Genomic DNA, 71,630 nt, shown 5'->3' with positions numbered 1-71,630 from the left:
TTCTGCGTTGATTATCGGCGCCTGAACAAAATCACGAAGAAGGACGTGTACCCCCTCCCACGGATAGACGACACCCTGGATCGACTTCACAACGCGACGTACTTTTCATCGATGGACGTCAAGACCGGCTATTGGCAGATCGAAGTAGACGAGAGAGACCGAGAAAAGACGGCTTTTATAACACCCGACGGCCTCTTTGAGTTCAAGGTCATGCCTTTCGGTCTTTGCTCGGCACCTGCGACGTTCCAGCGCATCATGGACACTGTACTGGCCGGATTGAAGTGGCAGACGTGCCTTGTGTATTTGGACGACGTCGTCGTGTTTTCCTCGACCTTCGACGAGCATCTCCGGCGGCTCGAGGCAGTACTTCAAGCAATAAAGGCCTCTGGACTGACTCTGAAGCCAGAAAAGTGCCGATTCGCGTACAACGAGCTCTTGTTTCTGGGCCATGTGATCAGCAAGTCTGGAGTGCGACCAGACCCGCGGAAAACAGCGGCCATCGCCGACTTCGCGCCTCCCACCGACAAGAAGGCCGTGCGCCGATTTCTCGGCTTATGCGCCTATTACAGACGCTTCGTCAAAAACTTTTCACGCATCGCCGAACCACTGACGCTTCTCACGAAGACTAACGTGGAATTCAGGTGGGAAACGGAGCAAGTGCAAGCATTTGAGGAACTTAAACGACGCCTGCAGACGCCACCCATACTTGCGCATTTCGACGATTGCGCCGACACTGAAATACACACCGACGCTAGCAGCGTAGGACTCGGTGCCGTCCTTGTGCAAAATACTGACGGGCTTGAAAGGGTTATCAGTTATGCTAGCCGGTCACTATCCAAGGCAGAAGCCAACTATTCCACAACAGAAAGGGAATGCCTTGCCATCATCTGGGCTACGTCAAAGTTTCGCCCCTACCTCTATGGCAGGCCCTTCAAAGTTGTCAGTGACCATCACGCCTTATGCTGGCTAGCTAACTTGAAGGACCCTTCAGGTCGTCTCGCACGATGGAGTTTGAGGCTTCAAGAATTCGACATTACCGTCGTGTACAAGTCCGGACGAAAACACTCTGACGCCGACTGCCTCTCTCGTGCCCCCGTCGACGCGCCGCCGCAAGACGACGACGATGACTGCTTCCTCGGAACTATAAGTGCCGACGACTTCGCCGAAAGGCAACGAGCCGACGCGGAACTGGGGGGCCTTATGGAGTACCTCGAGTGCAAGACCGCCGTTGTTCCGAAGGTATTCAAGCGAGGACTGTCGTCGTTTTTCTTACGGAACGGCGTTCTCCTGAAAAAGAACTTCTCGCCACATCGAACGGACTACCTTCTTGTCGTGCCCTCATCATTGCGACCAGAAGTCCTCCAGGCCCTACACGACGACCCGACGGCTGGACACCTCGGTGTTTCCCGCACCCTCGCCAGAATACAGGAAAAGTACTACTGGCCACGCCTTGCTGCCGACGTCGCCCACTACGTCAAGACTTGCCGAGATTGCCAGCGACGGAAGACACCACCGACTAGGCCAGCGGGACTTATGCAGCCAATCGAACCACCTCACCGGCCGTTCCAGCAAATCGGGATGGACCTACTGGGGCCGTTCCCGACGTCGACTTCCGGCAACAAGTGGATCGTCGTAGCGACTGACTACCTCACCCGCTACGCGGAGACGAAGGCCTTGCCCAAAGGCAGTGCCGCCGAGGTAGCAAAGTTCTTCGTTGAGAACATCCTCCTGCGTCATGGCGCCCCAGAGGTCCTCATCACCGACAGAGGTACAGCGTTTACTGCTGACCTAACTCAGGCAATACTGAGATACAGCCAAACAAGCCACCGCCGGACCACAGCGTACCACCCACAGACCAATGGCCTCACCGAGCGGCTAAACAAGACCATCGCCGACATGCTGGCCATGTATGTCGACGTCGAACACAAGACGTGGGATACCATCCTTCCGTATGTGACCTTCGCATACAACACGGCCATGCAAGAAACGACGCAAATGACGCCGTACAAGCTGGTCTACGGAAGGAGCCCGGCAACAACGCTCGACGCAATACTACCAACCGCCACCGACGAAGACGATCTCGACGTTGCCGCCTATTTGCAACGCGCCGAAGAAGCTCGACAGCTCGCCCGCCTGCGCATCAAGAACCAGCAGAGGGTCGACAGCCGTCACTATAATCTTCGACGACGCCACATGGAGTACCAACCCGGTGACCGTGTGTGGGTCTGGACGCCGATACGCCGACGTGGGCTCAGTGAAAAACTTCTTCGGCGATACTTCGGCCCATACAAGGTGCTTCGACGTCACGGCGCTCTTGACTACGAGGTCGTCCCGGACGGCATTACGAACTCCCAGCGACGCCGCGCACGACCTGAAGTCGTCCATGTCGTGCGCCTTAAGCCGTTTTTTGCGCGTTAGCGAACCTGAGAACTCTACTTTTTCCTTTGTTATTGTAATTTATTTGTGCATGCACTTGTTTTTTCCTTTGCATGTTCTGTTGCAAGCATCGGGACGATGCTTTTTCAGAGGGGGGCAATGCCACGCCCGCTTCTTCTTTTATTTTGATGTGTTCGAGTTTGACCAGCAAGGACGGTTATCAACGCTCGACGCTGGCCGTGAAGCAGTGTTCGAGAAGCTTCACGATTTTAGTAGATCGTTTTGTTAAGATTGCGTGCCGCACGCGAATGTTCCAGCTTTGTCGAGAGATAACGCCGCCACCAGCGATATTGCTGGAAAGTTCCATAGCGCCTGTATAAAAGCCGACGCGCTTGACCGCTTGTCAGTTGATCGACGGTCGACGCTCTGTCCGCCGCTATCAGTGTGTTGCTGTAGATTGACTTACAGTTTCCCGGCCACAAGTTCGGCCAAATAAACAGTTTCATCTCGAACGTGCTGACTGCTGTCTTCGTCGTCACGACCACGTGACAATATTGTCAGAAGGTACTACTCTGGCTGTACTGATTGACGCAAACAGCAACGATTACGGGGGCCGTTATGCGCTTTTTAAAAAGTACTTGAATCGAGCTAATACTTTGAGGAATGCAACGTGCTATGAGATAATTGTATATAATGCACATCTCTATTTATTCTCATCATGATTTTTTATCACTGCGATTTTTATTTTCATTTTCCCTCGGTTGGGCTGGGGCATACAAGTTCAGGTCAACTTTTCTCATTTTTATCAATGAAAGCCACTTATGTAAACGAAGTGGTGAAAAAAAATACTGTGCGCAAGCTTATTACATAAAATCGATAGAACTGGGAATTAGAGGCAGCCACTGGTAGATGATACTTCAGCTGTAAATAGGATATTCCAGTGCGTGGGCGAATATTTCGTGCACCTTTAGGCAAAAGAAAGCACGGCCTCATAGCAGTGATCCAAAACGAGTAGACGGTATTATAGTCTAGAATAATATGGGAACTTGAGTTGAATCAGTCAGGTAATTCTTAGAACTGGGAACAGTTATTATGCGTTCTCTGGAGATAATTAAGGCACCGGTGAAAATGACGACTGATTACGGATGGCAGGAATTTAAGACGATAAGGTTGAGTAACAGTGAACAAAGGGTGCATATTTGATCAGACACTGCTCACTGGTAACTCAATAACTTCCGATGCTGCTCTTGGCCTAGGTATACTTCAATTTGTTAGTTGTGATGATTATAACAAGAAACCTTCTTAGCGAATGGCATAAGATTACGTCAAGAGATAAAACTCGAAGATTTGGAGATGTGTCAGGCGTTATTTTTGTAGGAGAGGATAAAAGCCGCCTGAGTACAGAGCAATCCTCAGTATAGGTGCATATTTTCATATTCTCGTTCACCTTGTTGTTACCCTGAAACATGTGGCACCCGTATAAAATAGAATAAATTGAGTACACGTTTGTCTACATAATGTTTTAAGCTTTTCGTAGGCATTTAAACGAAACAAATCATGAGTACTTTATGATAGCATAGTTAAGTTTGTGAAAGGGAAAGAAGATTTAATCCTCTCGTCTGCAGTATGAAGGTCCAGGAAAATCCTGGACAAGTTCAAATTTTGTTCAACTGGGAAACTGTTTATTAAACATCTGTATGGAGCTTCGGGCTGCAAACAGGGCGACGATAAGCAGTGGTTATGGTGCTCGGCTGCTTCCCCGAATGTCGCGGATTCGATCCCGGCCGCGGCGGTCGCATTTAGTTGGAGGCGAAGTTCTAGAGGACCGTGTACTGTGCGATGTCAGTGCACGTTAAAGAACCCCAGGTGGTCGAAATTTTCGGAGCCCTCCGCTACGGCGTCTCTCATAATCATGTTGTGGTTTTGGGGCGTAAAACCCCAGAGATTATTATTATTATTATTATTATTATTATTATTATTATTATTATTATTATTATTATTATTATTATTATTATTATTATTATTATTATTATTATTATCAGCATTTCATTACTGATTTGCCACATCCTTATGCTTCTTCTTCTTACTAATTCATTGTTACGATGAAAAATTCTTCAACACGGGTTGTCTCTGCAGCCGACCTTTCGACAAAAGGTCTTTGTCTTCTTCTAGACCACTTGCCGCATCGTTGGCTCCAGCGACATCACGTATTCAAGGATACTTCATCGCTTCAAGCTTCCATGTTCCACTGAACTTCTGAATAATTCATCGGTTCATGAAAGTGCCATTTGTTATAGTGAACAAATGTTGTACACTTCTCGTCCACGACTGCGTGGCGTTAGTACTGAAGAAGCGGCCACAAAAAAAATTGGCCGCGTATCTGCGTGCTTCGCTGCAAATGTCGTGTAAAGACGATACAAGAGGCGCTGTGTGAGATATGGACGCCATCTGGCAATACGTCGGGAAACATGAGTGCTGTGTTGCGTGCTGGAAGTCCCGGCGCAGCAGCAGGCGAAGACCGGCGATGACCAACGCGACCGGCGGGGACGCCAGCCAGCCCGAAAACGCGGTTTGGCGCGAAGTGCTGAAGCAGAGAAACGTCCGCACTCAACGAGTACTCTCCACACACTCTTTTATTTACACGTCGCCTGGGTAAAACAGGAACGCCAGAGCGGCGCCCACAACCGGCAGCCTGAAGGCCGCCCACAACGCTGCTTTTTCATTTTTTAAATATTTTTTTTCGCCTTCTTGGCCTTCTCAAAACTAAAGTTTTTCAACACCAACCCATGGCATTCGTACAGTGCAATACAGAACCGAAACCGAAACACAACAATGAGCTCGTGCGAAGGGCACGGAGGAAGGCAAATTTCAGCGCAGTCGCATTTTCAGCTTTGTTGAAACAGCGCTCACTAGACGACGACGAAGTAAAAGAAGGCACAGGACAGGCAGCGCCTGTCCTGTGCCTTCTTTTACTTCGTCGTCGTCTAGTGAGCGCTGTTTCAACAAAGATGAATGCATACCGACTCACTCAAGCTTCCATTCTTATGCATTTTCAGCGCAGCTTAAGAAACTAGGGTCCTTAAAATTACGTATGTATGCATTTTCTATTAAAGGAACACGCCACCTAATACTTACCTTGTGATGTTGCACCTCAGATATGCATGATATTTACTTTTTGATCGACAACGTTCACAAGTATGAACAGCCGTACCAGTTCAAGACGGCTGGCCCTTGTGCAAGTGGTTCAACTTTGGCCGAGTGGCGGAATCGAGGGACGTGCCGACAAACAGAAAGACAGACAGACAGACAGACAGACAGAAAGACAGACCAAAATTTCTGCGTTTAAGTTCCCCAAGAAAGACTATCGTCTTTAAAAAAAAAAAGCTCACAGAGTTCCTTGTGGATTCGCCTAAGGCGACTCGAAGGCGAAAGCCATCTTTTTCTTTTTCTTCTCAGTCGATGTATGGATCCTCCCTCGACCCCTTCTGAAAGCTTTCTGCACCTCGTTAATGCATTCGTTATCGCAAGCTGTCCTGCAGAGGCAGGACAGCTAGCGGCTGTCCTGTCTCTTTATATGTCGTCCTTTGTACGTGTTCGCTAGCAATGTGGAAGCATTTCTGCACCTAACGTGGTTTTTCACTGCCTCCAGTATCGAACGCTTTGCAAGGTTTCTGCCCCTCACCTGCACAGCATCCGTGATCGGCTCACCTTTCAGCATGTGACGACGTCTGCTTATACGACGTCATAGTGGCGTCATGGTGACGTCACATATTTTGGCACTTGTGTGACGTTATGATTACGTCATGTGGTGACGTCATCACGTGATGATTTTTCGCATCACTCGTGTTGGCGCCGACAGTCAATTCTCGCGTTTGATGAGGCATCTAAAGCTTTCGCCATTAAATAAAAAATGGACGAGCGTCCAAGGAATTCGCACCTTGACAGGATAGGCTGGTGTGCTCACCAGCTCGGATTCCTCAGCGTAATTTGACATCGCCATCACTCCGTAAGTGTCTCGTAGCATGTCTCTGAACAATGTATAGTTGCTCGGATGCAGTGGCTGGCAGGTCTTGAACTTTTCCTGCAGTTGCCTTGCTCCTGCTTCTGGAAAGTAACAACATACCATGATGAGCTCAAGGGCTGTAAATCGGCAGCTCAAAAAGCTTTTAGACAAAACGATACTCGATTATCCGTAAGTTTTATTTCCTAATACATTTTTATATCTTGTAAAGGCGTTTATTGAACACTGGCGTAAGAGTCGACCGGTAGCTTGTTCAACTGCTCAAATCACAGACCCCGAGAGCGAGCGGCGTCCACGAGCAATGCGCGGTAGAGACAGACCCACTAGATGTCACTGAAGAGGGTGACCCACTAAAGCGTTCGGTTCTCTTCGCTACAATCTGAACTTTTCTTTATTCTTTTTCACATATTGCACATTGCTTCAATTACCAATGTAGTAAACTAGGTTCTGTTTCTGATTACATAACGATAGTTTCTTGCTCGGATTCGACGACGAGCGACATCCTTAGTGGAGACGGATTTTCTTGGTCCCGGCTTAGCTTTTGCGGGCAATCGTCGATGATAACTGCACAATGACAATCAGGTTCATCTTTACTTGAAAATTTACACACTGGTCAAAAATTGTGTGATTAAGCAAAGTAGTCGCCGAAGTCTCTGACGTCATCGTGTTCTCTATAAGCTTTGCTGTAGGGTCCTTGTCGCAGAACTCTTGTGGCACGTCATGGTGTCAGTAAATTAACAAGCGTCGTCCATATCGAGCTCAGGCACTTTGCTGCAACCGCAGCTTTACGTCCAGTACAAGGTTCAACAGTAGGCTCAGACATTGAAGCAGTGGCTTTAACACTTTTCGCAAGATTGCTAAGGAATCTGTGAATCTACTATAATGCTGGCAAATAACCTCTCGCATTCATGTTTAAAAATTTTTGTAGCACGCACAAAAGACAGGGACTCACAGAAACAAGGTACAAACGAGCGCTTACTCACAACTGATTTATTTTTTGAAAGGGACTAACCATATAAGTACAAATAATCATCACAAAGAATTGCAGAGCATGTCATGAGGCATATGAGCAGAAAACACTTTAAACGTTAATTCATACCAACTCATCCAGCTATCAGTTTTACTGTAACCTCTCGCATCTCGTGTTATGAGCAAGTCCTCTGACCCTCCCAGCGGCCAGGCTCGTTTCTGTCGAATGTGGCAAAAGGCATGCAAGAAGGGGAACAGACAGAAAAGACGACATCGATTACAGTATATAACTGGCTACTGTGTGCATCTTAAGCTTCACTCAAGCATAGAGAAAAACATGCCTGCTAACCTCACACGCACTGAGACCATTTTTCAAAAAAACTAATCTTTGAAATAATTCTGAAGCATTTAGTCCCCATGACTCTCATTCGAAAGTTGGATAGAGAAACGCGGATCTGTTTCTTTACAACATAACTATATTACAGCACAATTTTTTTTCACTGCACTGTCACACGTTTTGAGAATAAAAAAAAATAACTCGATCTGTAAAGGAATGCATCGGTTTGAGCAAATTGGTGCGGCGTCTGCAAAGTTAAACAGCACGGAAGAAAAGGACACAAGAAAACACAAACACACAGGACCAGTGCTGAACACACAGGACTAGCGCTGGTCCTATGCGTTCGTGTTTTCTTGCGTCCTTGTCTTTCGTGCTGTTTAGCTTTGTCGATTTGTAAAGCAAGCAAAAATCGGCGGGTACTTTACTTTTTCAAAGAACGAACGAAGGACCAAGTAGGGCGGAAGAAGGTTGCAGAGCCCAATAATCATTAGAAAGTACAAATGTTGTTATGTAAGCAGTTTGGCATGCGTGCATAATACCTGTGTAAGCAAGCCTCTCCATAAGCGGCCACGAATTCCGGATAGCGGTGACGCACTGCTCAGACACGCTCCTGTAGGCATTGGTGACCGCTTCACTGTACGTTGAGCACGGAGCTAGACCTGGCGGCATGTTGAACGGACCGCCGGATGACAGCGCTCTGGAAAGAAGTAAATGAACATAATCCCTACCATAGATAGATAGATAGATAGATAGATGGATGGATGGATGGATGGATGGATGGATGGATGGATGGATGGATGGATGGATGGATGGATGGATGGATGGATGGACGGACGGACGGACGGACGGACGGACGGACGGACGGACGGACGGACGGACGGACGGATGGATGGATGGATGGATGGATGGATGGATGGATGGATGGATGGATGGATGGATGGGCGGGCAGACAGGCAGATAGATAGATAGATAGATAGATAGATAGATAGATAGATAGATAGATAGATAGATAGATAGATAGATAGATAGATAGATAGATAGATAGATAGATAGATAGATAGATAGATAGATAGATAGATAGATAGATAGATAGATAGATAGATAGATAGATAGATAGATAGATAGATAGATAGATAGATAGATAGATAGATAGATAGATAGATAGATAGATAGATAGATAGATAGATAGATAGAGTTCGGAAGCTTTGCACTTTTGTATGTATATGAACATGCATTTAAGACGCGTCATTAGATTAACGAATACGCTCACCCGTCAACAATGTGCGGGAACTTAAGCCTCATCCAGGCAGCCAGCAGACCACCGTACGATCCACCGATAGCGATCACGGCACTCTTCTCGGCTCCGGGCAGAGTGTACTTGAGGTGAAGGATGAGGTCAGCATAGTCGGCCAGGGCCTGGTCGCTCGACAGGTAGCCGAGCTTGTCAGGACTCTGCGGTTTAAAGGTCCAGAGATGTGGGCAAAAGCTGAGCGCGTTTATACTATCTATCTATCTATCTATCTATCTATCTATCTATCTATCTATCTATCTATCTATCTATCTATCTATCTATCTATCTATCTATCTATCTATCTATCTATCTATCTATCTATCTATCTATCTATCTATCTATCTATCTATCTATCGTACTGGCGAAGATAAGAGCGTTTACTATATCACGTTCCGCGCTTGATTTTTCTTACTTGTTCCGTTTGTTTTGCACGTATATATTTGAATTCTATGAATTTAAAACAAATAGTCATAGCCTTTACGTGGTTACCTTCTTTTCTTTTGTTCTCATCTGAACAAAAAAAGAAAGTAGGGAATGTAGTTTTTCGCGTTTCCTGAATCCTGTGAGTAGCAATAAAAAAGCAATATTTTAAATCGTGTAGTACACCATAGAAAAAAGCAGAGTTGTTCACTGCACTGTAGAGCACACGATCAATATTCTGCGATAGCATTTAATATAAGCGCTCAAAGCCTGGCAATCGGGCAATGATGCTTGATCAGTCCCTCCATTTTATTTGATGGGGCAATGGCAAAGCTCTACGCAGCAATAAATGGAAATGTATAACATGCGGGAAAGACAGCAACGCGCGCATCGAGGTGACTAAACTTTGCCGAACTTTAGATTGTCAAGTGAGCGACTGTTAGTTGAAGGACATAGCGAAAATGGTTCAATGTGTACTGTTTTTATTCAGCACTGTGTCTGTGTACCGAATGGTCATTCATGGCAACTCATTGGGATGGGTTCTTTGTATTTGATCGGTAATACTAATATTATTCTTGTTGGTATCTCCATTTTAAAACCCCTTATTTCTGCCCGAGATTTCGTTGTGGCAACATCAGTAAAAACGTGCCGTTTCTTCAGGGCATGTCCACACTGCTCACTCAGGATGTCGTCTTTACATCCCTAGACTTCGTACCTCACTGATCAACGTATACAGTCGCAAATGTCTAAGAAATGTCAGAAGCATATGCTTGTAGGCCCTGTGGTATACAGCTTGACAGAGAACATGCAGTCGTCCCGCTTATTTAATGTTTTCTCTGTCCATCCTGCTTCGTTTAATTAAAACGGTCACTATGCAGAGTGTTCGTAAGACAAGCGTACACTGCCCTTAAAGTTATTACACTTTCCGAGAGCTTCCTATCGTTTGAATAAATTGTTGGCTCCAGCGCTTTCTGTCGATTACAGTCGGGATATTGGCTTCGAACAATTGTATCAGGGACAAACATAGAGTTCCGGTAAGAAACAGCTTTTGAGTACACCGGTGCGCTGTGAAGATAGCCACAACAACAGGCACACAACACATCACGAGCCTCGTTACGATAATCAATTGCACCTATGCATTGAAAGGCTGGGAATATATTTAGATAAGTACAGCTGCCCTCAGATTGTCAGCAGAGCACCCCACCACCCCTTCTTCTTCCCTGAGTAGGTACACAACCACATATCTGTGGGTTGCCGTTGCTATGGCAACGGCGGATTGTTCTCATAGGATGCGCAAATGAAATCTGCAGCTGTCCTGCGTTGCTCTTTTAACCACTGCTCCATCTATGGCTGAAAATTTTGTCTGTTTTTTGTTTCTCAGACAGTGCCTGAGAGGAAGCCATGCTAAAACACACATAGAGGCTAACAAGTATTCGTACAAGTATTCGACTGTTGTACCGCATAAGAACCGGCTCCGCATACACCCCGGCTTGGTCATTCAAGACTGGGCGATACGCTTCCCCGTTTTGTGCCTTCTGCGGTGACATCGGGGACATTGAACATTTTATTTGGCTTTGCCCACAGTTTGATGTGTAAAAAGAGCAGCGATTGTCCGCACCTTGCAAAAAGGTTGGCATAGGCACCGGACATTTGAAGATGTCGTTTTTCCTGAAAGGCCAGCGGCAACGAGGAGAAGCGTGCAACGAATTTTGTTGGTCTACCTGCGAGACACTGGGCTGTTCGACACTTGGTGACAGACACTGCCAATTCAGGAGATGCTCAGGCGGAACAATTGCCGGCCATGCAGGCCAGGCTAACCCCGCCTGCTGCAACATCATCACCACCACCTATTCGTACTTCTTCACAAGTCCACAACTGTACCATATCTTAACACCATAACACCACATAACACCATAACAGAGTAGTTAGTATGCGTAGCATAAGTAAAAACTACACAGAAACCACTTACGAGCACGCAACATATATTGTTTCCAAAAGTGGGATGGTAACTTATGAAGTCGAGGGTTTGTCGAAATTTCGTCTGATCGGGATTATACATTAATGAAAACTTTGACAGACTCCGACCAAGGGGAAAATATATTTACTGACGTTTCGGCTCCTACATGGGAGCCGAAATGTCAGTAAATAAACTTTCAACTTAGTCGGCGTCTATGAAAGTTTTCACCGAAGGTAAGTTACGCTTAAACCGATACTCTGAAAGCGAAACAGAAAACTATTAAAATCAAAACCGAACAATGGCAAGAATGACATAATTGGTGTGTGCTGGTAAACTGCGACGCAAAACCACGAGAAACAGATGAAAAGGAAAATCAGGGAGGTCAGCCTGGTATTAGTACCGGTCTGCTACCCCGGCTATTGTAGTGCAACCCACACGCACGCGTTAGAAGATTTATTGCTCATTTTATTTTCCTTGCCTGCTCTCTTTCCTATCTTTCTAATACTCTTTCCCATTCCCCCAGCGCAGGGTAGTCAACAGGACATATTTTGGGTTAACCTTCCTGCCTCCTGCCTTCCTGTTTGCTTCCTTACTTCCTTGCACAGTGGTGACGAAATGTGGGTTGCGAAGAGGACACAGAGAGAGGTAAAGGATAGAAAAGCAAACAATATACATATAAGAACTATTAGGGTTCATAGTAAACAAAAAAAATGAATTAGTGATTTTTCAAACAGTCGACTGATGAAGAGCTTTTGGCACTTGCGGATGATATTCAAGGATGCCAATGCGAGGTCGATGTGAAGACTGGCGGATTCGGCGAGTTGGTGGCTTTTCAAATAAACTATAAAACAGCGCTGCCGACCTGTGTGCGTCCCTTCTTCCTTTGTCGACCTTTGTCGGTAGCGCTGTTTTAAGATTAGCAAGGGCGATCGTTGCGTGCCTCAGAAAACGAAGCTCCACGTAACACGCAAGCGCTACTGGGAAGAGATGTTTGCTTCGTTCGCTTTGCAGAATGAGTACCGTTAGCCAAAAAAAAAAGGCAGATTTGAACAGGCTCATTACCTCGAATGACTCGTTGCCGAACGGAAGGGACTTGCCGAAGAACCTGTGCTCCGCGAAGACCACGAGGGCGCCGAATTCGGGAGCCCACTCCCATATGGCACCCTGCATGTGCACGTTGGAACAGTACGAACACCAGCTACATTAGCAAAAATTTTGGGCCCATGGCCAACAGGAATTTCTCAAAACAGGGCTGCACGCGCACTAGACTCTAGTGCAATTTTTTAGGAATGGAAAATATCACAAAGGTATCTGACAAAAATGTTGTTAGCATTATTATCAACCGGTATCATTGGATACGTGTTTCTTGTAATTTCGGGTTTGTGCTGAATTTTTTGTACAAGATTAACTGTTGCAGTTAGAACGCGGTACTTAAGAGACAATTCCCAAGTGACTTATGATCGGCTCTGACAAAATCTTAGCGAACTGGTATTTTATGTGTGAACATTTCGTTTGTGTAAATGCTTGTCTTGTGTAAACATTTGTGTTGCGTGGACACATTTTTGTATTTAACAACTGGGACTGACTGCGGGAGTGTTGTACTATATGCTTTTGTATATTTTTGTGTTTGTTCTCTTCTTTGCGATGGCAATCATTATGCAAGAGAAGCGGAGTAGCCGGCGCCACGCATTGACACCAACCTCTCCTTATATACGTTTAATTGTAAAAAAAACACACTCGGCAAGCACATCACATTTCGTAACAGCCGAGTCAGAAGAAAGCAGCTTACCGTGGCCAGCGCGAACGCTTCAATATTGTTCTCGTTGCCAGGGTAGATGAAAATGGGTCCACCTTCACGATCCCAGTACCTGCCGTCCATTAGATAGCGCAACTTGAAAGTCTTGTTATTGTGGAAAGCAAAGTGATCCAGCTGCAATTATCGATCATGAGCTGTAATGAGTTATTCCGCGCACAACAGTCGCATATGTCCTACAACACTGGAAGTAACTGAATCTTTGCAGTGACGTCAGAATTTAAATATGGCGAGACGTCAGGACAAACAGTTTGTGCAAGTCCGCACCCACAGTCTCCTATGTCTTTTAACATTGGGAGCAATTGAATATATCCAATGACGTCAGAGTGGAGCTATGGTTGGATGTGAGTAATATAATAATGGTTGTGGTTTTACGTCCCAAAACCACGATATGATTATGAGGAACGCCGTAGCAAAGGGTTCCGGAAATATTGACCATATGGTGTTCCTTAACGTGAACCTAAATCGAAGTTCACGTGTATCTAGCATTGCTCTTCCATTGCAATGCGGCCACCGCGACCGGTATTCTATCCCGCGACCCTCGGGTCAGCAGTCAAGCACCATAACCACTCGACCACCGTGGCGGGTTCGGTTGGATGTCAAGATGGAGAGCGAATGTAACCCCGCTTGCTGTTAATTACATTTAAGGCAGATGTTAGCTTCTTGCATATAAACCCGAATATATACGGCGATGAGACCAGAAATGCCAAACGTCGGTGAAATGCAACAAAAAAAAAACTTCGCTTTAATATTAACTCGGATCTTAAAAGAAAGAAACACTTCTTACCTTTGTCCTGAACCATAGTTCTTTGTAGGAAATGTCTTTTGCACCGACGGCGAACGTCCAAGGAAAAAGGCTAAGAATTATTAGCGGTAAAAAGGCACCCATGGTTTCTGAAGGAATAGGCGCACGTAAAAAAATTGTGTGCCACTTCGGCAACCACGTCGAGGGAACTACAGCTGAAATGCCGATGGAATACAGATCCCTTTTCGCCGTATCAGCTGTTGCGTCATAATGCATACAACGGTCGCTCGTATTTTCTGTCATCTCGACCGAAGGCGTAAGCACACTATTGCGACACAGACCACAAGGTTGCCCGCCTCGTTTACTTACCAGGTGCACCATGCGGCTGTGGTGTTATCGCATCTCGAGGCAGCCTTTCAGATAAGCCCCTTCGCGAGTCGCGTTGTCTCGTCCTTTTTGCTTTTTTTCTTTGGCGCAATGTTGACTCCGTTTTCCGCACGTATGTTGCTCTATAAGATATCGGTTCTACGAAAGCGCAATAAAAATGCATTGTGTTCTATGCTTGTTTTTCGGTTAATCGTGGCCGCAACGTAGTTGTCACCTTTGTTTACTGATGAAATGTGAGACTTATTGGCGTAGTGCGAGGCGTTTGAGTGATGTGTTGAGTGCGCGTGTACTCATGATGTCCACCCGAACAGGTTACTATGTTCTGATCAAGAAAATTCTAAAGTCCGATTGCAACAGCCGATTTTAGTTATCTGCTTACACTTGGGCCGCAGCTTCAGAATGAGTCTTTGCTGGCCTTACCCCTCATTCCGTATATAGACGTGGATCAGCGGGCAACTGATTAATTTCATCCACGTAATTTGTAAAGCCCCATGAGAAGGGGGTCTCGCACGAAAAGCCGGCGTGTTACACAAAATATTTCACGAGCCCTTTTCCTGTCGTGAAAATTGGGGCAAGCAAAGCTTGGTCTGCGTGCCTCCTGTACTACTTTTCTTTCTTTCTTTCTTTCTTTCTTTCTTTCTTTCTTTCTTTCTTTCTTTCTTTCTTTCTTTCTTTCTTTCTTTCTTTCTTTCAGTCACATTGCGCAATGCTCCCCCCTAACTTTTTCCTTCCTCCATGCCGAAATCACACCTTCATCCGCTTGCTCAGCAGCGCGACACTAAAGTTGCTGCAGGCAACAACGACGGTCGTGCGTTCATGTCCAGGCGACAACGTAATGGGAGAACTTGAAATGACAAGTCACCGGAATAAAAGATCAGATTTCCGTATGAAACCACTGATCGCCGACAAGTCCACGATCGAGTGAGCATCACTTAGTGGAAAACGGCGCGTGCAAATACGCCACCGTCGCACCTTCGAAGGGCGCGTTTCCTTACGTACGCGTTGCAGCATGATGACGCGCTGACACGCTGCAACGCGTACGTGTGGTCAGGCCTTTGGCACCGGGTTTTTCGCGTACGACGTCGATATCTGTAAGTTAAATAAGCTTCGCTCAACAATCGCGTGACCTCTAAAGCGTGGCTCAAACCGCGAGAGATGCGTGCTGATTTGGTCTTTGCGGCGCTCGCATTACTACAAAAATTTTCGGAAAGCAAATATCACGTCACCGCGCGGGTTTCGCGTCCATTTCGTTTTTGCGGTGTTCCCGGGATTAAAGAAATTTTAAAAAGTGGCTCGCTCGTGATATGAAGTGCACTGTAATATAGCAACACCAGATGGCTTTCGCCTTCGAGTCGTCTTAGGCGAATGCATAGGGGACTTCGTGAGTTTTTGTCTCTATCTAATGAGATACACAGGGAAGCATAGGTAGAGATGTTATTTTCGGTTTGAGAAGTTTGCTAACCGAGAAAAATTAATTGCTTGGCTAGATGATACTGCATAACTGGCTGAGGCATATTAGCCCAAGGAATAAAGAGACAAACGCAAGAAAGAACGCACGTGGGCATGAAGATCGAATAGTGAAAGAGAGAGAAGACAACAGCTCGCATTATTCGCGCACACTAGGCAAAGCCAGCAACGTGTCCACAACCGGCCTCTTTAGGCTTACGATTTGTGAGGTCTGATTATAGCGGCAAAACGGACTACCTATTGTATTTCGACTTCCTATATGTCCGCATCGAACGCACTCAAACTTAGCAGGTACATTGCATTCGCCTGGACCATAGCGTTCAGAATGTTCACATTCCCGTTGGCTTAATACAGCGATACCATAAAGGGGCCCTGCAAAACTTTTTCAGCATTGTCAGAAACCGCTGCCGATCGGTAGTCGAGCCTCCTGAGTACACGCGGGCCAAACTTTATAGCGCAGCACGCGGCCTGGAATTTACGATTAATTCTCAAAGTCAGCTAGAAGTAGTTCTCTCTTCTTTCTACAAATGATGCCATATACCTAGGGCTCCGTGTTTTCGGATAAATCCGAAGAAATCCGATAAACACTCGCCGGTAAAATTTTTGACAATTCGAATTTATTCGATAAACTCCGATTTTAAGTGGGTACTTTCAACCTTAAAAGCACATTTTAAAAGCTGAGAATCATCAATCTAAAGAATCGCACCTCCATCAGCGGCAGCAACCTCTTAAAATATGCTAGCGTCTATTACAACAAGCGTTTAATACGAACAAACTTGGTCTTTTGTATTCAAGTATTTGTGCTTGTATATATATATGTGCTATTGCTTTCAAACCTTCCGGACATCTAAAATACAATTAGTGTGTTCGTATGTTTTCGTGTTCAGATATCATTTCATCTGGGATTTTGGAGTATTGAGAATGATAGTAAGAGTTCATTATTTTTCATCAAGAAGGTGAAGGAGGCTGGGAGAAAAAGCTGAGAAGCAGCTTGACTAGCTCCTGACCCCCCTCCCCCCTGAAAAGTGCACCTTGGCGAGTTTACAGTAGTGCACATCAACGGACTTATTAAAAGGGTAATTGCACAGGAAGTGAGAAAAAAAAAAGGAAAGGATGTAGGGAGAGGATTATCAGCAACAATGCAACGCATTTTCATTGGAAATAAATATAATAAGAACACACTGCAACAACTTATAATGCAGAATAAACACCGAATTTCGGAGAATTGTATATTTACATGACATAATTAACCTCCGAAAAACGCCGAATTTCCTCCGAAAAGATAAACTCCGAAAAACACCCTCCGAATTTAAAGAAATATAAACTCCGAAAACACGGAGCCCTACATATATCCAAATTCACGGCCATAGGCTGATTTGAGCATCGTGAGCTGCATAGTTGCCGCGGTCGGCCACCGTGTGCCCGCGCGCGCGCTCGCGATCACACTGAAAGTAAGAAGCGCGTTCGAAGGAAAAACAAAAGTGCTCAAGGTCATGACGTGTGCGTGACGTAATTTCTTTCTCCATGACATCCCCAACATCCCTCCCTGCTCAGCGTCCAGTGCGCTCGTCGGGACGAGAGAAGAGAGAAAGCAATTACAGCGTGCGACAAATCTCTGTAACAGCGCTTGTACTTGACGGATCCTAAAAATCTTTACGGCGGTCGATTCGTGAGGCAATAAACTTTGTTACTGAAGCCATGCGATGGTTACTTGGAAAAGTGTTGCAGGGCCCCTTTAAGAGGCATTAGTGCCGGCTCCAAGCCCCGAATAAGGGGGGGGGGGGAGGCGTTAAAGCGTAAGGTGTTAAATGAAGGCTAACAAGGAACAATAAACTAGTTAGCACTGTTTAAGCATTCTAGTCGAACTATCCTTCATTTAGTTTATCTGGAAGATCTTGGTTACATCTGGGGGAAATAAAAGCCGAGCTTCACTTTTGAATAATGCGCCCGATACTCCGCCAATTGAGCGAGGGCGGCGGTCGCTCTCCCGTCCACTTTGTTCAGCGGAGCTCGGCAAACCGCCGGCTTGCGTCGCTGAGATGCTGAGACGACACGCTGAGAGCAAATCCTAAGCATTTCTGGCAATATATAAAGAGTTGCGGTTCTGAGAGTGTCGGTATAAATGAAATTTTTTATAATAACAAAACTATCACAGATGATGGAGAGAAGGCGAATTGTTTGAACAACTATTTTAAATCTATCTTTTTGCCAATACGGGACTTTGCCTACTCGTTCGACGCCAGTAGCATACCTCCAATGAACCCAATTGAGTTCAGCGTAAGTGGCATTGAAAAGCTATTAAAGCAAACAGACGAAACGAAAGCAACTGGCCCAGATGCGATTTCTCCGCGTATTCTGAGACGGTGCGCCGAACCAATCTCTCTTTACTTGCACATAATTTATAACCAATCTTTGAAATCAGGCCTCCTACCTGTTGATTGGAAAACTGCCCATGTTGTTCCAATCCACAAGGGGGGATCGAAAAAGGATGCTGGGAATTACAGACCAATCTCTCTAACATCAATAGTGTGCAAGGTAATGGAACACATTCTCTACTCTGGAATAATGAAACACCTCACTGAAAACAACATATTAACTAATGTTCAACATGGGTTCCGAAAGGGGTTGTCGTGCACCACACAACTAGTTGAATTTTATCATGATCTGGTATCCACCATTGATTCAGGGGGGCAAACTGACTGCATCTTCTTAGATTTCCGCAAGGCATTCGACACGGTAACACATTCACTCCTTTGCAACAAACTTAAATTACTAAATATAGATTCTGCTGTCCTAAATTGGATTGAAAATTATTTGTGCCAGCACTGGCAATGCGTCATCTTAAACGGCAAAAGCTCTGATTATGTTGATGTGACATCGGGAGTTCCACAGGGTTCAGTTTTAGGGCCACTTTTATTTTTAGTTTACAAAAATGATATTTCAGCAGGTATTTCATCACATATTAGATTGTTTGCAGACGATTGTGTTGTGTATAGACAAGTAAAGAATGACAGAGACCTTACCCAACTGCAAACTGATTTGGAACGTGTTCAAGATTGGTGCTCTACGTGGAAAATGAACGTAAATAATAAAAAGTGTGTCCATGTCTCTTTTACAAGGAAGCGGAAACCAATGGAAACAGAGTATACTTTAAACAATGAACGTCTAAAAAGAGCAGATAGTTATAAATACCTAGGGGTAGTCTTGTCATCCGACTGCTCGTGGAATGCGCATGTAGATGATGTGGTTTGTAAAGCTGGAAAGGCGCTAAACTTTATCCAACGTAATTTAAAAACTTCGGAACTGAACTTAAAAAAGACAGCCTATTTAACATGTATACGACCTATACTGGAATACGCTTCTGCCGTGTGGGATCCTTCGCGAGCCACATTGATTGATAAAATTGAAAAAGTTCAAAACCGGGCGGCCAGGTTCGTCTTGGGACGGTACAAGAGAGGGGAGAGCTGCACTCAGATGAAAAATGAGCTTGGGTGGGAACTGCTTTCCTCGCGTCGGCAAAAGCTGCGACTGAAGTTCTTTTTTCAGATATATAATGATAAAACAGGAATTAATAAAGAAAAAGACTTTAAGGAACCTCATTACCGTTCATCTAGAACTGACCATGTTTTTAAAATAAGAGAATTACGCACCAGGACGAACCTGTTCGCGAATTCTTTTTTTGTTAGAACTGTTAAAGAGTGGAATGGATTGTCTGCCATGCAAGTGTGCTGTAAGAACGAAGAATTGTTTATGTCGTTTCTGTAACCCCCCTGCTGTAACGCCTTTGGGCAATGCGGGGTAATCTTTGAATAAATAAATAAAAAATAAATAAAAATCAACAGCTGCGTCTAGCGCGTGCAACGCAATAACTCGGCCTCTTCGTCCTCTTCTTCAGCTTCTACTTTGCTCCCCGAGCACATGCTCCCGGCGCGCGCTCTTCCGCTGCACCGTTTAGTCGGGCGTGGGATGCGGTAACTCGGACGGGTGATAGAACGAGTGCGGAGGGAGAGAAAGAAAGAGAGAGAACGAAATAAAGAAAGAGATAGAAATAAATGCAAATAAAGAAATAGAGAGAAAGAAAGAGAACAAATAGAAAAAAGAGATACAAAAACAGACAAAGAAATAGACACACAGAGAAGGAGGTAGAAAAAACAGAGAGCAAGACATCAACAGAACGAAAGAGAGAGAAACAAAGATAGAGAAAGAAAGAGATAGAGACAGAGGAAGCGAGAAATAGAGAGATAGAAATAGAAGAAAGAGAAAAAAAGATATAAAGAGAGAGAAAGAAATAGATAGAGAGCGAAAAAAAGAAATAGAAAGAAACAGAGACAAAAATAGATGAAAGAACAGAGAGAAAGAGAGAAAAACCACACTAAGAGAAACAAGGAAGGCCGCCCAGCTGCGCTGTTGGTTCCAGCCTTGCGCCATGCACTAGTGCAAGCTGCGCTAATTTTTCTGTGCATGTAATCCTGGAAGTGTTATCCAGCGTTATCCGAAGGCTTGGTCCCTACCGGTGGCAAGGTGCTTTTTCGTCCACTTTAATTCCTTTCAATTTATGTCATAATTACTACACCAGAGTTAAAGACTACAAATAATGTCCCACATACCTTCCTTGGCTTCGCTGTCTGTTGGTTCCATTAGGCTGTGCTTAACAAGGAAACAAGCCCTCGATCCATCCCCTTATTTCGTTTATTGATAAGCTTGTGATATTAACGGGTACGATTCATGATCCTGTATCCGTTAATACCTTTGAGTGCATAGAAAGTATTTCTTTCGACTTTATCCACTGTAAGCTGTGTGATCGCCTTATACGTTTTGCATTCTGCCCAGGATGACCTTATTTGTACGCTGGCGATCGTACCTGTACATAGTACTTCCAATTATTTCTCTCTTTTCTCTTCGAATTTACTCTCTCCACTTGACGCGAACAGCAAGTACACTCAACGACCAGCTCCACCACTACCGGAACACTTTACGTCTTCAGACACTTACTGGACTAAGCCGAATAGAGGCTACTCTGCTTTGCCGCTTATGGCTAAGAGTGGCTTTCACGAAGTAATTTTCCTTTCGCATCGGAATGGCGGACAACTCTTTTTGTGGTAGCGAGGAGACATTACAGCACATCTTCTGCGATTGTCCTCGCAGCAATGTGCAGAGACAATCACTTGCGTTCGCCATAGCCCGCATAGACCACAGATCGATGAAGGCAGTAACCACTGGCGTTGCTAGAGGGGGGAGGGGGCACCGGGCCCGTGCCCTCCACCTCCCCCCCCCCCCCCCCTCGAAAAAAATTTTCCCATGGGATACAGAGCACAAGATGACACTCGACCCCACTTATCTGCACAGACCCAATGTCGGATCAAGGAGGTCCCCCCCTCCCCCGAAAAAAATTTCTGCCTACGCCACTGGCAGTAACCATTTTGGAATATTGCCCTGAGAGGTCATATCGCGGATGAAGGCATTGCTAAAACTCTTGAAAACAGCAGACTTGCACCGAAGATTATAGATGAACGGCGACATTGTGACTGTCAGGAGTGTGACTGCGCGTGTGTGCTCGCCTTTTCCTTCTTTATCTCTCTCTTTCTCTGTACCTCTAGCTTTCAAACTCCCCCATCCCTTCCCCCAGTGTAGGTAGCGTACCAGTTCTTCTAGACTGGCTAACACTACTGCCTTTCCTCTCTCTCCTGCTCCTTCCTTCCTTTGCATCACTCGTGTTGACGACGACGCCGCCGCTGCCGCCGCCGCCCACAGTCACTTTTGGCGTTTGATAAGGCGTCTAAGCTTTTCGCCTTAATAATCCATGAGACAATCCAAGATGGTTGTAAAGTTCATTTGACAGCCTATATCTCCGCTCCACTTTCCTTCCGCGACGACGAGCAACATGCACGTTGGAAACGGCTAACGTTCCGCAGCTCCTTCCACAAGAGCCTCCCTTGCGACTCGGTCGATAAGCACTATCGAGGAAGAGCCTTCAGAGGAAGAACAATCGACTCTATCGTTCACCGGCTCTTCTCTCTCTATCAGTTTGACGCCCGAACTACATGGTTTCACTAAGCTTCCTGATAATGATCGCGGCGGTTGCCCGCGCGAGGAAAGTGCAACACATTGTTTGAACCAGAGAGATCATGAGTCACGCCGAGAGGTCAACTTGTGAGCCCGCTTCCTTTGAACCTTCGCACATCGTATACTCGAGCCCAAGCCGGTTGACGAAAATACATTTGAACTTCTCAGTCTTGTGGCACTGATTTGCTTGCTTGGTATCTTTGCGCAGAACTCTTAACTAGAGGTTGTTTTTGTGTGAGGACAAACTGATTAGAACGATAGAGAGTTCAGCTGGTTGGTAGGTATTCATCGTGGAAGTAAGATGTGAAAAGCAGAGAGCACAAACGCCTCTGCTGTCGGAGAGTTCAGTGGAAGGTGAAAGTGGCGAAGACGTATTGACAAAAGGGCTTCTTTCTGGGCGAGTTGGTGCTTAGATTACTTAGATCTGCTTGACTGTGGCGCAAAATACATTTATCTGCTCTTCCCCCGTTTCACAAAATATATTTGGCGCCCAAGTAAAGCATACGTATTGACAGTGTCGAAGCACCGAGTGCAATATGCACTGCTACAGTCCTCAGCACACCAGCTACTCAGCACGCGACATGCTGCAGTGTGATGTGAGCAGGATTCAGAAACGCTTGTGTAAGATGCTTTTGGTGCAGGCGATAGACCACGTGGTGTCTTTCAAGTGCTCAAAGCCCTTCTGCTGCTTTAGAACGCTTATAGGTGATGCTGTCTACATAATAAATTAACCACAATCGTCATGGAGAGAGAAGGAAATCTCCGGTTGGATACCCTGTACTTGGGAAGGGGAAATGGGTGGGGAAAGAATGAAATAAGAGAAGAGAGTCTGTAACGACAATGGTACACACTCATGACGATAGCACTGCCAAAAGCAACGTACCAACGTAGTGAACTGTCACAATGTGTTGCCGTCTTGATGGATAGTCGACGCCACAGTAGAGCTCAAATGGCGTTTACCTCGCTTATCATGCCAACCCAGCCACAAGTTGAGGCATTGTCTCCAAGAACAGAAACAGTTTTGCAGCAGAGCTGTTGTGCCCGCCGTCTGTCCGATTCGCAATGTACAAAAAGAATGATCATCATCATGCCGGCGCGGCCACGTCAAGCGAAGCTAGGCATAGATGTGTCCAATTAAGCCAAGTTAATCATAGGCAGTCCTAATTAAGCCTGCTTGAGCATGTTAATACCTAGATATCTAATATGATAAGCTAATTAGGTCATAGCCTAATTAGTCCAAATTAACCCTTTGTAGGTTTGCCTATTTTGAATACGATGTATAAAAACCGGGTGTGTTATACTGATATAGACTACAAAGAAATAGTATAAAACAAATTTCTTCAAAATCAAGCCAGCAGATTGCTGAAAAAAAGTGGGACATATATGTCCCACTCACTCGTGAGAGTGTTTTCAAAAAGTGGGAAAACATTGTCCCACTGTCCCATGAAAGCACCATCTCGCGATTTCATCAACGGGTATTTGGGATGAAGCTGAAGCAAGTGGCCCAGAGTATGACTTCTCAAGTTGCGCTGAGGAAAGTTGTGCGGACCTCGTTTCCAGCAGTAGAACACCATCTGCACCTGCGCCTCTTGTGAGCCTTCATAGCGCCGTGCTCTGTTCCTGTAAAGCTTACTTCACCGCATGCACCAACCATTTTTTGTCCATTTGCCTGTCCTTGCATTGGCTGTCGAAATTTTCGAGTACGGCTGTTGTCCCTGAAGATTTGCCTGCTTTTCAAGAGGCACCGTATTTACTCGAATCTAGGCCGGCCCCGATTCCAAGCCGACCCCCGAAATTCGCAAGGCCAGAAAAAGAAACCTAATCATTGTACTCGAATCTGAGCAGACTCCCCCCCCCCCCCCCCCCCCCCCCCCCCCCCCCCACTTTCGCACATCGTTTCTTCGAAAAAAAGAAAAAGATCGGCTTAGATTCGAATAAATACGGTATACGATATCAAGAAAAAATATTTCCACGCACCAATAGCAGCAATTACGCTGAAGGATGAGCGTGTCAATTTTGCAGAGAGCTGTGTTTCGATGACTTTATCGGTCAAGTTATTGCGCAAATTTGCAAAAACACGTGATGACTGGAAGCTAAAATTGCCTCTCTGAAAAACAAGAAAAAGAGGAAATTATCCGGCATTTAGATTCTTTCTATGTGAAGAAGAATATTCAAAAACTATCATAAAATACTTTCCGAAATTCAATGCCGTTGTAACACTACTTCCACCCTTTGAAAGCGTGGTAAAAGATTTTTCCTTGGGATTGCGAACACTTAGGTAAGATATGAGTGCCTTAGCGTTGCGCTAATTGCAGCGGGTGATGTGAGAGAAAATGTTTCCTTCAGACGGAAAAGTGGGACGTATGTGTCCCACTGCCGCACAAAGGGTTAAGCCGAGTTAAGATTCTAGTGTGCCCCGTCATGTCGAGCTCGGCAAGATGAGCCAAGCCAATTCTAATTAGGACTAATTAAGACTGAGTCTAGTTAGTGCACATTACGAATAATAACTAATTAAGCCTTTACTGACTTGGTACGCAAGCTAATCGAGACCAGGCCTAGAATAGGCAAATTAGGCCAAGTAAGTTCATTATCCCAAATAGGCAAATAAGCTATAATTAAGACTAGGTTGATTTGTGATGTAAGCCAATCGAGAGCAAGCCTCGGCTATGCAAATTACGACAACTAAGCTCGATATCCTAATCAATCTAATTAAGATAATTAAGGTAATAAGCTACTTGGTGCTGTGATTGCCAAGCGATTCCGAATCGAACCTGATTGATACCTGGCCAATAGTCGCGATTTCCAATGTGATCACGTGAACACGCCTTGCATCGGGGTGTGAATGAACGTGTGCTTACTAGTCAAGCCAGTACCAGCCGAGTGCCGACGAGCTCTCCTCTGCCCCAGCCTTGCGTGACTCAGTGCGAGCTGCGCATTTTTAAAGACGATAGTCTTTCTTGGGGAACTTAAACGCAGAAATTTTGGTTTGTCTGTCTGTCTGTCTGTCTGTCTGTCTGTCTGTCTGTCTGTCTGTCTGTCTGTCTGTCTGTCTGTCTGTCTGTCTGTCTGTCTGTCTGTCTGTCTGTCTGTCTGTCACCCGATTCAGCCACCCGGCCAAAGTTGAACCACTTGCTTACCGCCCACCCGTCTTGAACTGGTACGGCTGTTCATACTTGTGAACGTTGTCGATCAAAAAGTAAACATTACGTATATCTGAGACGCAACATCACTAGGTAAGTATTAGGTGGTGTGTTCCTTTAATAGAAAATACATAGATACGTAATTCTAAAGACCCTAGTTTTTTAAGCTGCGCTGAAAATGCGGCTGCTCTGAAAATGCGGCTGCACTGAAAATGCCATGCTATGCGCGCCGACGAACGCCCTCTGCCACGGAGGAAGGAAACCCTCTGCACAAGCTCATGTTTCCCGACGTATTCCCAGATGGCGTCCATATCTCACGCAGCGCCTCCTCTATCGTCGATAGACGGCATCTGCAGCGGAGCACGCAGGTACGCGGCCAATTTTTTTATTTATTCGTTTACTCATTTATTTAGTTAGTGCGATACATGAAGCACAGGAAGAGTATAAATACACAGTTGCGGTCCTCAGGCAGTAAGTTAGAACAACCTTCTAACAGGAAATGAGCGGTGGTAACTACAGTTATGGTAAACGGCAGTGTAGCTAACATACAATTTACAGAAATTGCCTGTACGTCAGCATTAATGAAAAAAAAGCAATAAGCATTCAGAAACAATAAGTGGCTGTTAACACGTGGGAACACAATGTTCTTCACTCAATTTCCATCTGGAAATCGGAAAAGGAGATGTTTTATCAGCGTCTTCCTTCTCTGCTTCTTCCTTTCGGCAATCCTTGACACCAGCACCTCCTTCCGACTTCTTTCAGGTGATTCATCGGCCTCGGCGATCCACCGTCGGATGTACGTCTTCTCGATCTGGCGTGCTCGTACCACTTCCGGTGAGTCGCTCGACCGCGAGAACCTCAAGTCCACGTGATGTGCGGCACCGGGGATATTGAGGACCACCACGTCGTTCGATAAGGGTTCAACTACGCCCAGGGCAGACCATGGGTCCAGCTCACCGTTGCTGCGCGAAGAACAAAGAGGTACCTCTTATAAACTGTATTTTCTTACAAAACATTACACTTACAGAGAGAAATGCCTGTATGCGAGCTAAAAACATCCAAAATTACTCTGACCCCATTTATACAGAGCCAAATGAATCCAACGGAGAATTAGGCCAGGAAGGCATAGGGGCCATCAGTTGTTGCCTTTAACTGTAGTGTAGTGATAATTGCGTGAATTGAAACGAATTAAAGTGGACGAAAAATCGTCCTTTCCATCCGTGACATCTGAACCCAGAACTTTCGAATTACGCGTCTGATGCTATACCAATTGAGCTACGACGGACGGCGCTTCCCCGTCAACTTTGTTTGGTATCGCCACTTGTAGCCAAGGCGGCAATCGCGGAACACTCTTTTTGCTAGAAGGCGTCACGTGGCCGGTAATCTTAGCACGAGGCGGCAGCTGACCGAAAACCCTCGCATGCTAACCTAAGGCATTAGGTGTGCCGGGGCCCATTTCACTACACAAGGTAAGAGCGACAAATTGGGCGCGTTGGTAAAGTCGCATGGTGGCTTTTTGAAAAGCGCTAACTAAACCACGAAGAAGTTAGACGGGACAGGCGGGGCAGCGCCTGTCCTGTTTGCGGATTTTTTCATCGCAAGCTTCAATCTTCCCCTTCCCGTCGTTTTTTAGAATTTTCGTCCCTCTCGTGGTTTTTGGCACTTTTCAAAAAGTCACCACTGGAGGTAAGATTTGTAGACTAAAAAAAATTAAATGGGGCTTCTAGCAAGAAACAGCATCTTTATGCTTACATGCTTTTGCAGTAAACAGACTCGGCGGGTGAACCCGACTCTTACTTTGAAGGAGTACTGACACAATATTTCGAAGGCGAGATAAGTTCTGGGATAGACTTGTGTGGACACACATGCATCATCTACGAAATGTCAACGGATAATATAGCCTGGGACATCTTTAAAATCACGTTTAAAGTGCGCGTCGCGCCACTCCACGCGAAACGCGCCTTTGGTTATCGTGTAAAGTATTCAATATTGCAAAGATCATGATATTGATTTCAATTGAAGCACTTGCAATTGGTAAACCTGCACGAATTTTTGAAGCATTTGCCCTTTCTGGAACCACCTGCGCAATGCGTTTATCTTTATTCAGCAATGACGAACAGTCACATATCCCGTTAAAATTAAGATTTCGTTGACCGCCCTTCAATGCTGCGTGGAAGAATAAAGGGGTGAGGGGGGGGGGGGAGACACAGCCGATGTCTAAGATGCTGAATAGAAGCTTCCGCGGATTTTCATTGCCAACTATCCTCCAACGAGCCGATACTGACACTTTCTAGTTACTGCAAGTCTACACTAGACTTCAGACCATGTAGGTTTTATTTCTTTAAATTATGGTCTGCAGTTAAGTTGCTAGCAGAACCGCCCGCGACATGGTTTGCCTTCTCCCTCCTACGTCACTTCCTGTATCTCGCTCTAACTTTTCTCGTCTAACGTTGGTAGAGAGAGAGAGAGCACCAACTTTCTTGAGTAGTTGACTAGAATGATGTGCCTCCCACTCGAATTTCTGTACTTCTTAGCAGTGTTATCTTATCTTCGGAGACACCTTCTCTGGTTTCTTCCACTCGCTATCTCTAACGGGGCACGATGTCCGATGCACGACGCCCGACGAAACTTATAGGCTGATCCTGAAGGTACTGCTTTTTGACAGAACGTCTAAGGCACCGGCGCAGCTAGGGAGGGGGACAGGGGCGGGGGGTGGTGGAGAGGAGGATTTGGGGGGTTTTCATATTCTACCGAAATTTTTGAATTTGGCATGTGTATATATACACGCATACATACAAAGTCACGCACGAACATGCATAAAGTATGGTTGAGCCCTCCCTTCTCTATCAAGAAAAATTCTGGCTACGCCTCTTGTCTAAGGGACTTCACTTGCATACCACCATCACTTGTAAGCGCTGACTAGTGCTAGCAGATACTGCCTAAATTTGTAGCCAAGAGTTCGGCGAAAGTTCGTCTGGTCAGGTAACATGATGAAGATGACGATGCGGTCACTGACCAAATCAAGGTGAAGACACGGAGATGTCTCGGGATCCACACGGGTTCATTGATCAAGGAACCCGTACGGACCCTAAAACGTCTGTGTGTCTTGACCTTGACTTGGTCAGGGACCGCATCTTCATCCTCACTGCCTAAATTGTGGCTAATATTGGCTAAAGATGACTGAATGATTGCTAACGTTGGCTGCCCACTGTTATAGCAATAATATTGTCTACATTCAATCTCAATCCAACTGTTGAGATCTATCTATCTATCTATCTATCTATCTATCTATCTATCTATCTATCTATCTATCTATCTATCTATCTATCTATCTATCTATCTATCTATCTATCTATCTATCTATCTATCTATCTATCTATCTATCTATCTATCTATCTATCTATCTATCTATCTATCTATCTATCTATCTATCTAAATCTCACTCCTTCTCCAACCTAAGAATTTCTCAGGTCGTGCTCACCTGAATATAATGTTTGAGGCTGTGTCAAACCTGTCCCCGCCGTAGAGCATGATGGTACGGTAAAAGTCCGGCGTGATGCCGAACTGCTTCTTGCACCGCTCCAGCTCGGCAGTGGCATTCCAAGTGTACGGGAAGAACATGTCAGTCACACCGTTGCCGCAAGTAGCCGTCATCAGTTCGTTGCATTTCTGGGGAGAAATGGAGATGACGGGATTGTTAAAGTATCTGAATGCAACGGCTGAGCCGATGACTTATTTCAAGATAACAAGATGGACCCCGAAGAAGAGGGCGCGAAGCAATGTGGATGGTTTTAAGGCAAAAGCGTTAAATGCCTCATCAAACGCGAAAAGTGACTTCGTGTCGGCGGGGTCAACGCGAGAGATGCAAAAATTATCATCACGTAATGACGTCACCCTATGACGTCAACATGACATCAGAGGACGCTAAAATTTGTGCCGTCACAATGATGCCATTAACGTCACATAATGTGACGTCACGTGATAAGGTCATCGCATGACATTGTCGCTTGGTCAGAGATGGGCGGATCGCGGAGGCACTGCAATAACATGGGAAGTGCACAAAGCTTCTAATGCCTACAATCCCGGAGGCAATGCAAAACCACGTTGTGTGCAGAAACCTTTCGGGGTGGGGACGGGGGGATCAATTCAGTCAAATGATAAGGAAAAGATGGCTTTCGCCTTCGAGTCACCTTAAGCAAATGTATAAGGGACCGTGCGACATTTTTTTTTCTTTTACACATGAGGACCATGAATTTGACATACATGCCTACATTATAAAAATTTATTCCAGCTACGATTCGTTCCAAGCAGAAAACATGTCAGAATGCGACATCAATGAAACGCCTTCAACATAGCCTCAGTATGCATAAACAAAGCAGAAAAACTCCAGAAATATATTGCAGCAGGACGGCAAGTTAGGGCATTTGATTACGACTTACTGTAGTGTACAGAACAGTGAAATATAAGCACGGACAAAAGGGAGAAAAGACTGCCACATAGTACTGTGTTCACGTGACCTTTTTTGTTTTCCTTTTGCGTTCCGTTTGCATTCGTGAGGTCAGAGTCTGCACGACACGAAATCTTAACAACCGGCTAGAAAAAGTTCGGATGACGCCATAGAATATGTCTTACCTGAAAATTGTAACCAGCCAGATTGCGCTGGTAGATGAACAGGTCATGGCACTTGCGCTGTCCGGTACTGTTGAATAAGACGTTCACAGCCCTCGCAACAGCGTCTATCAAGGCTGACCTGTTGTTTTCTGGAGCTTTCAGGAAGCCCTCACACGCCACCTGCGTAAATTGAAGAAGAATATTGAAACGCCCCGTCGGATTGAACTCATTAAATTATCTTAAATTGCTGCTCAAGCTAATAATGTCATGAGTCTGTCTTCGCCACGGTTGATCTCAATCGCCGTCTTTAACTCGTTACAATGAAGAAAATTTCTCTCATTCTTGAGTCCAAATACAAGGCAGAAAAATATTTATTTATTTATTTATTTATTTATTTATTTATTTATTTATTTATTTATTTATTTATTTATTTATTTATTTATTTATTTATTTATTTACTGCATACCTGCAACCCCACAGTTGGCATTACAGCAGAGGGGTTACAGTCAGAACAAAGAAACAACGTGACCACACAGACACACAAAGCGTGGTAAAAGACATCGTTGTCCACAATGTTCACCATATCAGGCGATAGAGCATCACATTCTCTTATGGCTCGCGCAAAAAAAAAAAAGAATACCTGAAGACGTCACCCCTGAAAGGAGACTCGTGTACTTTCAGTGCATGGTCGCGTCTTGACGACACATAGGTGGGTAACCTTATAAATCTTTCTCGCTCAATGGCGGTTTTTTAATGGTGAACAGCGTGAAAAAAATTCAGTCTAAGGATTTTCCGCCGATCTTGCAGTGTCTGCCACGATAATTTACGTTTACTTTCCGTCATGCTTAATGCTCTACTATATTTGTTGAGTAAAAACCTTGCCGCCTTGTTTTACGCCTTTTCAAGCTACTCCGTGGGAACAGCTGTGTGCGATCCCAACAAATAAATGCCATCGTAATCAAGTACACTGCAAACATAAGTAAAATACGGCTGCTATTTAAATTTGTCCGGTAAGTGACTGAAATTACGGCGGAGAAAACTCAGCGAAGCTACTGTCTTATTCTTGATGTGCGAAATGTCCCTATCATACGTTATAAAAATACCTAAATATTTATATTCGTCAGCTCTCTTTGAGGTGGTATTATTCAGTGCATATGTGCGAGACTGAAATACGCCTTTCCTTGAAAAGGTGACGTGAACACATTTCTGAACATTTAATGACATTTGCCATTTATCACGCCATGATCCTCTGATGTCTAAGTCAGCCTGCAATAAAATAATCACTCTCTTTGCGTCTAACTCTATAAATTACACAGTCGTCCGCCGGGAATTTTGAGGGCTCGTCTCTTTTGTTTGACACATTAATGAAAGCCAGCAGATAATGAAGCTAATGAAGGTATAGGGGACGTTAATTGCTGGAATGTATAGGGGTTCTGCATGCACATAATTAGCCGATAAAGTGTACGGGAGAGAAGGACGGCTTTCTGTGACCCGTTGGACTTAGTGGATATTATGTACGCATGAACAAAGGTTGAGTTTCACGGTAAACTAAAATGCCTTATTTATTGCGTGCGGCTCCGCCTATTAAGAGTGTAACACTTCTGATGTAGCTCGAACAAATATTCTTCGCAAGCGAACGCAATGCTGTTTATTAAGGCCTTGAGAACAGCAGCGTGTAACTTAAGAAAACACGGTCAAACGAACTATGATACATACAACACAGGCGCTGTGTTGTTAGTACATGCGTTGGATGCATCATGTTTTGTTCATCAATGTATGGTTGTCCGTGTTACTTCAATTTTGCGTTGCTAAGTTAATGTACAGCCAACCAGCTCGCCAGTATCACCCAAGCAAGTTTATTAATGCCATCGATATGGTCATGCTCCGACAACGATTCAACAGAACTGCTTTTTGGCGTAGTTGGTATTTCCTGCAGGACATGTGTCTTCCTGAAGCCGCTCAGTGGTGTGTCGTCTTTCTTTGTCCTTGTTTTTTTGCGCCGCCCGTTTCAAGGATGCATAATCCTGCAGGACATATTTTTTCTAATGCGCGTGGCACGCACATTAGAAACCACTATGTGTCTCATGTGTCTTCCATGATGTGTCTTATGTTTCCTCCATTATATGCTAGTGTACGTCGTTCTATGTCTTCCACATGTGTGTGTGTAAAGTTGCGGCAAATATGTCCTGTTTGACAATGACGCAGCTAGAGCTTACCCGGACAGGGTTGCCGGGCACGGCTCCAACGAGATCAGACGGCTCGGGAAAGTTGACCAGGGCGATTGTCCCGTAGATCTCCTTGAGCCAATCCCTGAGGAGCGTGTAGTTGGTCGGGTGCAGGCTCTGGCAAAGCCCAAACTTCTGTCTGAGCTGTTTGCAGCCGGCCACTAGACGGAATTAAGAGAGAAGATTTAACATCATCACCATCGTAATTATTTTGGGAAAGAAAAATGCACAAGAGTGCGTGCAAGCACCTGGATACCTAGCCAAAGGCTAGTTCCGATCCTTTCCAAATATGCCGATCCGCTCAAGATATGCCAAATATTCCGATCCGTTCAAATAAACTACAAATGGGCCATGCAGTCTTTATGTACCTATTTCTTTATGTACCTTGAAGACTCTACTAAAACTTGTAGAAAACTGTGCACACTCTAATTTCTTATGTGCTCCTTTATTTTTTATCTTGCCTTGTCTTGTTCTCAAGTGCACGCACAGCTCGTGCTCCTCGAGCCACTCTTAAAGGGGCCCTCCAACACTTTTTTTGAAGCGCCTACATCGCTGCTGACCGCATCAACGCGTAGTGGCGCTCGCCAGAACTATTGCGGGCGGAAATGACGAAGATGAGCGCTGGCCTATGATTGGATAAATGTACGGTTAGATGTAATAGTGGCATTGCATCACAAAAGGGGTTATTATGGCGTTTAGTATTTCTTTAGCATGCTTTTTTCACTGAGCACCAACTAGACAGACGATCTTAGACATTTCAGCTTTAAAAGTGCAGCGCCCGGCGAAGAATGCGCCGAACGCCACGGCGCTGGAGGGAAACGCGCTCGGGACGCTCCAGGCGCCGTTGTTTCTAGAAACTGAAGGGAAAAAAATGTAAGAGCGTTGATATAGACGCCGTCGCAACAAGAAACACGACTAAAACTAGAAAACATGATAGAGGCGTTCACGATCTGCCTCGTTTCGCACGCGCAGTTCACTCTTAATGCACCACATTGTTTGTTACTATCGCAACGGCGTCATCAATACGTTGGAAAGAACGGCCAACATTGTGTGCAAGCCTCCCGTACGTAGGGTGTGTTCCAATACTCACCGTAGACGGCTAAATAGACAGCTAAGTGGACAGCGGCCATCTTAAGTACCATTCCAATTCTCACGTAGCCGGCAAAATAGACAGCTTCGAGAAAGACAAAAACGATGCAGGCTACTTTGCTGTCCAAACAAGATGGCGGCTCAGCGCAATGCTCGCGTAGCTCGAATCTCGCCGGTATGGTCGTCTTACACCAGTAGGCGCTTTTCCAGGCGCTCAATGTAAGCTACGTTAATTTTTTCATAGGTTTGAACACGAAAGAGGCTAAAGAAAGAACATTTACGTTTGTTTTTCTTAGCTTTCTCTTCTCGACGCTAGGTGGCATCACGTCGCGTAGACGTCTTCTAGACGCGTTCCATTTGTTGGACAACATGACCTCGATGCTGTCTTCTAAGCTGTCAGCGTAGACTGTCTACGATGCTGTCCAGAATTGGAACACAGCCGTAGGATCTTTCAATTCATTTCATTGGGCGCCATCAGACGTCACAGGGCGAGTGAAACGTGGTCAGGTGACCCCGCGAAAATCGAGTTGAGGGTAGGCCTCCATTTTATTGTATTTTGAGTGTTCTAGGCTGAATAACTTCGGACTGCGTGCCCCTACCGCTGCCGTTCTTGCTGCACTAATCTCTTCAGCCTCCAGTTTACGCAACCCGAAAGTAAAAACTGTAAAACAATGAGGTCAGGAAAAGTGTTAGAGGGTCCCTTTAAGGGTAACGCCACTTTTCTAGGATTTTTAATCACGCGAACGCCGCAATAACGAAGTGCAGACGCATCACTCGCGTTCGCGTGGTATTCTTCGCTTCACTTCCCTTACGCCACTCAGGCCGGCTGTACGTTCAAAATCACATTCGCATAAGACACAAATATTTCGCCTTAATAACAGATCAGTGTTCAAGGCAACGAACTAGTGTTCAGTCGATCTCCAAACTGGCCATGCAAGATTCCTAGGTACCTCTGTGAACGCGAAGATAGAGGTATATGTACAGATATGTAGGTACTAAGTCACGCACCGGAGTATCCCAGCTTCTGCAACTCCGTCCATGACTTTCTGATGGCCGCTGAGCACAGTTCGGATTCCCGTTCGTACGCAGCTGTCACCGCCTCGTTGAACTTGCCGCAAGGCACAAGGCCCGGTGACATGTTGATGGGGGCGCTTGCGGCGAGTGATCTAAATAATAATAATAATAATAATAATAATAATAATAATAATAATAATAATAATAATAATAATAATAATAATAATAATAATAATAATAATAATAATAATAATAATAATAATAATAATAATAATGCCTTTATTTTACATCAAGAGGACCAGGCAGGCTGGGAGAAAAAGCTGAGAAGCATCTCGACCAGCTCCGGCCTTCTAGAAGTACACTTTAGCGAGTATGCAGCAAACTGTAGTGCACGTAATAAAAATGAAGAACAAAAAGGAACTTATACGGCGATGAGACAAACCGCCTCATCAGAAGTATAAATAAGCAGAAAGAAAATAAAAAAGACACATAATGACGTCAAAGATCTTCAAACAAGGCTAAAAGTATACTCTGGAATTTCATTCATGTTTTATTCCTGCTTAAACAAATTAATAGACCCTTTTGAAATCTATTCTTCCTTAAATACTTTAGAAAGTCTGGCTCCCAAATCGCATGCGTTACATTGGCGTGCGAAATGCCAAAATATTTTTTTTTGTTTTCCTAATTAATTTGTATATCCAAAAGGCAAGCATTCAGTTCTGCAAACGCTAGAAGGACTTGTTCTCGGGCGAGTTGATGTCTAAGTTTGCTAAACATGTTATTTCTTGCACAGTGCTTGGAACATGAAGGACAGAGAAAGGACAGAAAGGACAGGCCCTCCTCTGTCTCTTTTCGCTGTTCTTTCTTCATGTTTCAAACATGGCGCGAGAAATAACATGAAAGGACGTAAGGATGGGCTTTTTGGTGGTGATGCATGGTGAAACTTGTGGCGCAAAAAATATTCTGCTGGAAGTAAGCGCATCGTCCTGTCCTCACTTCCTTTGTCCGTGTCTTTTTTGTGCGCCACAAGTTTCACCAGAAATAAGATGTTTAGCAAACAACAAACACTGCAATATACACTGCAGTATACACTACAGTGTTCTAGATAGTTTTCATGCGTATATACATGCGCGTCTGTGGGTGTGCCGGTTCGTGCGTCCGTGATGTGTATGGACTGATATTCAACCCAACGTTTCCATAAAATGGCACGTCTCCCATACTGTCAGCATCTGCTGATTCATTTCGACCTCATAACGTTCCTTATGAGGCATCCTAATCTCTTTGCCCAACTCACTTATGTCCATCTTGTAAACAGCGCAAAAACGATAAGGACAACAGAAGATAGAGGTACGTACCACAGCGCTGAACTCGCAAATAATTTTTATTTGAAAATACAAGAACACTTGTACACTGACAACCTGTCACCCATGTGAGCACTGCGGACGTGACGCCAGAAGGCACCATTCTGAATACTAGAAACCAACAATATTCGTAAAAAAAATTCCCATCATTTCCACGTGAATAGCCGCAAAAAAAGATTGCTAAAGTTCTGAGCGTTCCAACAAACATTTTTCGCTAGCATGCAAGGCAATAGAGGTACAGCTAATTTTTATGCTTGCTTTTGGTTTTTAGGATTCAGAATGGTGCTTTCAAACGTCTTGTGTGGATGGTCGTGACAACCTGACATGGGTGACAGGTTGTCAGTACATAAGTGTTCTTGTGTATTAAGTCAAATTTAGTTGCAAGTTCAGCGCTGTGGTTTGTCTTTCTTTCTTCTCTTATCCGTGTCGTTTTCTCGATATGTTCAAGAACTCTTGCCAACTAGCCTAGCTGTCAGTTCTTCACTAATATCCATCTGTGGCTGATGACTTTTACGGCATAGTCTAATCCGCTATGTAAGGCACGGCAAGCAGAAAAGGCTTACGCGGTCACGATGTGCGGGTACTTGACCCTAAACCAGGCTGCCAGCATCCCGCCGTAGGAGCCGCCGAACGCCACCACGGCGCTCTTCTCAGCTCCAGGCAGAGTGTACTTCAGGTGCAGTATGAGGTCTGCGTAGTCGGCCATTGCTTGCTCGGACGTGAGATAGCCGAGGTGGTGAGGACTCTGTTGCGCAGTAAGAGAAAGGCAATAAACGAACAAAATACATTGTGTTTCTTCCGAAGGCTGTAAAATTTTCCGATAGATGGGGTTTCCGAGGAAAAAAGCAGTCTCCACAAGAAACAACGTCATGTGCGGCGTTCGTGCATATATGTTCAAAACAAGTTAACTAATAATTGATTACTTGCGTTCACTAATCATTTTTGAATAGTTGCTTAAATATCGCACATTTTGCAATCGACAAATTGTACCCAGCGAGTTCGCAAGGCGTATCCACATTTAATTTACCTTCCAAAAACATGTTATGATTATGAAGCACACCGTAGTGAAAGGCTCCGGAAATTTCGACCACCTTGTGTGGGCTTCAATGTACAAAATGGCATTTTGTGGTACAAAACGTAAAAATTTGAAGGGGGGGGGGAGGTTGAACCCTCGTTGCCCTCTCCACTCCCCCCCTCCCGCCACCGCCTTTGGCTACGACAATCATATGAACATAACCTTTTCTAGGTAGTTCGCGCAACGTGTACAGCACTTGTCGAAGTGTTGGCTCCGGTTGCTGAGTTTCTGACACCCCACGCTCTACTTCTCGTGATCCCTTCAATGCTCCCTGGGATCTTCCGCTGTGTCTCTTTGTGACGTTGTGTTCCCTTTCAATGTCTGTGTCCCTCACGATCTCATTAAGATTTGAAGTTAGCTCCGGTCATCGGAGCTTTAGTAAAGGCACGTCATGTTTTGTTGTAGCAGTAATATATGGCGCTAGAGCTCATATCAATAAAACAAACCAATCAAATAGTCTCTCACATGACGTGTAGATATAATTAATATAAGTCTCACACACAATTACTATGACTAAACGTAATTTTATGCAAAACAGAGCACAAAGCATGTGCTTTTTGCGCAATGTAAGTGCGAATAAGCCAGTGGTTTAGCCAGAATAACTGTACATACATGAATATTTTATTTATTCCTGCAAGTGCAGAGACCTGCTAACATGCATGCATATTTTCCATAAGCCGAGTTTCTCAGAGCTTATGGTAATGTAACTTAGGCTTCCCTAATCAAAGTTTTGAAAAGGCCATGCAGATGTGCGTAGCCAGCAATAGCTTATCCACATAAATCTTTTCAAAAGCGCGGAGATGATGCACGGTGACCGAGATCAGATGCAAGGCACGTGGCACGTTGTAGGCCGTCGTAACTCAGCACCGCACCCTAATTACGCGTCAATGCTGAAACTTACCTCGTATGACTTGTTTCCGAACGGCAGCGACTGACCGTAAAAGCGATGCTCTGCGAACACTATGAGGGCATTGAACTCCGGTGCCCACTCCCACATGATACCCTGCAGGATAACAAGGCACGTGCTTTACAGCCAGCTGGATTGATGCGTCAAAAAAAGGGAACTCAAGAAATGGACGAATGTCAAACGAAAAGAACCGGATGTGATATAGAGAGGAAAGCTTGGAAACCAAACAGATTTTTCTTCCTTACGTCGACGCAATTTGCGCAGGGTAAAACACAGTAAAGATGGCATACTGAAGCGCGAAAATTATAATTTCGACTGCTCTTATTTATGTAAAAAAAAACTATGCGCGAACGACTTCGAAAATTGACAAGCTTCAAAGAAGGTACGTAATGAAAATGTATTTTAAAAAATGAAAAGGTGCTTACCGTGTTTGTAATGAAGTTCTCCACTTCGTCTTCATTCCCAGTGTAAAAAAATATCGGCCCGCCATCGTGGTCCCAATATTGATCAGCCATCGCGTAGCGTATTTCGAATGTCTTATTGTTATGAAATGCAAAGTGGTCCAACTAAAAGAAAAAAATAAGAAAAGAAGAGTGTTGGAAGAAAAGCACTGTTATGAATCGCATATGCATATGGTCGATGCCTTTATCCGTTTCTAGTGATGCGAACATAATGGAGATTATAAATGGAAGTCACTCGAAGTTTTGATATAGTGCATAGCTGGTATTTCGCGGCCGATATTTGTCTGTCTATCCCTCGTATCTTCATTAAAAAAGTTACTGCATCCATTTTACGCGAATTATCTATAATTTCGATGGAGGCGAAACGCTAGAGGTTCGTGTACTTAGATTTATGCGCACCCCAGGTGGTCGAAATTTCTGGAGCCCTCAACTACGGCGTCCCTCATAATCATATCGTGGTTTCGACACGTGAAACCTCAACAATTACTGTGATTACTTTCAAACTTGAATTAAATCTGGAACATTGCTGAGCGACTCGCAAGGAAAGCTTTTAAGCTTTCCTCGTAAGTCAAATGAACGCTCACAAGTACTCCCTTTTACCGTTGGCCATTTTCCCATTAAAATAATGCACCAAACATAACGGTTTGTTTTTGTCATTTGTAACACGCGTCCACCGTGTTTAATTCTCATGGTGAAATTTAACCATTGCTTATACTTAAAGGTCATTTTAGTGCGAAAAACTTGTGCACGTAGCCGATGTTTCACGGGCTGCGATTATCCTGCAGGATGTTCAAATAATTTTTTTTTTTCAAAAGAATGAGGTACCTTTGTCCGGAACTTGTACTCCTTGTAAGAAGTGTCCACCGCTGCACCTGGCGCCGAAAGAAGGGCACAAAGGCCTACTACTGTTCGCAACAGTGCATTCATCGTCATCGTAGCGTTTTTCCGTGAGGACTCCTTGCTTTGGCCTTAATTCGAACGATTCAGCGACGCCTCCATCCAAGCCCCAACTTGTACCAACGGCTGTCACATCTACCACGACGCTACACACGTGCTCTCGGCGGAATGCTTCCGAAAGCTCCCCTCTATTGATTCAGGACTCGTAGCTCGAGATAAGCGGGGGCCATCGGCTATCGTTTCTATCGTAGGATTAGGACGTGTTTTCTGTGGTCTCGTATTTATCGTCACTGCCCCGAGAGAGATAACATACACGCATGTCGATGGCGTTGCTCGATGTGGTACATTGACAGCCTGCTCAAGCAGGAGCATACTTGTTTCGTCGCCGAAGCTTTCTTTCAGTGTATTGCATTATCACTGCCGCAAACAAGACGAAGGTCTAGAAGAATGTACACGACACAGTCCTATGTCTTGTCTGCACCCGCCGTGGTGGCCCTAGTGGTTGACTGCTGACCCGCAGGTCGCGGGATCGAATCCCGACCGCGGCGGCCGCGTTTCGATGAGGGCGAAATGCTAGAGGCCCGTGGGCTTACATTTAGGTGCACGTTAAAGAATCTCAGGTGGTTGAAAGTTTCGGAGCCCTCCACTACGGCGCCTCTCATAATCATATCCTCGTTTTGAGACGTAAAACCCCAACATTCATTATGTCTTGTTAGCGCTTGCCATCGTGAGTATATTCCACAGTGTAATGGTGCAAGTGAAATGTGTGTGAGTGCGCGCGCGAGAGAGAGGATATATATATATATATATATATATATATATATATATATATATATATATATATATATATATATATATATATATATATCCTCTCTCTCGCGCGCGCACACACACATTTCACATTTCACTATATATATATATATATATATATATATATATATATATATATATATATATATATATATATATATATATATATATATATATATATATATATATATAAACACTGTTGCCTGTTCGACTGAAGAGTAGTGCATGGCATAGCAAAACACAGGGCGGTGACACGCTCAATGAAAAAGAAATTGACGGTTGCTCGCAAGCGTAAACTTTTGTTGGGATTCATGCAAACTTTGCTCACTCAAATCAAATCGTATTAATATTCCAACCGTGGATGTCACCCTTGTTTATCATTCTTTAATAAATCATTCTTTAGAACCTTCTTTTGCACCTATGGGATTAAGAATTTTCGATATATATATCTTGTTTGTGTCTGCATACGAGGGCAGTTCAGTTCTGTCTATAACTTCTTTTGGCTTACGTTCATTTACGCGCAATACGAAACGTACGAATGCATGTTTTGCAGAAGTGTCACTTGAAGTGTCTTCTTCCCGTTGTTTCTTTTATTCCTTTCGCGAGTGAAATTTTCATGTGCCATAAGTTCGCATGTGCGATGAACCGAATGCGAGTATCACGCTGTCAGCCACCGCCGGAACGTTCTTTTGGCCACCCTTCTGCTCAGCCGAAGCGAGTGCTGATCCCAGCGGTCGTTGGAATATCGCAGGTCGACGCAGTGGGCACCGCCTCGAATGCCACGGTACTCCGTGTAACCCGAGGGTGCCACATCAATTCCGTACGCTGCCCACGGGTCCATATCTCCGTTGCTGCAGAAAAAGAAAAGAAAAACGCACATGCTCTCAAACCGTGTCATTTCATAATGCTAATGGCAATATTCAATATGAAAAGAACATTTTCGCGTCAGGTGAGGTCCTCTTTGCGCCTCTAGACACGCTCTAAATAGAGTTGGCACCCTTTAGAGAGTATTTTTGTCGCACAGTAATCATCATCTAGCTTGCTTGCGTTTCCTTTAAAAACACGGCGAATGCCAATTAAATCGCGACCGAAATTTAGGAGGTTGTTGGAAGGAATTTATCGTACAAAAAATCCCGCCACAGTGCAGTCTTTTGATTAACAGTAGGCGTTTGTGTTCTCTGTATAATGCTTAACATTTAATGTTATTATTTAATTGTATTGTTAAATGAGGTTAAAAAATTCAGAAAAGAATAGTGCGACCACAATAGTGGGTATAACGTTCGGCATAAGGGGCACAGACACAAGAAGAACTGATGAAGCACACATTGTGTACGTAGCTAATTAAACACACAATGCGACACGTTACGTACGTAATTTGTATGCACGAGACGTCGCGTGTGAAACCTATATCGCACTATGTCCTTTTTTTTTTTTGCCCGAACATTTTACCACCTTGCAGCGTTTTTATTTCTTTAATTTATCCACGTGTGTCTCGAAAGCTAATTTAGCGTTGATGATTTTTACAACGTGAAATAAGAAGTAAATAAAATTTATCTACGGTTGCCGCAGGTCTGTTATTCGCAGTGCATTCCTGTCAACACTTATTCTTCACTGAGCTCAACCGTGCTAGTGAAGGTGGCTAAGTCTATGCTTACTGACGGTGACGCTTGTCAACTCTTTATTTATTTATTTATTTATTTATTTATTTATTTATTTATTTATTTATTTATTTATTTATTTATTTATTTATTTATTTATTTATTTAGTGTTCGAGCGTAGAGTAGTCCTGGTAGGCTGTTCAAATCATAAGAAATAAGCGATGACAAAAATACACGGGGCAATCTTTTAAAAAAATGTATAAATTTGGAACGATCATACCATAACCCAAGAAAATGACGCTGTACAAAAAAAAACATCACATGAGTCAAGTAAAAAATATGGCTCCCCATTGAAATATTGACAGTATTCCGTATGCTTAGTTATCGCGGGAAGGTCATTCCTCTCCTGAAATATTCAAAGAAAAAATCAGTTTTGGATCGTAGAAGTCTTGCAGATTTTCATCCCTGCCTGTGTGCAGTTAACGCGTGAATAATGTTAATCTCTAGCGCTATAGGCTTCAGGCAAATTCTGCGTCAGAACGAAATTTCGCCGCCACAAATTCAAAGATGTACTTACGTGAAAACGAAAGAAAGAGGATTTATCAAGGCTCGTTTTTCTTTGTCAGACGCAACCTGGATGAAAACCGACAGACGATCAAGCCAAGGAAGGTATAGGGTTTTGTCCCTACCGGCAAAAGGTTGTCTTTTGGTCCGTTTTAATCTATTCCTATTTATATCAGAATTACTACAATTCGGTCAAAAGACTACAAATAGCGTCCCTTATACCTTCTTGGCTTCATTGTCCGTTGGTTTTCATTCAGGTTGGATCAGGCAAAGAAAAATAACCCCTTGATAAATTCCCCTTCTTTCGTTTATTCCTAGTGAGGGTGTTCTCGTTTCGGCAGACTTGATGCCCTCAGGTAGTATGCGAGAGCTTATTCGTCAGCTGCCGGTTCACAAAAAGATCACGTGTTCCGTAACGCCAGCTGGCAAGAAAGAGTGCTCCACTCTCACCGTCATGGCTACGAGCGGCACTGGCTAAAACTTCCAGGTTTACTTGTACATAAATACCCGATAAAGTGGACGGGAGGACGACCGCCACTGTAGCTCGAACGGTAGAGCATCGGACGCGTTATCGGAAGGTTGTAGGTTCGGTCTCTACCGGCGACAACTTGTCTTTTCGTCCACTTTAATTTCTTCACATTTATACCACAATTACTACAACACAGTTAAAGCACTACAAATAACATCCCGTTTACCCTCCTTGGCTTCCGTGTGTGTTGGTTTTCATTCAGGATGCACTTACGTGAAGAACACTCTCGTCGTTCCGCACAGGTTGAAACCTCCCAGTGCCCTGACGAGCCTGTCGACTTCAGGGTGGACACCGAACTGTAGACGGCACTTCTGGCAGAACTTTGCGTAGTCCCACTCGGTCGGGTAGAACATGTCCGCCACACCGTCCCCGCACAGCGGTAGAACGAATTCGGTGCATTGCTGCGCACGACAGGGAATCGCAAAGGGGCACGCTTTGTAAATTGTAAGCGTTCTTCGTAGAACGTATTTCCCCGGACGAGTTAGGGGGACAAAAGAACCAAAGAGCAGAAATACGATAACATGCAGCATAATTAACACAAACGCCACAACTAATTGCTGATGAGACATGATACTGAGACTATTGCATGCAGAGATAGAAAAGCTGTTTATTGTAAGACAGTGATATTTCATATCAGGTGCATGACAACTGACCTGTTACTCAGCATAGAAATGAGGAAGGGGGTTAAAATATTCCACAGAAAACTTAAAAGTTTAAAAAAAGTATGCTATTAAAGTTTATAATCGCGCTTACAATTGACACAAAAAATGGCCAATAATTTCAGGGCTTTATACATCGCGAAGTGACCTTGGGCTAAAAATTTCCAAGAAGGACACCTGCAAAAAATGTGCAGAGGAGGTTCCTACATGAATGTATGTACGTGCATCGACAGTACGGCATCTCGATCTGTGAGGAGGTCACGGCAGAAGACTGAGTGGGGTCAAGGAGGTGAGGGGTCACAGAACTATTTGATTATAGAGTGGAAGTTCAAGGCCGGCAGACACAATACCCCCCCAAAAAAGATTGAGGGTGTACGGTGGTCATTTAATCACAATGTGAAGACCAAGAGCAAAAAGCGCGAAGATTAAACTTCGAGGTAAGATGAAGCAATGAATACCGAGGAAAAGTTTCAACAACCTCATCGAACTTGAGGCCATGTTCGTGAGGTTGAACTACGACCTAGTGAACTAGGCTAGAATAAAGCATTTACTTTGTAACTATTGGTATTGCCTTCATGAAGAACTTCAAGACAAAGTGGTGGGGCAAGACAAGCGATAACACATACGAAGGACAAGGCGTGGCTAAAGTAAGCATAGCTGTGGATTCGGGAAAAAAATATTACTGCAAAATGTGCGCAGTAAGGTTATTTTCCATAAATTTAGAAAAACTCCCGAACATTGTAAAACTCCCGAAAATCTTTGAATACCGTTCGTGTGCTTATGTAACGAAGTGTTTTATAAATAGCCGAGCTTGCAATTTAATTTCTTCATGCGTTCGCTGTTGGTTGAGTCCCCGAGAATATACAAACGCCAACATAACTAGAACTTGACATCTCATTTTCATTAGATGTGTTTTCCGTGAAAATGGCAGTGGTAAGACAGGGATTGGTGACAGGGAGTGGTGGTGACAGGTATTGGCGCGCCGCTGGCGCTATTTTTTTCATTTCAGCTCTAAACCAAAAATAGCTATGATCCCTTAAACGTCCATAGTCTCTCTTTTTTTCTTCAAGGTAAAAATACTCACAGGGTTACTTATGCATCCATAATAAAGTTTATACCCACAGTAAATTTTATTCCCATAATAAAGTTTATTGCCTACCCTTATGCATTTTCCTAAGACGACTCGAATGCGGAAGCCGTCTTCTTTTTCTTCTCAGCCGATTGTATTGCCCCCCACTCCCGCCCCAGAAAGCTTTTGCAACCGAAGTGATTTCGCACTGCCTCCGAGACCAGAGGCATTGGAAGCTTTCTGCACCTCACGTGGTTTTGTATTGCCTACTGGATCACCCCACCTTTGGCCAGAAGACGAGATGACGTGATGACGTCGTCACGTGACGTCTCAGTGACGTTATTATGACGACATATGGTAGCGTCATCGCGTGGTGATGACTTTTTTTTAACTCCTGTCGACGCCGACGGTCACTTTTTGTGTTTGACGAGGCACCTAATGCTTTCGCCTTAAAATACGAACATTTTATGAAATAATTCTTGCACATGTAGAGTCGAATGCAGAACACGAGATATTTTTGATGTCTACGCAGTGAAGTGCTTCCTCATTTAATGATGGAAAGCTATCTGCTATAGTGCTGTAAACCAAACGAGCGTAAAACGCATGCTGATTTTCTATCTGTACTGTCGCCCGTCTTTGCAGCAGGGGACTTAGTTGGTGACACTGCCAGCTTTCTATACACTTGTGCATCTCATACGGCATGTACAGCTAAAACTCCCCAAAAGGAGAGACACGCGTTATAACGTTCCATTTAAGACCGCAGCCCATTGTATACGCAGCCTGGTCCAGGGTCGTATTAAATATACATGCACCTCATACGCATGCGTTTTCCATGGTGGCTATGCTAAAGGGGCAAGACATTAACTGATTAGCTGCAGCTGTCTGTTACAGCACCAAACTTTTTGCAGTCGCAAACTTGGTTTCTAAAACGCAAACAGGCGTCTGTTTTTAGTCACTGAAACTGATTAAATTATACAGCAATAGGCAATTATCTTTGTAGGTCAAAATAGAAGAGAACTTTTAGGTATTCATTGGCACTACTTCGATCGTTTCCAATTATTTCAATGTTATCTCTTTTGTAAGGTAAGTCTCTGCAACAGGTATATTCTAGCTAAACAGATGTGAGTGACAACATACTTTCGCCTGAAATCTCATCACCTGGGAAAAAATAATTTTATGGGGCTTTTTAACTGATCTAATAAGTCTAACATCTTGTTCCGGTGCTCATTTTTAGTGTCGGTGTGAATTTAGCCTCCCCTAACGCGCTAATTACACTTCATGGAGGGTATAAGAAAGAGGAAATTGACAAACGGCGGTTGTCAATTATCCTTCCTTAACCCTTTCGCCACCTTGCAGGATTCCGCAGAACTGATTTTCAATTCTTTATGGAAAGTATGTTTTGGCCACAGACGGGAATGCCACAATTTCGGTGCAACGTATGTGTGCTATAAATATGTAACTAATAAACTGAGGACTCGCATACCTGATAGAGCCATGCAGGGTCCTCTGGAGGAGCCGGCACGGTGTAGCAGGCTGTTTTGCCCGTTCCGTTTCGAAAGAAGCCGACTGCCTCGACTACCGCGTCGATCAAACGGCTATCGTTTTTCGCGGATTTTCTTAGGCGATCACAAGCAACCTGTAAAGAAAATATAAAATGCTTTTTTTTTTAAGGTGACCCTGTTTAAAGGGGCCTTGCATCACTTTTCCAATTAATCATCGAATGGCCTCAGTAAATGCTTATTGAATGTATTGCCTCACGAATCGACTTCAGCAAAAATCTTTAGAATCCGTCAAATATATACGAGCCGAGTTACAGGGACTTGTCGCACGCTTTAAGGGCTCTCTCTCTCTCTCCTTTCATACCAGAGAGCGTCCTGAAAGCTACGCAAGGGGGGATGACAAGGGGGCAAGCTACGTACGTTCGCCAGAGCGCGTGATGACCTTGAGCACTTCCCTTTTTTTCTTCTTCGAACGCGCGGCTTACGTTCAGTGCGATCGCGAGCAAGCAAGCGGGCACGTCGCGGCCTCCAGCGGCGGCCGCGGTAACTATGCAGCTCACGATGATCAAATCAGCCACTGACCGTGGACTTTGGGTTTATGGCACGGTCATTTAGGTTTATGGCATCACTTGTCCAGAAAAGAGCGAGCCATTTCTAGCTGACTTTGAGATTTCATTGTAAATTCCAGGCCGCTGCTGCGCTATAATGTTTGGCTCGCATGTTCTCAAGATCCTCGACTACCGATCGGCAGAGTTTTCTGACCATGATCAAAAAGTCTTGCGAAAAGCGTCGCCATTCGGCGAACTTCTCACCAGCAAAACAAACATTCAAAGCAAATAACCTTGCCCGAAATCCCGCTCTTCTCAAGCACAACGATGGCGATTGCGCCAAGGATGCTATTCTGGACATTGTCAAACTCCGCCACTGCTAAACTCTGATTGGCCTAGAGTGCCGCTACGGCCTCTCTGATTGGTTAAAATGCCGCCATTACGAAATGTGACAAGATGGCGTAATTTGACAGTGTCCAGAATAGCACCTCCGTTTAGGCAAATTGGGCAACGCAGTGACCTTTAGCGGGTGGGGCGGCACTTGAGACGACCGAAACGGGTAGTTCACCAGCGTCACACCGATGAGACTGTCACGTATCCAGCCGCGGAAAGCCGCGAAGTGGTTGGAGCTCAGGCGCTGACAAAGATGAAATCGTTCGCCCAATTTGCGGCATTCTTCTTCTGTAAGCGGCGTATACAGGAAAAGCAAAAAATTACACAGGACATACTCTTGAGAATGACAGCGTGTGCTGTGTCAGGAACAGGAACAATGCGGGTTTTTAATGTTATCCAAGTTCTACGAGCTACCTAGTCAGGAGCGTTCACTTGAAAAGTTCCAATGAAATGCGTAGCTGGGATAGTTGGTGCAAGAATAATACCAGGATTGCGGCGCAGCTTAAGCCAGACTAAATCAAAGACAGTCAACTGCGCCTGTCATTGTTGACCTCATTCATCGTCTTTCTGCTTATGCAGCGCTGCCATTCTGGTAATAAGTGGATATAGTTAAGCTTTCAACAGGATTTTTCAGATAACTCGAGCCAAGCTTTTAAATAACCTACGCGAGCGTTAGGAGAGTGCAACCAACTTAGTATTATTTACTGTTCTTTTGACCTGCTCAGAGTATGCCTACTTCGAATCGGTTTAGTTGAAAAAGTCTGAGCCCAGGTAATAAGTTAAGAATACGTAATTAGCCAAATTTTAACATATTTCGTTAAACGTAGGGTCTTCAATCTAGATGTTGTAGAGCCAATTATTAGCATCCAAATAATTTCTTTGCGTGATAATAGCTTCTATGGTTTTAATTTTTTCTGGCGTCCTACGCAAGATTTGAAAAATAACACGTGCCTAAGCGCTTGCGCGCGGCGACATTAGGCTGAAGTTTCCGCGGGAAAGCCAATACTGAAGAGCTGGCCTCCATTTTCTCTTCTAATAATGAATCTATGATGACGAACTAATAAATCTATGATGGCGAGTTTTCAAAGAATAAAGTACCAGTCTAAGGGGAGTCATTGTTTCGCATTGGTGCACATTTAAGTACAATGGAGCACAGGCGTGCGCAGGGCTCCCCATTAAGGGGGGGGGGGGCAAAGCTTTACTGCGGTGCCCCACCCTTCCTTTCTTGAGAGGGCAAGTAAACAGTTCTTTGAATGCAACATCAGAGGCCTTCGGTTGCCATTATTGTCAAAAACGTGTTCTCACAACTGAATAAACGTATGAGGTAGACTTTGTGACCACCTCCCCCTCCACCCCCGCCCCCCGCCCCACGGCGGTGATTAGGGGGGTTGGGCGGCAGCCCCCTCGTGCGCACGCCTATGCAATGGAGGACACAACTATCGAGAATTACCTGTAGATGCCAATGCTTCGAGAACGGGCCATATCCTCCTAACCTCTCTGGGGCAATACTTCCACGTCTGCTTGTAGACGTTCGTCACTGCCTTATAGAAAGTGTCGCACGTAGTGGCAGGCGAGAACATCTTGAAGGGGGCACTGCTGGCCAGAGCTCTGGACCGTGAAGAAGAATATGTACGCATGACACTTATTTTATGGCGTTATCACGGCCACCGCGCGTGGAAAACAGCCCGTTTCGCATGAAGAAGCGTACGCCACTAAATGCCACGTTGTCACCTGACCGTTAATAACGCCGAATTAACTTTAATTACACTCCTCATATACATAAAACAATTATCCACTCTAAAAACTGGTGAGGGCATCGCAGGAGTAAAAAGGCCGAGTTACTCTTCAGAGCGCTATTTTACTCTTGCAAAGCATCGTATCGAGTGAAATGCGTTGTTCACTCTATTTTAAAGGAGAGAGTGAAATGTACTTACACACCAACTCTATCTGAGAGAGTGGAATTCCCATATACTCTTCTGGCATGAAAGAGTAAAACGCAGTTATACTCCTGGTCATGATGTATATCGATGTGCCGGCATACCGCGAGCGTTGACCACTCATTATTAAGCACACATGTATGCAGTAATGAGCACTGCATTTGTTTGTTGTGACGCTGTAGACGACTAATAAAAATAAAAAAGTGCGTTTCCAGCGCCTCCCAGTGCATTTCAGCGCACTGGGCGGCACTGAGAATGACTAATATCCGCGTTTTTAGCTTAGGATTTGTGTAGTTAAATCAATGAATATCACCCCATTGAGTCGGTCATGATCGAAACTACATTCGAACGGTTATTTCGTACTTCATACTCCCGTTTATCGCTACGAACGCCGAGCACGGAGTATGCAGCCCTAAGTCTAAAGGCCGGTACGGCTAGAGTGTACTATTACGGCTGTGGTCGCGGAAAGTGAACAAGAATGACCGAAAATATGTTGAAAGAGGTGACGAAAACTGAAGAGTGTGGGGGTGCTATCACCTCTTGTAAAGCCGTTTGCGCCTCATGGCGCACGCGCGTCTCGCGGATTGGCCGCAGTTAGTTTAACGGACGCCGAGTGAGATGTGGCGCTGTGCTCGCGCGGGTTAGGGTTAGCGCGGTGGCGCCGGCAGCGCTGCCGCGGAGAGGTTAGGCCGGCGCATAGAAAACAACAGCGAGTCTCTCTTTGGGGTTTGGTAGCGTGCGTGGATGGAATTCTCCCGCGGTGGGTCCGTGGGAGACGATACCGCGGCTCGTTTCCCGCGGGCCCTTCGTGGTGAGTCGAACATCGGCGACGCCTCATTCGCGGTGCATTGTATGTCCTATGTTGTCTTGAGTGTGTGTTATGTTTTCCGGGTATTGTACTGGCATTGTATAAGGTCACTTAGCGTGTTACTAGTTGTGTATCAGATTCGGCATGCGAGCTCGCCGTGATGTAAAAGCAGGTTAATAAATGAACACGCGTTGTTGTTGCACGACCGCGTGAAATGTGTCCGTGTGTTCCGAGAGCGGCTCATATTCAGACCCCACAAGTGTTCAGTGTGCAGTTCAGAAGTACGCTGTTTTTACACACAAATGACTAACCACTTAGCCAGTTAATGCGGACACCGCACATATCTTCAGTTACGCTAATTTTCCTTACTGCAAGACGTGCCGGATTTGCATTCTAATCCAGAAAAGCACAAAACAAACAAACGAACTACCTTCTGTTTGGTTTTCGCATGTACGGAGACACTCAAATTTCGTTTCTAAACAAAAAAATTAAGACAGATCACCGACATTACTTATAACATGAACAAAATCGAACGCTGTTGCCGTCTTCCAGTGTCGTGTGGCGGTAGCGTGTCGGGCTCGCAAGTTGACCGGCGCGCAGTGGTCGCGGTTTCGATTTCTACTCACACTGTAAAAAATAGTTGTAAATTTACAGATAAAATACATGAAATTTCTGTACCGCGAAAGAAACTTTCTGTGAATGTGCCATGAAGGAAATCTGTTAAAAAGAGAAACCGAAATTTTCTGTTATTCGTGACCTTGAGCAAAACAAACGACTCAAAATTGAACCTCCACAGTTTTAAATACTTCAAAGGTTACAAATGTCCATGAAATAACATTTCATGTTTTTCTGGTTATTTCCACAATGCTATTTTGATTTATTAATATTCAGAGCCTTTTCTGCGGTTCTACGTTCATGCCTCGCGGCCCCTACATTTACAAGATGGCTGCCACTCACGTCGAAGCGCGGCTACGCATGACTGCAGTGTAAAGCGCGGCTACGGCACCGTCCTGCTCCTGCTTTTCGTGCGTTTGTCATTGAAAGGTGAGTGGTTTGCTTCTAACTAGAGTTCCTTACAACAAGAACTCGTTGATATGCCTGCCCGCTTTCGAAATTCGCTCTCGCGTAGTTTCTAATTCTGCTTTGCGTCGGCAGCGTGCGCGACGACAACGCTGTGCGAGAGCCGGAATTCCTTCCATGCTTTGGTAGAAATACTGAAGAGGCCTTGTAAGTGGGTGATTGAGGGAACGCCTGCTGTTGTACCCCATTTATTTCTTTGCTGTTAGCGGCAGCGTACGTCAAGGTATGCGAGTTTGTACTTGAACGGTTGCAGAGCGCACACTACAGCGTTCGCAGCGCACTTCATGTGCGTTCTCTGCGGGCAGCCATTAACGAGATTTCGCTGTACAGAATAATGAGAGGTATTTGTTCACCTTACCCGCTTTGTTTCTTTATTACATCAAACCTACCTATTTTTTTCTTGATGCTTGGACCGACTTCCTCTAAAAACTAATGAAGTGCGTATAACTCAACTCAGCTAACCGAGCGACGTTACAGGGCATATAATACTTTCTTTTTTTATGAAAGTGCAAACGTTTCCTTTTTTGTGTGTTTATCTACGTGTAATAGGTAGCTTTCTCCTGCATAGTGAACATGGCCCTGAGCAATTATGTTGTGGCTTGGTGTACGGCGTTTAGTGTTTTGTAGTGGTCATTGCATGATAAGTTCTGCTTGGTTGTATAATGCTGTGTATCTTGAACATTGCTGGCGGGAATGTGCGAACGCATAGCTTCTTGGCGTAGTATCATTGGATGACATTCCTTACGAAGCTTTAAGTTCCTGGCGGAAGATAGATAACCTAGGCAAGCCTAGTTTACCGAATGGACGTGTGGGGCACATCCACTCGGTAAACTGATACCTCGATTGACTAGCCAATGGGGCACGGGCTTGACGTGTACACGCGCTACCTTGCGTCATCGCATTCCGCCTGCGTTGCGGTGGAGCACGTCTTCTCCTCGGTAGGAGAAACTCGGCGCGTTTCGGATTGGCGTGTTCCCTGCTGAAGCTCATGTTAGATACGCGGTTGTTATCCGTGGTTTACACACAACGGCGTGAAGCCGTGAACACCTCGGAAAGTGGGCTCAAGTGCGCTCGTAGTACAGGCGGTGAATCGTGGCATATGTCACATGTGATCTCTCAGTGAGCACCAACGCCGACGCCGCTGTTCTAGCCGTGCGTGAAGGCTTATTGTGGACATCGATCGTGACTACCTTTAAAGAATCCCGGTTTTCGGAGAGGCGGACTTTGTTTTTAGTGGCGTATTGAAGGGCGAATGAATCTTTCGTTGGCTGTCGCCCGTTTTGTGCACCAGTGGTTGGCGGCAGTAGTTATTAGACTTCCATCGTCGAACAAATGTACCGACACAAATTTTGAATGACGCAACCAAGTGTGTTCGAGATGTGTGTACGTGATGTGTTCGCCGCTGAACGCAAATTTTTTTAGCTCTTTGAGGCGCACGTTGTGTCGCGCGTGAGGTTTCGGGCGTTTGAAAAAAAAAAAAAAACACATGCGCACGTTTTGGTCGACAGCTTTAGAAGGACATCCGTTCTATACCTCCGCCCTATCGACATGTAGGCCACAAAAAGAGCAGCTTGGCAGATAACAGCGGCTCCCGAACTGATCAGACGACTGGCATATGACGGAATGGTCTGTGTGTTTTGCGAGCCATGCTATACCGCGACAGATGGGCTTTGTTTATTTGACGGTGTTGTTTCCTGCCAAATGACGCCATGCGAAACAAACTGTAATTACGCTAATATTACCACCGGAAAAATAACATCTACTTCTTTAAGCGCATCACTCCTTGAATGAAGCGAATTGCTCATTACAAATGTTCTGTTATTTGTAAACATTCACAATATTCTATAGATTTTGAACATATATATTGTGTTGCTCTTTTGCGGAGAAGCAAATTTCATGCTATGTATAGTTTACAGCACGTAATAGGCAGGAATTGGCGTACCAGGGTGGGGGTTCAAGCCCCCCCCCCCCCCTTAATTGTTAGATTTAGCATGTGTAAATATGCACGCACGAACATACTACATAAAGAGCGGTTGAACCACTCCCGAAAAGAATTTCTGGCTACGGCCCTGCAGGCAGTGCAACTTGTCTTCTGGCCCAATGGCTTAGCCCAACTCGAAGGAGTTTTTCAGTAAAAATATAAACCAGTTGACCCTCTGCTTTTCATAAAACGAAGGACAGTTTGCTCCATCTCAGGTGGCAAGTTTTCCCAGATTGATACAGATCACTGGACAAATTTCCCCACCACGTGCCCTCCATAAATGGATTCCTGGTAACGAAAAAAGTGTGACAGAAATCGCAACTTGGTGGCTCGCTAGCCCAAATAATGAAATAGTCGACGCGAAGCAACCGTCATTGCGAACGTCATTGCGCATGAATTGTTAATTCCTTGCGTAAACACTTTCTGCAATGGAGGTTCACTGAGCGCGCCCACGTGCTCTGGTGTTATTCGTCTGCATGCTTAGCCTCACGTCCGTGCAAATGCGCATGCCTTTAAAGGCTTTTTGAAAGCATTAGGAATATGTTTCAATTACGTATAGCATTTAATGTTAAAGATTCATTCTCCCTGAATTGGCAAAAATGTCTTACAGTCAGGCATTAGCCCCCTTTCCTTTCTCTTTAGAGCTTTACAGTAGTGCTTACCGTTATAACAGACTTTTCTATTTCTTTCGGTAATTGCAGTTTTTTATTTATTTCAGCGATGTATGTTTGCAGTCTCTCTGGCACCACCAAGACGACTGTGTCACGTTTCATGAAGTGTGCCGCACTGCACAAAAACATGAATCTATTCTGCATGAAGTGCCCATTGGAACAGCACAGAAAATTGTTCCGAGAGTTCCTTCTCTGAGCTAGTGCTACGAGATACCAAGGACGAAAATAGGACTGTAGAGGAAACGAAGAGTCCAAAAGGATTTATATGCTTTTGTGTCATGGAAGCCCTAAGGTGTCATAGTGCCCTAAGGTGGTGCTGCATCTCGAGCTACCAGAAGGTAAGAGAATAATTTGACAGTGGCCTGCTCCTCGAATTGTTCGCTGCTTTAATTTACCTTCTATTATTGAGAGAATTTATTTATTTATTTTTATTTTATATCACATCTACAATGTCTGTAGTTCAATAAAAATATTGTCTAACTTTTTTTAATTGTCTTCGTATGCTTGTTTGAACTCCAGGGTAAAGGAGTTTTAATGACTACTTATCGCATAAATAACTTCATAACTTTTATTATTGCAGGCAAGTACAAGTGAAGATAACGTCGGAGACGTGCCGTGCTCCCCTTTCGTCTTTGCCAAAGGTATTGTTATGGATATTTGCAATACATTGCTGAATATTTCTAAACAGGAAATATTTTGTTCCAGGAGAGAACTTTCTGACTGCCGGGGTATTTACCATCTGTATTGATACCCATGCTGTGATCGAATCCACAACACGGTGCCAGGCATTCAAGTTGGTGCTCTTTACACACTTCGCCTTTACTATTGAATACCGCAAGGAGGTCAGCCTAACCCTGGTGTTCACACAAAGGTAAAACTTATTATGATTTTTCTGACTTTTTCAACAAGATTCATGCAACTAACTTACATAAAGCCACATTAGATAGTACAAAAGTAGACAAGTACTGGGGAATTTCCAACATCTGATACTACACTCCCATTTGGCTAAGTCAGTGAGGGTTCTGATGGAGGGTATGACTAAATGTAAATGTTCAGCTTAAGTGTAAAACTGTCTACGGGAATCTTGAGCGGTCATGAAAGATTTTAAGTAATAACGTTAGTATATGGAACGGTTGACGTGTGAAGTATTTTTAATCACTGTTTAATGAGGATTTCGAAGGGGCACCAAGTAAGACGACAATTTTCGTTATATTAAATAAGAGCTAGCACTTTTTTATGCAGTTCTGCTGCCGGAGCAAGGTGTGTGTCCGGGCTAGTTGGTATACCATAATTGTGAGCACAACGAAGAAAGAGAGACACAATAAACAAAGGACCGACGAGGATTGGTGCAATCAAGCGAGAATTCCCTGTAAGCAAAATGGGCACAGATTGCATCAGCAACACGTCTACAAGTTTATTTGGCATCTATAGCTACACACGACTTTTTCATATCTCTTATTGTTTGCAATGGAGAACATGTGCACGCATGCGCTTCAGGATGAGTATGTTCTTTTCCTGATTGTCTGGGGCAATGCCATAAAATCCGTGGTGAAAATTGTGCCCGTGGTGTCCCATCATCCACTTTGACCGGGTCTATGGTGCTACAATGGTTTCAGCGCAATTTTTAGCAGATCTAAATTGTGAAGCCCATAGTGCACTTAAAAAAATCGGATAGTTCGGCGGTGTTCTCTGGTCCCAGCAAGCACATGCATTGTTTAATAACACCTTTGTTTTGTTTAATAGCATGGTAGCTTTCTTTCGACTTTGGGCTATGCGCGCACAATGTCACAAAGCTCATACATAGTGGAAGCTTTTGAAGGTGAGGACCTTCAGCGGCACTCCGCAAGTTCACATAAAACTCGCTTGTTACATTCCGACGGACAAACGATCAGTTGCCGACCAATTTTTTGGCGACAAAATGATCATCACGTGGGCGTGGTGGTGTTGCTCGCGGAGTTGCGTTATAAGGGATGGGTTGAGAAAACGTTTCGGCTTAATACACGGGGTCTTGGGCCGCAGTCTCATTGTGAACGATGAACCTAATGACAGAAATTGTGCCTTTTACTCTTGTGCAAAACAGGTACTGGATTTCCGCATTCATCAAGAAAAAGAAAATGCATTGATATAATAGTCATTTGTTTATTTTTTTCTTGATACTCTCGATAATTGGGCATTCGGTTAATTCAGACATTTTTTCCGGACCCGTGAAATGCGAATTAATGAGCTTTTATTGTATTTGGGTGAGTGTTTAAAAGCACGTGAACCTTGCTCTGTGAGAAGCATTATTTCCTTTAAAGTCCTTACACTGCAATAAATGACGTTGTATGAACCATAATGCAATTTTATAGAAATGAATCTCCATCTGGATCATGAGGTTTTTTTAACTGATTCCACACACACCCTAAAGTGGCAATGCGAGGGTTTCTTGAGCGCTCTACCAACATAATCAATGTTGTTCTCAGTGTGGTCCATTATGTTCAGCATAGTCATGCAACAACCTGGTGCACCTAAAAATATCATTATTCGCTTTTAGGGCAGCCGCAGCAGTCAACCCTGACAGAGGGAGCAAGGTCGAGAAGTCAAGGAAGCAGCGCCGCCTCACACCACAAATGACCAACTTAATCAAAGCTCTGCGAGACTATGAATGCTAAGTGTTACAACGAAAAATTTGCAGTGTCATTATGAATATACCGTATTTACTCGAATCTAAGCCGATGTGGTTTTTTTTTTTCGAAAAAACGATGTGCGAAAGTGTGTGTGTGTGTGGGGGGGGGGGGGGGGGGGAGTTGGCTTAGATTCGAGTACAATGATTTTTTTTCTGGCCTTGCGAATTTCGCGGGTCGGCTTATAATCAGGTACGGCCTAGATTCGAGTAGATACGGTATATCTACACAATTTCCATACCAGTTTGAATGTATGGTGACAACATGTACGCAGTTTTCATTATTTTGAAGCTGCTTACATGCAGCATTTCCTGTGCTTAAATAAAGATTCGTTTCTTTTATCATGAAAGGAGAATCTACTGAAACGTGCCTGTTTTTATTGCGTTATTTACTAGAGTGCTGGAGGCAACACCTCGCGGGTGTAGCTCCACGAAGTTCACAATGTCCGCTCGGTGCTGGGCTGCTTACCCGAAAGTCGCGGGTGCGACCCCGGCCGTGGCGGTCGCATTTCGACGGAGGCGAAATGGTAGAGGCCCATGTACTGTGCGATGTCAGTGTACGTTAGAAACACCAGATTGTCGAACTTTCCGAAGCTCTCCCTTACGATGCGCCTCATAATCCTATCGTGGTTTTGGCTTGTAAAACCCCAGATATTATTTTTAAAAAATTGGAATATATTTGGATTATGCGAACGCAATACATTGGTATTTTTGCCATTGCATTTGGCTGAACAAAATATTTTTGCGTATCGCTTGTACAAGTGACATAACTACTTTTTAGTACTGAGGAATGCTTTTCTAAGAAAATATATATAAGTTCATCTCTATGCATAAAAAATATGTTCCAGAATTAAAATGCAGTAATGAAATAGCAGGAGGGCAGTAACAGAAAACGCAACCTTTGTGACTCGATATCTGAACTTGTACTCATAGATAACGTTTCTGTAAACGATAACAGACATTATTAGCGAAATAACAGATAAATGAGAACAGAAAACAGTTTTTTTCAGTGTCTGAAAACTGAAACGTGTTTTTAAACATAAAATTTCTGTACTGTAAAAGTGAAAGTAACAGTGAAATAACAGAAAGAAGACAAACAGAAAACCAAGTTTTTTCTGTAACACAAAACTGAACATTGTGTTTATGCAGAAAAAGTCTGTAAAGTAAAACGGAAAAAATCGGTTAAAACACAGAAAACTTCAAAAAAGAAAACATAGCTGTACAGAAATTTTGTGGCAAGAGAGCTGCCAGACAATTTCTGTTTTTTTCACAAAATATTTTTTACAGTGCACGCTTATTTTAAGATTTTTTTTTCCTTTTGTCGTAATGCTCGTTATTTAGTCATAATTATGATCTGCGCGTCTATAAATTGTCAAAAGCGAGTTCAAAGCACAATTTTGCCCCGAGTTCTGCTATTTTTTCTTGAGGTGTTCTATACTACTCCCTTCAGAGGGGTCCTGCTACTCTGTTTCGGCAAGAGTTACGTTACTTCGTTAAGGTGGTGTACTTTAACCCTTTCTGGGGGCATTACTCTACTCTGCCTCAAAAAGAGGTGTTTTACTCTGGAAAAGAGAGTGAAATATGGGACAAGCAAATACTCTCCCAAAGAGAGTGCCCGGTACTCTCTTAGTTTTTAGTGTGGTAGCCGGGTTTAAACCCCCTACCGTAATTTTTCAATTTTGCATGTGCACACACACACACACACACACACACACACACACACACACACACACACACACACACACACACACACACACACACACACACATATATATATATATATATATATATATATATATATATATATATATACATGTGTGTGTGTGTGCGCGCGTGTGTGCGTGTGTGTGTGCACGCGCACATACAAACACACCCACGAACATACTCAAAATGGGGGTTGCACCCCCCCCCCCCCCCCCCCCCCCCCCCGACCGCCGAAAATATTTCTGGCTACGCGCTAGAGCTCCAGTGATTGACCGAGTAATTTTTCCAACCTTTTCACACAGCCCAGTCTTCGAATTTCGAAACTGCGCTATACTATACGTGAACAGTATAATATGTGGTTTTATTAGCAAAGGCCACGAAGTTATGGAAAATTTGTTTTGCAGATACTCCCGTCCGTAAAGTTCTGTCATTCAAATTGCTCGATGGGTTTGTAAAGGGTGTTCCCTTTCCGATCAGGTGACCAGAACCGACACTTCGGAGTCGAATCCCTATGAAAAAAGCTCTGTGAATATGCTCACGCTCGGACGGTGTGCGGGTACTTTGTCCGAAACCAGGTTGCCAGCATGCCTGCGTGATGACCACCAAAGGCGGCCACCCTGCTGGTTCGAGCACCCTTAATGTTTTTCTTGAGCCAGATGACCAGGTCGACGTAATCGGCCAGAGCCTGTTCCGTGGTCAGATATGCGGTCATCTCGGGGGCCTGCGGAAAATAATCAGAAGGTTCAGTTCCATTATATTCAATCCATAAACGAGTTCTAGCCTAATAACGCCTAATAATATTAATACTATCAGGTGCGACGATTTGTTTAAATACTTTATGTTATTAGTGTTCACAATCCACATCAGTGATTCTCAGCCATGGATGTTTAAGGGACCCCTTGTGGACCAGTGAAAGTGATTGGAGGACTCCTTGCAGCGAGAGAAAGGGGGGGGGGGCGTAAATTAACGCTACATGCAGCGTGAAATAGGCGCAAATAACGGTCAAACCAAAGTGCCGCGCCAGTTCGATCTCAACAGCTTGCTGATTACTCGTAGGGTCTGCAGCCACATTCAACCTCTTTGTATAGCTGCGTTTGCTTTTCAAGTCTGCAAGCCTGTAAAAAGCATGATATGCATATGTCGTAGAAAACTGCAACAAAAGCTTCCCAGCCATCTCATGGAGACGGGGGAAAACACAAGTCAGCTTCGCCGCAGTTTAAACATGTTATGCGATGAAGCTACCAAAAATTGGAAGGGGTCGTTCTCACAGGGCATGGTGTGGCTGCAAGATAAGCGTGATTTTTTTTTTTTTTAACATGGGTTTCGTGGACTCCCAAACATAGTTTCGCGGAACCCTGGGGTCTGCAGACCTCCATTTGAGAACCACTGATGTAGTTATGTACAATAATGCGTCTATAATATATAAAATATTTAATGCTAATCTTAAATTATTATAACTGTCCCTTCGTCAGTCACCTCGATTTGGTGAGTGTTCTTTACGCCACCGACTATTACTACCTAAAATAAATGCTAGTTACGGTGGTTAAATGTTGGAATTCAGAGGAATTATAATTTGAAATAGTCTTACTACTAATCTAAAGATAGCCCTGTCTCTTCACCATTTATTGACACAACTAAAGAATTCACTCCATGTTAATCCATCCATTCTATAATAATTTGTAGCCAATATTTATACATCCGTTCACTCATTCCCAGCATATACATGTGTAATACATAATGAACTTCGTTTGTTATAATTTCACCAAATTATCGCATCATTTATGTTTACATTGTAAGACAGTAGTGGCCATTTCATATCATACCATATTACGTATATAGGTATATCTGTGTGTACTTTTCATTCTATTAATAATTCTAGAGCACCTCATCCCACTTTGTTGTCGTTTAGTGTTTCTGATGTACTAATGTAACTAGGGACTCTTTAGCAATTTTGTTGGGTCCCTAAAACTGTGAAAGGCAAATGCAAGGCAATTCTTTTTATTTCCTCAAAGTATCCTGGCTTCGTTCCTATGCTAACAGCAGCGAGGAAACAGTTCGACGGTGTCCGGGATACCGGCGCATGGCAACACGTGACACGTAAGTTGATTTCAGAAAATTTATGGTCAACGTGGAAAAAAAAATGAATAATTTATATCACACAGATTGTGGATAGAATACATTAGTCATCCCGTGTAGTGTCAGTCGTAGAGCCGAAAATGACCGATGCCGCTAAGTGAACCGAAGAAACTACTCTTTTTTTAGGGGGGGGGGGGGTAGGGTCGGGTTGGCCAACTCACCTTGAATGAGTCTTTTCCAAAAGGCAGAGATTTGCCGTAGTAGCGGTGTTCGGGGAACACCAACAGCGCCTTGAAGTCTCGCGCCCATTCCCACATGATTCCCTGGAAGAAGAGATGAAATATCTATCTATCTATCTATCTATCTATCTATCTATCTATCTATCTATCTATCTATCTATCTATCTATCTATCTATCTATCTATCTATCTATCTATCTATCTATCTATCTATCTATCTATCTATCTATCTATCTATCTATCTATCTATCTATCTATCTAATCTTTTCTGCATGTCTCATTGCTATATAACCGCTTCGCTGATCGCTAAGTCAAGCTTTAACTCTGGTGGTAGTGGTAACAACTTTATTAAGAACTCCGTCAAATTCGTGGCCTGGGCCTACGCCGCCCCCGAGGAGGACCGGAGACCCTGTCTCCTCGCCGCCTCACGGGCTTGCTGGATGGCCTACAATTGATCTTGCAGGTTTGAGCTGCGCAGCACGGCCGTCCACCGCGCTGCAGCTTAATCTGGGGAGACTGCATGTTCTTCGCCTATAACCGCGCATTCCCAGAACTCTGGAATAATTATTATTTCCTTATTCAGAAATATGTGCAACCGATAAATGCTATCAGAGGATAACTGCTGTAAAGGTTTAATAGAAGTTGCTGCATTCGAGAGGGCAAGGGCTACTGACTCTAGGAAAAAATTCTGATTTGCGACTTCAAATCGTTCACGAAAACTGTCGAAAATTTTAATGTTCCGAACAGCAAATGAAGCACATACTGCAGAAATTCGTAACTTTGCACCGAAAAGAAAGAGTCCCAGCTCTTCTAATTAATGTATGACTTGTCACATTGGTTTAGTGGTTATGATGCTCGACTGCTGACCTGCAGGTCGCGGGATCAAATCCCGGCCGCCGCGGCCGCATTTTCGATGGAGGCGAAAATGCTTGAGGCATGTGTACTTAGATTTAGGTACACATTGAAGAACACCAGATTTTCGGAGCCCTCGACTACGGCGTCTCTCATAATCAAATCGTGGTTTTGGGACGTCAAACCCCAACAATTATTAATTATTATCTAATTAATTAGTTATAAGTTATAACATCATAAGCGGTCAAACGTTCTATTCGCGATTGAGCCTGGTGTTTCTTGACCACATATCGCACTGCTAAGCTTTCGGTCGCGGGTTCGATTCCCAGCCACGGCGGCTACATTTCGAATTGGACGACATGTAGTAATCCCGGCGCACTTGGATTTAGGTGCCCGTTAGAACCCTACCTGGTCAAAATTAAACCGGGATCCCTTCACTATGACGTGCCTCATACTCATATTCTGGTTTGACTCGTAAAACCCCAGAAAATGTTGTTAAGGCGAAAGAAAGCCTTAGGTGCCTCATCAAACACGAAAATTCACCGTCGGTGTTCCGCGGCGCTGGCGCCAGCACGTGTGATGCAAAAACATCATCATCATGCTCTGACGTCACCGTCTGACGTCATCATGACATCACATATTACCAGGAATTTATCATGACATCACTGTGGCGTCGCAGGATAAGGTCATCCCATGATATCGTTCCTTGGTCAAATCTGGACCGATCACGGAGGCAGTGCAAGACCAGGCAATGTCTCTGATCCTGAAGGCAGTGGAAAACTACGTTATGTGCACTAAGCTTTCGTAGTGGGGTGGGGGAGGGTCAATACTTCGACTGAGAAGAAAATGAAGAAGATGGCTTTCGCCTTCGAGTCGTCTTAGGCGAATGCATAAGGTACCCTGTGAGTTTTATTATTGTATTGACCATGATCAAAAATGCAAGCTTGGGAAACCAGTACAACAGACGTCTACTCAAGGGGCGATGAGCAATAGTATAACTCGCTTACGGTGTTCAAAATGTGGTCTTCAATGGAACCTTCATTGGAGGTATAGATGAACATGGGTCCACCCTTTCGATTCCAGTACTGGTCGGCCATCGCGTACCTCAAAGGGAACGTTGCGTTCTTGCAGTACGTGAAGTGGTCGATCTTGTGTTGAGGAAGAAAGAGGGCAGAAACATAAATGGCTTTAATGCGCAGAAATGTTCACTGTATGTGTATGACGCAAGAAATAAAATAATATTAGGAAATCCAGGACAATACACGAGCTGTCGATGAAGCTGCATAAAGGAGTTCTCACACACTGCTGAAGTGCTGCAAAGTCCTGGCGTTGCGCTGTCCGAAAGCTACCCAAGACTCTGCAATTGCTCCGCAATGCCCGCCGCAGTTGCTTAGCCATATTCGAGTATAGGAGTGTGGTTTGCTGGGCGAGTTGGGTACATGAAATTGCTGGAACCCTTCACCACTCATATTCGAGTATCTTCAATTGCTCAACTATGCTTGAACTTAAATACTTTATACTCTCTCCTGTAGCTGACGCATGTTCTAGCAAGTTACGTCGGCTACATACCGACAACTGCGGTGTGATAGTACTGCGTATCAGCCAATCAACGTTGCCCGTTCTCATCAGCAGCCACTTCAAAGCTACGACGCACGGACTCTTCTTATTTGGTAGCGACTGCGTCGTAGCTCGACACCACGCGCCGCCAGGGATATTCGCTGCATGAAAATTGTCGTGTGATCTGTGAAGGGCCCCTCACCAGGTTTGCAGAGTGCAAGTTAATTAGCGTGGCGCGTATATCGGTCGGCGGCACTTGTGTCGACAAAAAAAAAATTAGTCTCACCGCAAGGGCGAAGCAATTCTAGCGGTAGAAACAAATTGTAATGTTAAACGAAGTAAGGCAAGCAGCTGACACTTTTGGATCCCATCTCGCGTTTAAGAAAATACGGCCGCTCCAGGGACCAGAGCGGTTTTTGTGCTGTCGGTCCTCTAGACGCGAAGTAGGCGTTGAGGGCGCAGCAAGCTTACGAGCCGTATCCCGATGTCTGTCGAGATAGCGCTCGCGACCGCGCCCTTATGAGCAAAGTTCACAGTTGCTTCTCGAGAGAAGCAGCCACCCACAAGCCCTCCTCCCACCAATGCTCCTTCGCATGACGAAAGACGGCTGGGGCGTTTCCTCTCTTCTCGGAGAATCATCGACTGCAGGCTCTGCACGCGGGGCGGTGTTATCGATTTGTACTTTATACGGAACATGACGGCGACGGCAAAAACCCGCTCAGACTGTCCTTATAATTGCTATCGCAATAATATGACACGCCTGCGCGGGGCGAGAACAGTCGTAATTTGAAATACGCCTCGCGCGTTCCAAAGGTAGACGCATTTGTAGGGAGAGTGGGCCTGCGTAGCAGCCTCCATGTAACTGCGTAACAGACACCCTTTGAGACGGCGTGTTTCCATAACCTAAAGAGCGCAGTAACGGAACTTCTCGTCACCGGCACGTGCGGGAGAGTCACGTGACCTTAGTGGAAGCGTTTGCAATGAGACCTGGTCAGAAGAACTCTTTACCAGCTCCGCCGTAGAAGTTTGCAATAATGGAAGTTCGATGCCTTATCAGAAAAGGCCAATACGAACCAGAGCATCGAAGGTGTGGTACGTGTGCGAGAGGTTCAGAGCAGCTTGGCTTGAGGCGTGCACAAACATGGCTATCAAGGCTAGGCTTGCTACTGGACGGAGCATGGTAAGGGTTGCCATGCTGAATTTCTGTAAAAGAGCGATGGTAAAAAAGGTACGTTCGTACTGTTAGTATTTACAGGAAAAGCTCGGACCAGCGTAACAAACAGAACAGATAAATAGGACCAGAATGATACTACAACGCTCATCACAATGCTGCATTTATAGACTAGCGTGACCAACTTGCCGCAGTGTCGGATCTGAAGGATCCCATTTTTCAGTTGCAGTCCTTCGGCCGTCTCAAGCGTGTCTATTCAATCGGTCGATCGCTCGACCGCTTTTTGCTTGATTGATCGCTAATAGTGTATTTGTCTACCTACTTAGTGTTAATTTGGGTTTGTGTTTTTTCAGGTCTTGTACATTTCTTTCTTCATTTGTTCCCGCGTGGTTAGATACTCAATGTGTATGCCCAAGAGACAGGGACGTAGCTAAATAAATAATTATACTCATTTAATATAGCTCTCGACCGTTTTCCTTTAACGCTGTCATGTCACGTGAGCTCCCTGAAGTATGGTGAACACTCCCACGCCACAAAGAGCCTGGTAAAGAATTAGCTTGTCACTCTCCGATAGCAAGAGGCCTGAAGAAGGCGGTGTACGGCAACTTACTGCTCACGTCGGCGGTGCCTTGCTCACGAAATTTCGACTGTCGAAGCTTCCAGGAAGATGGCGATACTCTTCAGCTCAAATGTGCTCGACTCCGACATCGCGCAGGCGCCATGTTTTGGCCTAGTCGGCCTAGGTGGCCGGCGCGCCCGATTTGGTAAGAACAATGCGCCCGATTATCTCTGTACGATGGCTGCCTTGCTTTTCAGTCATGATGACGATGGTTAGTTGGTTTGCGCTTATATGTGGCTCATACCCACTATGGGGGATTGGCTTAGAATTAGATGAATAATAAAGGTAATTGGTCGAGTCTAAAGCAAAAGGGTGATTAGAAGTGTTGCTATTTAGAAAAAAATAAAATGACATGAAGTCTTGAAAATTATGCCAGGAAATTCTAGTAAATTAAGCAAATGTTTTCAATTGCGCTGTTTACATGACTATATCGCCTTGTTCGCGGAGGGGCTCCAAAACACACAAGCAACGAAAAGGTACGATTTAATACGATGCAACGGCATTCTTAAAATAAAATAATGAAAATTGTGTAAGGAATAATGGAAAATAATTGACAGTGTAAGCGATAACTTTATTTTATAGATTTGCTGTGACAGTTACTAGCGAGAAAAAACCTGCGCGAGAAGATTGGGATGGACGGAGCGCTCTATCCTGTCCGTGTTTTTTCTTTAGGCATTTTTGCGCTAACAACTGTCGCAGTAAATTTATCGACACCAACTAGCCCAACTCTCTTCGTTAATTACTTTTTTTTAAACTGCTGCATAAATCGGCCCTCCGCCGTCGCTGAATCCCAATATCTTATTGGCGCGTGAGCAGCACACGAACAGGTAATACAGATGTGACCACAATCGCAAATGATAAAACGACACCCGTTCACTATATCACCTTGTCATGACGTCATTACACTCAAAGTCCACAACAACCGTTCAGTTGTCAGAGCATTATCAACTATTTCATTTTGTCTGTGCCACTCGATTCTTCATTAATCCCTCTACTGGCTATGCGTCATGGCGCAAGATCATCATGGTAATATTATTTTATGTTGTGTTATATTTAATTCTGTACATGTTTAGCATACATGAAATAATTAATTCCTTATGCTAATTCAGTTTCTTAAATCTTGCGTTCACGTCAGCGTCAACGATTGCATGTACGACCGATGACAGCAATTTCTTAACACTAAAACAAGCCTGGAAGACGATGAATCAATGCTTGCTCCGCCGAAAATGGCCGACACGGCTAAGTTGTAGCGTGCATGGTTATTTGCCCGTTCGTTGCTATAGGTCGTGCCGTTTTCAGAAAAAAAAACACAGTTTGATTTAAGGGCGAAGCAACGAATGCGATAGCAACAAATTGTAATGTTGTACAAAGTAAGCCTACCAGATAACTCTTTTATGTCCGATCTCGCGAGACTTAACAGAAGCTGGTTTAAGAAAATATGGCCGCTCCAGGGACCGACGCGGTTTTTGTGCAGTCGGTGTTCTAACGCGAAGTGAGCGCTGAGAGCACAGCAAGTTTACAAGCCGTCTCCTGATGCCTGTCGAGATAGTGCGGACGCCAGCGACCACGCCCTTTGAGCAACGCAGCCACCCCCCTCCCTCCCCTGGCGTCCCTTAGTGCTCCTTGCGAAAGACGGGTGGGACGTTTCCTCTGTGCTTGATGAGCAGTCGATGGCAGGCCTCGCACGCGGGCTGTTGTTATCGCATGCGCCCTCCGTGTGACGGAGCTGGCCGGATCGTTTCATCACCGCTTCAGTCGCGTTCGTCACCAGCGCTCGCGAGATTTTACTCGCGGGTATACTACAATGCGCGGGTCGATGTTATCAATGTGGATTTTATACGGAAAATGACGGTGACGGCAAAAATTCACAGCGAGTGTCCGCATAATTGCTATCACAATAATTTTTTTTTGCATTACAGCCTAGCTGTGAAGTTATCTACCTACATCTATTGTAGCGCAATTATTCTTCATTCTTTTCAAAAGCTCTTGGCATTGTACTTTGCGTAACCTTGGCATAGCCACAGGAGCCAGCTCAGTCTTCTTTCCTAGAAATTTTCTGGGCCGTTGAATATATATATATATATATGTACGTGCGCCTGGTAAACCTTTTCCTTTCTTTGATTTGCTCCTCACGCTCTCTCCCTGTCTAAGTGAGTGTGTGCGTGTGCGCGTATCTATGTGTGCGTTCCTGTCTATGTATGTATATAATTAAAACATGAGGTAGACGTATCAAATAAGCATTTCTTTGTATATTTTTTTCCAGTATTGTTCATCTTCACGGAGGTACCCCCTCTCCGTCATGGTCCCGAATAGGGTCTGCAGTATAAATAAATGGCATTGAGTTAATCCCAATAAATAAACATGCGAGCTAATTAAAATATTCTATGGTAAGTATACAAATACTTATTGAGCACCAACAATAAATATGACATATACTCACGCATATCCTGGAGTGTAGACAGCTCCCCGCCCTCCGCGAAATAAAATCCTGGCTACGCCCTTGCAGTGTAACCTTTCCTGCGTGTGATTGTCGCTGCAGTTCAGCATGAACGAAACAGGAAATCCGAAGTGGCGGCTGCTATACGTTTATTGACTTCTGAGCGAGCCAGTCAAATTTTGTTTAGTCGAGACGTATAATACGCAACCGTTAGCACAATTGGGTACGTAAGAATGCTATAGTGTGGCGAGGTCCTCGACTACGGATACCACGATATCCAATATCTGATGAACCGCTTAGCAACAGCCCTGGCGTGCCAGAAGGATTCAAGGTCGTCCTTGTGCGAGAATTGCAAGTCCACGTGGTGCGCGGCGTCCTCGATGAGGTAGTATCTGGTTTCACTCGTGGGAGCATACGCCAAGCCGTGCGCAGCCCACGGATCCATATCCCCGTCACTGCAAAGCGACCATAAGTACGGTGAAAATTCGTTCTCCGATTGCAGCCACCCTTGTGTACGGCTGTTACGTTGTATTTCAACTTCTCAATGACTCAGCTGTATAGACTTCACTAAACATTTACCGCTAAACCACTAAACATTTGCTCTATAGCCCCAGCTATAGAGCAAAAACAAATAGACATGTGGTACTTCTCGCTGCAGCGTCGTTGGCGTATCCGGCTTTGCGAGCCTACGCCGGACGTGCTAAAACGCCGGAATACACCAGCCTACTTTCGACCATCTGGGGTTCTATAACGTTCACTGACATCGCACAGAACAGGGGCCTCTAGCATTTCGCCTCCATCGAAATGCGGCCGCCGCCGCCGGAATTCGATTCCACAACCTTCGGGCCAGCAGTCGAGCAACATAACGAATAGACCACCGCGACGGGTGATAGAAGGGCACCAGTTTAATTTTTACCACTTAGGATTTCTTAACGTGCACAGAAAGAAAAGTACTAAAGTGTTCTTTCGTTTCGCCTTTTCGCCTTCCTCGAAATGTGACCGCCATGGCCGGTAATCGAGCCCGCGTCCTGGATCTTAAAATGCTTAAAAGGGAACGCCTTAGCCGATAAGCTACAACGGCGAGTGGCCAAGTCAATTTGTAGACTGTCTTTTGGAAACCTACGTCGTCTGTATACGTTAAGGAAGACATATTTTCACTGAGATGGTATACAACATACGTGAAGAAAATGTTGGACGCCGTCTTGAAGTCCGGGATCGGGTACTTCTTGAGAATCCTGTCGAATTCTGGCGTGACGCCAAACCTTTCTCGGCACCGTTCGGCAAATTTCTCGGGGTTCCACTCCTGGGGATAGAACATGTCGTTCACGCCGTCGGTGCACGTCGGGTGAATGAGCTCGGTGCACTCCTGCGCAGATTATGTAAAATTACTTCCCTATAACTTCTTCTCAGTGGACGATCGAGCTTGTGTTTACTAAACGTATTCTAGTAGAGCGAAGTTCCAAAAAGAAAGGAAACCGAAAACGGGGAGGAAAGAAGCAGGTGCACAGTGAAGCACGTTAAACGTTACGTGCAGTGCTCCACTGGAGCGGCATACAAGATTCCGCCCAGCTGTGGCGCCGCCGTTGGATATGGTAGGCATCTAACAGTTCAGGCTCGGTTTCGTTCTCGTTTCTGCCTAGGATCCCAACTTCAGAAAATCGCGGTTCACAATGGCAGGACCCGCAATGTGCAGACATGTGTGCACTCTCATCTTTCTTTCAAATATTTGCGTGCTCCATCATTCCGTTGTTAAAGGGCCACCAAAGAACCTCTGAAAATACAAGGAACGAGCGCATCATTGTCCCCTGGCGTTTCCCGTCAGCGACCTCGATGAGGCTGACGATGAGGCGACGATTGGCTGACGCCAACCGTCGGCTGATAGGTATCGCCTCTTCCCTGGATATACGCAGATAAGCTTTTGTGTCTATGTCATCTTTTCCACCGCTGTGCGCGTTTTTCAGTTGTTAGTCGGCGTTTGTGGTTTCTTGACGTCTCTCTTGTGTCCGCGTTTGCCCGAACATTATTTTAACATGAACACGTGGCTCATCTCACTGCTATTCTAAACAGTCGGTAGTCGGTGCTCCTCTGTCTCTACTTTGTCTATTCTTCATGTTTCAAGCATTGCGCCCGGAATAAGTTGTTTAGCAAACATAAGCACCAACTCGCCCGGGAACAAGTTCTAGATAACACATAATGTCGCGTTGCGCACGCGCTGACCCACAGGCGGGTGGTATGTCGTGGACAGCGGTGTTTGGCGACGGAATTGCCGATCCGGCGTGAGCGCGAGGGTGAGGCCTGACGGCAGTCTGCAGGAACGTATACGACCGTGGCTTCCAGCTGCGCTGGCAATTCCCAGTGGCCGCTGGGGCACTTCGCGTACGGCGTCAGCAATGGACGTCAACCTGATTCTGCAAAGGAGGTAACAGATTTCGCATCTATTCCCACACATTTGCTCTGATGGTCCGCGAAAGTCGTCGGTGTCTAGCGAGTGCGCTTCGGCGTGCCTTGTAGACTGCGAATAGCGGTTACATGTGCTGTCGTGAGCAAAAGTATACGGACCACAGGAGCGCATGCGGAAGTTGCGCTCTGCGCCATCTCGTGGCCAACCGTCTGCAGTCGAGAGCATAGGTCTGGCCGCGCAATTGCCAGAGCAATGCTCTCGACAACAGACAGCTCGCCACTAGATGGCGCAAACCGACTTCGGCACGCGCTTCCGTGTTCCGTACACTTTTGCTCACGGCAGTACCTCTTCCGCATCGAGAGCGCCTTTTAAACAGAGTCTTTTCAACAGCTTTTCAAAAGTGTGTGTGTAAATGACTCTCCCTTTGTCCATTGCCGTCGTCGCACCTTGAACTTAAAAATATTTCAACAGCCGTGACCTCCGTGATAAATTTGTCGACTCTTTCGGGCGGGCTGCGGATCAGTATGGCAAAGAGCTCCTGCTTTATTCCTCTAATGGGGAAACGAGCTTTCTTTTCCTCAGACATGTCAGCTTCGGCGTAGCGCAAGAGTCGGGTGATCTCTTCCGTGATGACGTTTTCATTTGGGAGCGGCACCAGCAAAGCTGAAGGGCCTTTCCTTGCGGACGAGGCTCGTGAGAGCGGCTCGGAAGCTGGTCCGAGACATAACTCCAGGTGAGTTTAAACACAGCAAATAATATGCGTAAGAGGAATAAGTATTATAGCTTAACGACAAAAAAGTGACGCGATCCCTTACGCCTAAGACGACTGGGAACCGAAAGCTGTCTTCTGCTTTTTCTCGGTCGATTGTATTGATCCCGCCAAACGGAGGCAGTGCAAACGTAGTTTTGCACTGCCTCCGGGATCGGATGAATTGGAAGCTTTCTGCGCCTCACGTGGTCTTACAGTGCGTCCGTGACCGGCCAATAAGCGACGATGTCATGTGATGGCATCATTATGGGACGCCGTATGATGTGATGGCATAGTGACGTCACAAATATTGACGACCTGTGACGTCATGATGACGTCATAGGGTGACATCATCACGTGATGCTTTTTTGCATCACTCGTGTTGAATACACCGACAGCCACTTTTCGCGTTTGATGAGGCATCTAAGGCTTTCGCCTTATTCTCAGTGCATGAACAGATATTTTTCAGAAACATTTGCGGCAAGAAAAAGAATCGCAAGTGAGTAGCTCTTTTACTCCTGCAGTTTTCTCAAGTAGGCCGGAAATCATTGTGTTTGGAAATGTTATCACTCAATCCCTAAAATTTCGGGAAAGCAAGTAGTCCTACGATAATTAACATTGAGGTCGCAGCAAACACAAATGACGAAGACAGAGCGAACCTATCAAACATGCCTTGACTCGCCAGTTGCCACAATTGTGAAGTGAAGCTTACCTGGAACCGGTAGGCGTGCATGTTTGCGGTGCGGTAAACGTTGTTGCACGAGTTGTTGCCTGTGCCGTTATTGTACACCATGTTCACGACCTTGACCACTGCGTCTACCGTGTCTTCTTCAGTTTTCATCCCATCTCTTATGATGCCACAGACCGTCTGCACAGTGTAAGGCAGTAATCAATGAAGAAAAAAAAAGCGTCAGCAATAGTGCACACTATTATACGGCTCTACTAACCTCTAAATGAGCTTACCTGGCATACTAGAGGATCTATTAATGACTCATCTTACTTTTTTGTCTGACATGTCTGATTCTTCGATACTTTTTAAAGTATTTCATACATTTGTTGTATTTTGATAGTTCTGCAAGTCGACATTGTGTTATTTCATTGTGTAATCATCTTTTGTGTAATCATTTTATTTGTACCGTGTCTCTTTATTTATGAAGTGATTGTGTGTTATTTATGCATTATCATGCTTATTACCCTCTTCCATTTTAAGTTTGTTGTTGCTTTAACAAACTTGCTGCTTGTTACATATAAAGTCGAGTTGAAAGAGCTTGTTCTGCTGAAATTTCCTTGTCGCTTTTGGTTAAACACATAAGCATTTCGGGCCGAGCGATCGAGGAGACGACACTAGTCAATCCACTGGCGAAGGGCAACATGACTCGCTTAGTGTGCTTTGTCAACACCCATTAGGCCGTTTACGTGAGCCCGACAGTAGCGTGTCGAGTCGACTGGTCGGGTTGGAATTTGCCAGTAAGGCTCATCTAAACGCTAACAAGCATGGCTGAAGAAGAGTCGGGGTGGGCTGGGCTGGAGGCAGGTTCACTCAACACGATCCGGCAGGCAGGGCTCCTGTAAACGCTGTTGAGTCGGTTTGGCATTACGCAGAAACTGTCTGCTCGGAAGCATTGCTCGCCTCCTCACTTGTCTCGCCCGGACGCTTGGCACTGCTGCGGTCGATCTCAGTAAGCCAGAACAAAGTTCAAGGGTTTATATGAATGCGGTCGGGTCGGACCGACATCTGACTCAACGTGCTAGCGGCTTATGTAAACTCGGCCGGGTTCACTTGATTAGGTTCGGCTTCTAGCTCGACTCGCTCATTTTCCGTTCTAGTTAAGGGCGAAGGCAGCTATCGCTTGTGTGGATCAACCGGTAGCTCGTATCAGATCCTGCCGTATGTCCCAGAGGAGACAGAACGGCTGACGCCTAAGCGCTGATAATCTTTACGCTACGCTTAGAGTTGGGGTGTGTCTGTGCCTGCATCTCGAAAGCCGTGTTACACGTGGCTTTCAAGATTTCAAGTCAATCCGCTGCTCCTCGCAAGCGGATTGACTAAGGTCGTCTCCTCGATCGCTTGGCCCGAAACGCTTATGTGTTTAGCGAAAAGCGACAACGACATTTCAGCTTTGAGCAGTCATCGAACGTGCGCAGAGACGATGACGGAAAACATGTGCAAAGATATGACCTGAAAAATGTGCCCCAAAAAATTGAAGGGTGATCCGTGATTACTTTTGATTACTTTTGAGAGGTAAGGGTTATTGCATTCATGGCAATGGTTATGCTCTATAGATATCCTGCTTTATTGCGGGTATAGCAGTAAAAAGCGAGACGAAGCAAACGCCATGACATGAGTAACCGGCAAACGAGTTGCGGGACTACCTTTTTTTTTACTAGTTTTC

General features: G+C 44.8%; 4 protein-coding genes across 4 annotated transcripts in view; all 4 read right to left on the bottom strand.

Moving 5' to 3' along the window:
• Positions 1-14,246, bottom strand: part of LOC119404570 (lysosomal Pro-X carboxypeptidase) — a 21,856-nt gene extending 7,610 nt beyond the window's left edge. Inside the window, exons 1-6 of the mRNA XM_037671116.2 lie at positions 13,972-14,246; positions 13,161-13,301; positions 12,434-12,535; positions 8,974-9,155; positions 8,243-8,400; positions 6,314-6,480 (exon numbers count right to left, since the gene is read on the bottom strand). Coding sequence (XP_037527044.1) covers positions 6,314-6,480; positions 8,243-8,400; positions 8,974-9,155; positions 12,434-12,535; positions 13,161-13,301; positions 13,972-14,232 — 1,011 coding nt within the window. The 5' untranslated portion in view covers positions 14,233-14,246. The remainder of the gene's footprint in view (positions 1-6,313; positions 6,481-8,242; positions 8,401-8,973; positions 9,156-12,433; positions 12,536-13,160; positions 13,302-13,971) is intronic.
• An 11,162-nt stretch (positions 14,247-25,408) lies between these two features.
• On the bottom strand, positions 25,409-38,813 carry LOC119404571 (lysosomal Pro-X carboxypeptidase). The gene is made up of 9 exons (XM_037671117.2): positions 38,555-38,813; positions 37,694-37,834; positions 37,263-37,364; positions 35,850-36,031; positions 33,920-34,077; positions 31,814-31,983; positions 29,619-29,777; positions 28,468-28,655; positions 25,409-25,948 (listed from the first exon to the last, which is right to left on the bottom strand). Exons 1-9 carry the CDS (start codon positions 38,660-38,662, stop codon positions 25,639-25,641), a joined length of 1,518 nt encoding a protein of 505 aa, XP_037527045.1. The 5' UTR covers positions 38,663-38,813; the 3' UTR covers positions 25,409-25,638.
• An 8,918-nt stretch (positions 38,814-47,731) lies between these two features.
• On the bottom strand, positions 47,732-63,748 carry LOC119404334 (lysosomal Pro-X carboxypeptidase-like). Its single transcript, XM_037670882.2, has 6 exons — positions 63,643-63,748; positions 62,936-63,064; positions 61,312-61,452; positions 59,436-59,537; positions 57,678-57,859; positions 47,732-47,903 (listed from the first exon to the last, which is right to left on the bottom strand). The coding sequence occupies exons 2-6, from the start codon at positions 63,053-63,055 to the stop codon at positions 47,732-47,734; spliced, it is 717 nt and encodes a 238-aa protein (XP_037526810.1). The 5' UTR covers positions 63,056-63,064; positions 63,643-63,748.
• Positions 63,749-66,334: 2,586 nt separating this feature from the next.
• On the bottom strand, positions 66,335-70,012 carry LOC119404066 (lysosomal Pro-X carboxypeptidase). Its single transcript, XM_037670680.2, has 3 exons — positions 69,950-70,012; positions 67,267-67,454; positions 66,335-66,543 (listed from the first exon to the last, which is right to left on the bottom strand). The coding sequence occupies exons 1-3, from the start codon at positions 69,968-69,970 to the stop codon at positions 66,348-66,350; spliced, it is 405 nt and encodes a 134-aa protein (XP_037526608.2). The 5' UTR covers positions 69,971-70,012; the 3' UTR covers positions 66,335-66,347.
• Positions 70,013-71,630: the final 1,618 nt, after the last annotated feature.

Source organism: Rhipicephalus sanguineus, chromosome 9 (genome assembly GCF_013339695.2).
Source record: "Rhipicephalus sanguineus isolate Rsan-2018 chromosome 9, BIME_Rsan_1.4, whole genome shotgun sequence".
In the NCBI taxonomy this organism is placed as follows: domain Eukaryota; kingdom Metazoa; phylum Arthropoda; class Arachnida; order Ixodida; family Ixodidae; genus Rhipicephalus; species Rhipicephalus sanguineus.
The sequence above is the reverse complement of the archived record's forward strand: the minus strand, read 5'-3'. Positions and strand labels throughout refer to the sequence as shown.

Coding starts and splice junctions, on each gene's coding strand:
- LOC119404571 (XM_037671117.2), bottom strand. CDS start 38,662: ATGACGATGAATGCACTGTTGCGAACAGTAGTAGGCCTTTGTGCCCTT. Junction 34,078..35,849: donor TACCCGCACATCGTGACCGC/GTAAGCCTTTTC, acceptor ATTATTATTTAG/ATCACTCGCCGCAAGCGCCC. Junction 31,984..33,919: donor GCAGAAGCTGGGATACTCCG/GTGCGTGACTTA, acceptor AATTCCGTCTAG/TGGCCGGCTGCAAACAGCTC.
- LOC119404334 (XM_037670882.2), bottom strand. CDS start 63,055: ATGGCAACCCTTACCATGCTCCGTCCAGTAGCAAGCCTAGCCTTGATA. Junction 61,453..62,935: donor ACCACACCTTCGATGCTCTG/GTTCGTATTGGC, acceptor CCTCAACACAAG/ATCGACCACTTCACGTACTG. Junction 47,904..57,677: donor TACCCGCACACCGTCCGAGC/GTGAGCATATTC, acceptor TTCACGGTCCAG/AGCTCTGGCCAGCAGTGCCC.
- LOC119404066 (XM_037670680.2), bottom strand. CDS start 69,970: ATGCACGCCTACCGGTTCCAG. Junction 67,455..69,949: donor TGCACGCCTACCGGTTCCAG/GTAAGCTTCACT, acceptor TAATCTGCGCAG/GAGTGCACCGAGCTCATTCA. Junction 66,544..67,266: donor GCGTCCAACATTTTCTTCAC/GTATGTTGTATA, acceptor GTCGCTTTGCAG/TGACGGGGATATGGATCCGT.